Source organism: Heterocephalus glaber, unplaced genomic scaffold, assembly GCF_053883595.1.
Source record: "Heterocephalus glaber isolate CG9 unplaced genomic scaffold, H.glaber_assembly_v1.0 deba00001564, whole genome shotgun sequence".
Taxonomy (NCBI): domain Eukaryota; kingdom Metazoa; phylum Chordata; class Mammalia; order Rodentia; family Bathyergidae; genus Heterocephalus; species Heterocephalus glaber.
Window position 1 is genome coordinate 13,268,160 of NW_028258351.1, and position 63,837 is coordinate 13,331,996.

Consider the following 63,837-nt stretch of genomic DNA (forward strand, 5'->3'; position numbering starts at 1 on the left):
GTAGTTCAGGATGGCCTTGAACTTAACACACAGCCCAGGATACCCTCAAACTGAGCAATCCTCCAACTGCAGCCTCCCAAGTGTTGGGATTAAAGGTATGTGCCACCACCCCTGGTCTCCTTTTAGTTGCTTTTAGACCTCTTTGGGTAATGAAATAGAAGCAAAACACTTTCCTTAAAAACGCTGGTGTGGGGCTGGGGATTTAGCTCAGGGGTGCCACGGCCTGCCTCACAAGTGCAAGGTCCAGAGCTCAATCCTCAGTACCAAAAAAAAAAAAAAAATGCTTGTGTGGTACTAGGCATAGTGGTGCATGCCTGTTAACTCCAGCATTCAGGAGGCTGAGATAGGATTCCCCCAAGTTTGAGGCCAGCCTAGGCTACACAGTGAGGTTTTTTGGGTTTTTTTTTTCATACTGGGGATCGAACTCAGGTCCTTGCGCTTGCAGAGCAGGCAGCGAAACCACTGAGCCAAATCCCCAGCACCCACAGTGAGTGAACTGAAGCTCAGCCTGAACTACAGATCAAGACACTATTCTCAAAAAAACCAAAAAAACACAAAGAAAAAAACTGGTTTGGAGCCATTCCTAATAGAGAAGGCCAGATGGTCAGACAAGCATTTCTCAAAACCATCTTGCCCTTGAGTATGAGGGCCCTTTACCTCATTCCTCATAGTTTGGTTTCTAGGTTTTTTAGTCTGGAAGGTGGAGATTTGGACCCTCTGATTCCCAATCCCTTTCTGGGCGAAAGGCTGTTTTTTGCTGTTATTTTACTGTTCCAAAAGCCCTGGTTTGGATTGGTGCAATATGACTAAGTGAGTGGCAGGGACATGGTTAAGGACTGAACCCATGAGCTACAGCCCATTTTTACAACAGAATCTCACTGAGTCACTTAGGCAGACTCAAACTCGTGATCCTCCTCTCAGGCTCATTAGGATTACAGGCATGTGCCAAGCTCCCCCCATTTGCATTAATGTCTTAGCAGATGTCTTACAGTTTTACTCCTGCAGAATACAACTCACTGATCAACCCACAGAACTACAGTGAACAGAGTAACTCTACTACTTTATGTAGTTAACTCCTTTCCACAGGCTTCATCCCTGCTGAAGAAATCTGGTGTATGGAGAAAATGTATCTGATAATTTATATTCTACTGGCAGACTCATCACAGAAAATATGCCATTCAGGAAACATCCATCTGTAAGATGAAAGTGATTCTTTAACACTTTTGGAGACAAGGTTTCACTATGTACTCGAGTCTGGCCTCCAACTCATAGTGATCCTCCTGCTTCAGACTCCTGAATGCTGCAATTGTAAGGCATGTGCCACCACACAGTTCTTAAACTCAACTATTTTAAATTGAAAGAACTGCTCCAAGTGTAAAAAAATTAATTTCCAAGTTAAAAAGATTTTTAAAAAAATATTCACAGAACTTAATCTACTAAGTCATTTTAGGCAGCAGCCATGTTAAGAACCTCAAATTTATTCATATTCTATTTCAATTCTGATGCACTAATATCATACACTTTTTCAGAAATGGGCCGGGGATTTAGCTCAGTGGTGCCACCACCTGCCTTACAAGCGCAAGGTCCCGAGTTCGATCCCTGGTACCAAAAAATAAAATGTCTCAACACACCGGGAATGGTGGTGCAAGCCTATAATCCCAACACTTGGGAGGCTGAGACAGGATCACCATGGGTTTGACGCCAGCCTGAACTACACAGTGAGACCCTGTCTCAAGAAACCAAAAATAGTAAAAAAATAAACTGATAAAGAACAAAAGTTGAATGACTTAATGGTTAAACATGGGCTCTTTAGTCATGGGAAAATTGAATTCTATGAAACTATTAGCCCTGTGGCTTTGGGGAAGTTCCTTTTCTCTTTACTGAGCTTCCCTATTTGCAAAATACAGGCAGCAACCAATCTAATTACTACTGAGCTGTGTGCTAGACTCCTGAAGTAGGGCAGTAATGAGCACGGTGCCTGGCACACAGCTGACAATCCATGTTAGCTAAGCATTAGTTCTATCAATGAAAGCCTAGTAGCTCAAAAGTGAGACGAACAAGATAGGGTTCCACACTCCCCATTCAGGTTGGAGTCGCCATTTCTAAAGGTGCTCGCAAAGGATCTCTTTAATACTCATTTTAGAATTCTATTGTTACAAAACATGGTTCTGCTTTTTAGTATGCTTACTCTTTGCAGTGCGAGCGCATCCAGAGAAGTAAATTTAGGATCTGGTTTATACGCTTTGAGTGCCATAAGTGGGGCAGCAAAGTCAGAAGTTTACACTTACTTCAATTTCCCCTTTCAATAAAAACTGAAAGTTCATTCTCATCTTCCTGTAAAAAAAACAGAATATAACCTTGGAGATTTACTTTCCTAGCCACCCATCTCAATAGAAGTATAAAATTTATTAGTACACATAACAATGGGGGGGAGGGGAGTTACCAGAAATCAGGACCTTGTGCTTGCCAGGCAGGCGCAGTGCTGCTGAGCTACATCCTCAGCCTATTACACATTAAAATTTTGAAAGCCTCTAAATTTAAAACTTCATTTTCATGCCTGGTGTGGTGGTGAACACCTCTAATCCCAGCACTTGGGAGGCTGAGGCAGGAGGATCACCTCAAATTCAAGGCCAGGGCCAGGGATTTACCTCAGTGGTTCCAGTGCCTGCCTCACAAGCGCAAGGTCCCGAATTTGATCCCAGGTACCAAAAAAACACAAAATCTTCAAGAGAATGTTATGAATTCAATTTCAGCCTTCAGTGCAACAGGTACCTGGTCACCTTACACAGGAAACAGAACAAATCAACCTGAAAACCACAGAGGCTGCTCCAAATGAACAGTAGAGAATGATTTATATACAACTGTCTCCAATTATCCGGTAGCAAAGCAATTCACAAAAACAATACTTTTAACTGCTAGCACAAACGTAAAATGAAAACTACTAGGGTATCATTCATCTGTTAATATCTCAAATCTTTGCTACTAAGATCTCAAGCCTAGATAGAGTATACCTATGCCAACATCTCGTTTTACAGTCAAATGTGAAGCATTTACTAACAGAAAAATGTGTACTTTCAGACACAGGAAATCTAGAAATTGTCTTACAGATATACATGCAAATACTTAGAAACCTTCAGAAGGGTATTTACTCCAACTCTTTTTGTAATAGCAAGGTTGGAAACAACTAGACTAAAAATAGTGAACAGGGGCCAGGGTTAGCTCAGTGGTTCCGACTGCTTCGCAAGCCCAAAGTCCAAAAAAAAAACCCCAAAAAAGTGAACAGAATTGGGCATGGTGGTACATATTTGTAATTATACCACTGGGAAGTTGAGGCAAGGGGACGGCAAGTTTGAGCCCAGGGCAAGCTGGCAAGACCCAGCCTCAAAAAATAAGAAAGGCTTGGAGAAAAAGCTTGGTGCAAAGGCTCAGGGTTCAATCCCCACTTACCTACCTCCCTCAACCCCAAAAAAGGGCAAAGCAAAGACCTGTACACACTGATGCGTAAACTCTATTATCTCTGGAAGAAACTAAGAGTTTTTCTGGGAAGGTAAAATACTGAGAATGGATTTAATTATTGATTGGTCTTGCCACTGATCTTTTCAGGAAAGGCCTATACCATTTTACCACAGCACAAGGTGGATTATGCTGACAGATTCAGCCTTAAGTGGCTGTACACCCCAAAATTCCATGATAGAAAATGATCCATAATTACACCTTGTGTTAAATACACACATCGTACTTTAATGATAACATAAATACTGTGTCGCTAACTGGGTTGGAAACAGGACATGTAATTAATTGACTTAGATTACTTAGTGTTCTTCACATCCAGATTACAGGCAGTTATTTTTTTCCAAAATATACATCTTTGGGAAACAGACACATTATTTATGGAAGAAAGAGGGGGGGATCTGTTTACATTCAGGCAAACATAATACTGTCAAAGTGTTTGGACTAGAGATTTTATTTTAGAAGTGTAAAGGATGAAGGCGCAGTATATTTGGCATTTTTAATTTAGGTTTGTTTTATTTAAGTTTAATGTTAATTCCATGCTGTGTTTCAGTAAGAACAATACAGATTCTGTATCTGTGGCTCCAGTCAGATATCCAGTAGTACAAATTAGCTTCAAGTTACACATACTGAACAAAAGAGGGTGAGCGAGCGAAAGGGGGGGAAGGCAGAGGGAGGGGAAGAAACAAAGAACTGAACACGCATGCAGGCTTTTCCATACCACCTTCAATGCTAACCTGCTTCAGAGGGAGAGTAAAGTAGGCAAGAATGAGCAGCCACGGATTGTTGAACTGTTACCAGCACCATGCTTTTCAGCAACATTTCAGCAGAGTTCGAAACACTTTCTATAGCAAAACCATTGGAACAAACTCCCCCCAAAATAACCTTTAACCACCTCAAGCTAATACCCAATTAAGTTTAAACATTGGTATAAAATGTAATTTAAACAATTAGAAAAGGGAAAAATGATACCACGTATGTCTCTACAGTGTGATCACTCTCTCTCTTAGATGCATCACCTAGAAGTCTAATGGCTTTCAAACGTAATTTCCATTTCTAATGGTGATCTTGCCATATCTGGCACGCAGACAATACAGTAATGCTGAAAAAGCTTCTATGCAGTCCTGTTAGTGTCTTAAAGAACCTAAAAGCTGGGACCAGTAAAATCCACAGAAATTCACTCTTGCCTTTAAGAACTTTTGAAAACTGTTTAAAAAAAACAAAACAAAACAAAAAAACCAACAGGGCAGGAACCTAAATTCTGAGACCAAATGTAAAAGTCAGATTTGGTGGTTCTCAGTGACAATGGGGAATCTCCAAGGGGTGGGATGGGGAGGAGTAGGGTGGTCAGAGATGGTTTCTCTTGTTGGCTTTTATGTCTCACTGATTTTCATCTTCCACATCCTGCAGCGCTTCTTTATTCTGCTCTTCACCTATAAGAAGACAAAAATTATTTTGTATTGACTAACTTAGGCTACAATAGTCATAAAGGTGTCATTCCCAGCATAAAGACTTCTTATATTTGCTACAGTTGTTAGACAGGCAAAGGACTTCTATTGTCCTTCACATTTGAGATGCCTAAACCAAGAAGGGCTGCTGATTGTGCTCCTGCAACTGTCAATAGTCAAAATGAAAGAGGTGGAGAGGACTCTGATGCACAAAATCAATGTTTTAATGCTTTCAAAAAGCTCTTGAGGGGCTGGGGATTTAGCTCAGTGGTTCCACCACCTGCCTCGCAAGCACAAGGTCACTATATTCTTAAAATGACTTTCAAGCTTTCACATGTACCTTGGGTCAAAATACTCTTTCTCAATAACCTCCCCTCTTCAAGAATCAGTATTTTGCTCAGTATTAGAAATGCTTCACTGAAGTGAACTGAGCAGTAAAATGCTCAAAGGACATTCTATCTATAGTGTTTTGGTATGGGGTGATTTGCTGTAAATGAACATTCAGTATTTTGTATCTTGGTCAGATACATCAAACTACAACCAGATTCCTCACTTCATTGTGAAACCTCATGCTGAAAGCAAACCAGGCCGCTGAGGTTATTAAAGAAGGGCATTTGGACCAGTTCACTCATGCTATTTTTCTTTTTTCCTTGAACATAACAGTTAGCCCAGGGAGAAAAACTGCACTAAGACATGCAACAGAAAGCCAGTCTGTTCACTGGAAGGTCATCTACCTAAGCATTAAACAGTCAGCCATAATAAAACATGCAGAGGCTTTTGATAAAATAATCATGCAGGTCAAAAAAATTACATTCTTTTGTACTTTAAACAAATCACATAATTTGTGTTTAGGGTTTTTTGGTGGTGTTTTGTTTTGTTTTTTTGAGACGGGGTCTCCCTATGTAGTTCAGGCTGGCCTTGAACTCACTATGTAGTTTAGGCTGGCTCAAACTCATGGTGATCCTCCTGCCTCAGCCTCCCAAGTGCTGGGATTATAGGTATGCATGATTCCTACATAGTTACTAGTCTGAATAAATGCAAGGTCCTGCGTTTGATCCCTGGTACCAAAAAAGCCCAAAAAACAAAAAAAACACCAAAAACCAATTAACCAGGAGGAGGGTATACAGCTCAGTAGTAGAGTGTGTGCATTCACAAGGTCCTGGCTTCAATCCCCAGTACCACATAAAAATATTAGGTACTATGTAAACCATTAAAAAAGTCTTTAAAATCAACTCAACAATCATAAAACAGTTGAAATGACAACCTACCCAACTCATAATGCTTGACAGATTATTTAACAAGGATGGATAAATAACTGTAAGACTGGCTGCCTACAAACATGAAGCATTTTCATTCAGAATAGCTTTTAAACAACCTATGATATAATAAATTTTAACACAGCATTAAGACAGTTTTTAAATCTCTTGAGATAAATGTTTAGCATTGATATGTAACTATGAAAAGTTACTTCAAGTACAAAGACTTTTGACTTGTAATATACAAAAGAGCGTGCAAAGACAAAAATAACCATTCATCAAGGAAAGAACTGACCCAATTGTTCCCCAGAGAACAATAATGTATTCAAACTTAGGAAACAAGATAGTCTCATTCTCATTTTTAACAGGAATACACTGCCAAAACACAGTTAACATAAAACACTAAAACTCACTCTAACTCATCCATAAGCAACCATTATTTGCCAAAAGTTCCAAGTAACTTTGGCATAAAATCACATAACTCACTTCATCATGTAAGTCATATCCAACCAGACATAGGCAGGGGTAGCAGGCCATAATAGATGTCTTAGAAGGTTTAGCACCTTGGAATGTAGAACAGGCAGTTTTATAAGCAACAAGATGGTAATAATGCAGGCATGATTAGTGAAGAATCGAACTAAAAGCAAAATTCATTGTGCCATGATAATGACTTACAAAGTAGAGTTTTTAGGAAAGGAAGAGTTGGATTTTCCTTTAGGAATCTATATTGCAAGGAGAAAGGGAGGGAGAACAATCATATGAAAGCAACATTACAAGAAAAGTAAACCAAGAGAGCAGGACAAAGGAAAACATCAATGATACAGAGTCATTAGATTTTAGTTTATACTTTGTATAGACCTCACTGAGAAAATCTGCCCAGGGCCGGGGATTTAGTTCAGTGGTGCTGCTGCCTGCCTCAAAAGCTCAAGGTTCTGAATTCGATCCCCTGTACCGCAAAAAGAAAGAAAGAAGGGGGCGGGGAGAAAATCTGCCCAATCCTTTCTTTTACTGCTAATAAAATATGATAATATCCTCTTCAAAGTTATACAGAAAGGAGAAAAAGGATTCCCCTAACAGGCATTTCTTTGCCCACTGTTTGTAGTAGAGGGACTGGCAGAGAGAACACACATTTCCTTTCTCTGGAAATGTGTGAAACAGTCCTCCATGGTTGAAGAAAAGGACAGAAATCAGGGAAAAGCAGTGATCCCTTTAAATAACTATGTTTCAACTTTGACAGATATTAATATATTACAGGCCAGGGATTTAGCTCAGTGGTTCTGCCGCCTGCCTCCCAAGTGCAGGTCCCAAGTTTGATCTCCGGTTCCAAAAAAAAAAGGAAGGATAACTGATATTAATATATTCTAAGACATATGTGCCTAAAAATATATTTTTCTTTAGAAATCCTCAATTCAAAATATTTTATAACACTTTTTCACAGCCAATAATAAAAAAGGAGAAAACTATCAATTAATCAACTCATGGTTATCAGTGCCTAGAGCACACCATTAGAAAATATAAAAATTTCATTAATTTTTAAGTTAGCAACTTAAGTTATCTAATTATTTAAAAAGGCATTCATTATACATACAACCTTTGTTATCTGCACCCTTAAATACAGTATTTATCTACAGAGATGGAAAGGGGTGTAGTTCACTTAGCACCAAGCAGTACTACCTAACAAGTCTAGCTACATGCCTATCTCAAAAGCGCAGAGAATGGGCCGGGGATTTAGCTCAGTGCTTCCGCCACCTGCTTCGCAAGCACAAGGACCAGAGCTCGATCCCCAGCACCAAAAAATACAAAAACCCCAGAGAAATGCAGTACTGGTCTCCTCTGAGCTTTGGGGTGACTATGCACAGTCTGCCGCAAATGTCTGGCCATTCTTGATAGTTACTGTTAAAATACAACAGGATTTTAAGCTAGAAGGAACCTAAGTCATTAGTTCAGAGATGGTAAATTGGTTTTAGGCTTCATAGTTGTCTAAAGCACTGCATAACAAAGTATTGTGGCTCCACCTGACTTTATTGGAAAAGTGTGTGAGTAGGTCACAATGTCACATCTCTTGTGCCAATCTTGATCCTGTCAAATGCATAAACACTTCATAGCCTTGCAAGCACAAGGACCTGAGTTCAATCCCCGGTACCCAAAAAAATAAAAAAACAAAACACTTCATGAAGATTTAGAAGTTGAGCCACCTAATTCTCACGCCAGCACCATAACCTAAAATGAATCAGAATTCTAAAATGAATCCTCAGTCTTTCCTGAGGCAAGAATGTGACAACACACTTTCAGTCACCTTTTACAAGGGTATAACGTTTCCAAAGACAGCACAGCATGTTGGTCTGACCAACAGAGAATGTGGCGGGTCTCAAGCCATGTCACATATATCACAGTCTGGGTAACACTCTTAAGGAACTGCAATTAAAACTGACAAAATTCTTGCTTCTAAATTCCACCACCACACCAACTAAAGAACTGTCTCATAATGATCACAGTGCACTAGTCTGTCCTCTTCTCTGCATCCTTCAATGACCTACTCCAGGTAAAAATGATTTTTGGGAGCTATGGGTGAAGCTCAGGAGTAGAGGATGTGCTAAGCAAGCACAAGACCTGGGTTCAACCCCTAGAACCAAAAAGGAGGAGGGGGAGGGATTCTTTGAAATAGAATAAAACAAATGTGACACATCTGAGTACACCTGTTTAACAAATCAGATTCTATAAAGTAATCTAGCAACTGCTTACAACTGAAAATCTACTAGAAGTAAAAGGAGGCTGCATTAGACCTCCTAATAAGGATCTAGGGAGAGGATTACAGAACCCAACAGGGAAATGAATTTCTTTTTATACAGAAGATTTCTGCACAGGGAAGATACTTCATAAATATTTATCAATACCACCTAATTTTAAATAAAATTGACCTTAACTCCAAATTGAAGCTGAAGATCAAATAAATTGCCCTCCCTTCTTGTCCTCAACCTTCAAATTACAGTGTGAAAAAAGTAAACTACGTTTAATAAAACATTAAAGACAAAAGTTTTAAATCTTAACATATAGAGCTGGGGATTTAGCTCAGTGGTTCTGGCGCTTGCCTTGCCTATAAACCTGATAGTTTATAGTATACAGGCTGTTGGTGAAAATTATACTTTAAAATAAGACTAAGAAATTTCTAAAAAATAAAATTATTCAGTAACAGAAAGACATTCATTTAAGTTTAAAGTCTGCTTACCGTCACCCTGCATGTCTGAAGTCCATAGTGTCAGATTATCACGTAACAATTGCATGATAAGTGTAGAGTCCTTATAGCTTTCTTCACTCAGCGTATCCAGTTCTGCAATTGCATCATCAAAAGCTGCTTTTGCCAACCTAAAAGCCGAAACATTTTACAAAAATGAATTGAACGAGTCTAAGACTAGCAATCTATGCCAGTGTACAATTTTAATTCTAATGGAAAAAGATATAACGATGAAAAATAACTTGGAATAAAAACACTTAAACCAGGGGCAAGGGATTGAGCTCAGTGGTTCTGCCGCCTGCCTTGCAAGCCCAAGGTCCCGAGCTTGATACCCGGTACCAAAAAAAAAAAAAAAAAAACCAACACTTAAACCAGGTGTGAAGGTACACACCTATGATCCCAGCACTTGGGAGGCTGAGGCAAGAGGATCGCTTGAGTTTGAGGCCAGCATGGGCTACGTGGGACCTTATCTCAAAATACCAAATTTTCCTTCAGCTTTTTTGAGACAGGATCACTGTGTGGTTCAGGCTGGTCTTGAACTATGTAGTCCAGCTGGCCTCAAACTCATGGCAATCCTCCTGCCTCAGCTTCCTGAGTGCTAAAATTATAGGTGTGTGCTACCACACTCGGCTACACTTCAGATTTAAGCCAAGGCAATGGAAGTGACTTAAACTGGAGCTATGTGTGGGATAACTAGACTGGAGAACAACAGTGAAATATTAAATCTATACTATTGGCTAAACATCTACAAGAACCTTTGGTTACAATCTGTTTAGACTCAACTTGCCATTTAGATGAATCAACACTGCTTTGCAGTCAAGTGAATCCACCTTATATCAAGGAAATCTCTCTGCATGAAATATCCAATTCCTACATAAGAATATGGAAAGGTCAGGGATGTAACAAGTGGCTCAGTGGTAGAACGCTTTGTCTAGCATCCATGAGGTCATAGGTTTGATCACCAGCACTAATAAACAAAATATACAAAATATCTTACATTCCATAATCGAAAATACTTTACAGCTGAGGATGTAACAAGCTATTCCTGCAATATATCCAAAGAACACTGCTCAACAAAATAAGCTATAAACACAACAAAAAGGTCAGAAAAAAAAAAACCCTCACACAGATAAGGTCAGCTGGTTTTCTAAAAGGGTCCCAAAACTGTTTAATGACAAAAGGTAATCTTTAACAAATGTTGGGGAAACTGGATATCCACATGCATTACATGAATGAAGATGGAACCTTACATCAGAAAAAAAAAAATTGCAAGGGAAGGGCAGCCCAGCCATGTGCACACACACATACACACATAAAAGATCATGTCACGTGTGGTGACATACACCTATAACCTCAGGTACTGGGGAGGCTGAAACAGGATTCCAAAGTTGAGGTCAGAAACAAAAGGAGGAGGAGGTAGAGATGTGGCAGAGTGGTAAAGTGTTTGCCTAGCATGCACAAATCCCTAGATTCAATCTTAGTAGTGTCCCCCAAAAGAACAAAAGATGATCAAAGACCTAAAAAAGAACTTAAGGGATAAATCTATGAAATGCTGAGAAAAAAGCGTAAGGGAAAAACATTCATGACACTGCGTTTGACAATGACTTCTTACAGGACACTCAAAGAACAGGAAATAAAAAGAAAAAAAAAAGATAAACCAGATGTGGTGATGCACGCCTGTAACCCCAGCACTCCGAGGCTAAGGTAGGAGGATCTCTAATTCCAAGAGTTCAAGGCCAGCCTGAACTCCATAGTGAAACCCTGTCTCAAAAAACAAAACAACAAAAAAAGATAAACTGAGCTTATAGTATTAAAACTTTTTTGCATCTTAACAGTATCAAGAAAGCAAAATGAGGGCCAGGGATTTAGCTCAGTGGTTCCGGCACCTGCCTCGCAAGCACAAGATTCTGAGTTCGATTCCCAGTACCAAAAAAGAAAGAAAGGAAACTGAGGGCCACGGATTTAGCTCAGTGGTGCTGTTGCCTGTCGCAAAAGCACAATGTCCTGTTTGATCCCTGGTACCCCAACCCCCAAAAAAGAAAGCAAAATGACAACCTACCGGATGGAGGAAAATATTTGCAAACCATTTACCAATAAAAAGATTAACATCCAGGGCTGGGGATTTAGCTCAGTGGTTTTGCCACCTGCTGTGCAAGCGCAAGGACCTGAGTTCGATCCCAGGTAGCAAAAAAAAAAACCAAAAAACAACAACAACAAAAAAAGATTAACATCCAGAATATATAAAGAACTCTTAAATCTCATCAGAAAAAAAAATTTTAAATGGTCAAAGTGCTTAGACATTTCTTCAAAAAAGACATGGGCAGGGCCGGGGATTTAGCTCAATGGTTCCGCCGCCTGCCCTGAAATCGCAAGGTCCCGAGTTCGATCCCCAGTACCAAAAAAAACCCAAAAAACAAAAAAAAGACACGGGAATGACCAATGAACAAATGAAAACATGCTCAATATTACTGACTGGGGAAATGCAAATGAAAGCCACAATGAGACATGAGTGGAGGAAATAGAACTCATATGTATTGCTGTTGGGAATGTACAAATGGCACAGCACCTGCAGAAACTACTTCATTGTACATGCTTCTAATCCCAGCACTGTGGGAGGCTGAGGCAGGAGGATAGCAAGTTCAACCCCAGCTTGGTTCAATCCTAAAAGGGGAGGGATGATTTAAAATTTTAAAAAGTCAAAACACAGAATTACCCAGCAAGTTTCCTAGGTAAGGCTGTAAACTAGGACTCAAAGACTTTGTGTGCCAATGCTTGTAGCACCAATAATCAGGAAGCCAAAAGGTAGAAACAAACACAACTATCCATCAAAAAAATAAAACATGATAAATACATAAAATGGATGATATTCATAAAAAGGATGTGAAGTTCTGATGCATGGATGAATCAGGAAGGTGCTAAAAGAAATAAGGTATTTTGTTATCAATCTACTTAGATACCTAGACTAGGCAAATTCAGAGAATGTAAAACGAAGTTTACTAGGGACTGGAGTGGGGGGAGTGGGGAGTTTACTGCTCAATAGTTAAGTTTTTCATGGGGTGATGAAAATGTTTTGAAACAAACAGTGGTAATGATTATACAAAACTGTGAATATACAGTACTTAATGTCTTGAATAGTACTATACTTTTTTTTTTCTTTTGGAGACAGGATCTCACTATGTAGTTAAGGCTGTCCTTGAACTCACTATGTAGCCCAGGCTGGCTTTGAAGCGATCCTCCTACCTCAGCCTCCCAAATCCTAGGATTATAGGAATGCACCAACACACCCAGCAATACAGTACTCTTAAAAAATGGTTATGGGACTGGAGGAAAGATAGCCTCTTTAATAAATGGTGCTGGAGGGCCGGGTAATTAGCTCAGTGGTTAGTTACACTGCCTGCCTCACAACCGCAAAGTCCTAAGTTCAATCCCTGGTACCCCCCCCCCCGGCAAAAAAAAATGGTGCTGGAAAAATCAGGTTTCAACTTGCCAAAGATTAAAACTAGACCTGTATCTCTCACCATGCACTAAAGTAAAATCAAAATGGATTAAAGATCTAAATATTAAAACTGAAACTTGAGGGGCTGGGGATTTAGCTCAGTGGTTTCGCACCTGCTGCGTAAGTCCAAGGACCCGAGTTCAATAGCAGGTACCAAAAAAAAAAAAAAACAGAAACACAAAACCAGCTGGAAGAGAGATTAGGTAGAACTCTTGAAGCCACTGGTGTAGGAAAAGATTTTATGAACAAAACACCTCAGTTGCCCATGAACTAGCACAAACAATCAAGAAGTGGGATCTCTTCTTACTAAAAAGCTTCTGCACAGCAAGAGAAACCACCAGCAGTGTGAAGAGACAAAGGGGAAAAAAGTTTTACCAGCTGTCCCTCAGACAAAGGTCTACTATCTAGAATCTATAAAGAACTTAAAAAAATCAGACCTCCCAAATTTAAAGACCCAGTCCAAAAATGGGCATCTGAAATGAACAGACATTTCTCAAAGAAGTAGAAATAGCAAATAAACATATGAAAAAATATTCAACATCACTGGTCATTCGAGAGATGTAAATAAAAACAACGCTGAGATTCTATCTCACCCCAGAAAGAATGGCTGCTATCACGAAATCAGCCAATAACAAATGCTGGTGGAGCTGAGGGGAAAGAGGAACCCTGCTCCACTGCTGGTGGGAGTGTAGACTGGTGCAACCACTGTGGAAATCAGTATGGAGATACCTCAAAGAACTAGGACTGGGTTCCATTTGACCCAGCTTTTCCTCTCTATCTTCCCCAAAGAATTAAAAGAATCATACCACAGGCCAGGGATTTAGCTCAGTGGTTTCGCCACCTGCTATGGAAGCACAAGGACCTGAGTTCAATCCCTGGCACCAAAAAAAAGAATCATACCACAGTGATGTATGTGCACTCATGTTCATAGCAGCATAATTTGTAATAGTTAAAACTTGGAAACAACCCAACTGCCCATCAACTGGAGACTGGACAAAGAAAATGTGGTTTTTTAATAAAATGGAATATTACTCAGCCATAAAGAACAAGAAACTAAAGACATTTATAGCTAAATGGATGCACATTGAGGTGGTACTCTTTAGTGTAATACATAGGACACACATGTAAATACCAAAGTTTCTCTAGTGTGGGAAAGTGAATGTGTAAATAAGGACTAAAAGGCACAATAGATCATGTGAAATAGGAAGAAAAGGTGCAAAGGGGAAGGGGAAGTGGGAGGGGTAGGGGAAAAGAAAGAAGGGAATGAAATTAATGAGAAAAAAATGGAAACAAAGTCTTTGTAGATAGGGAGGGGTGAAGGGTTTGAAGGGAGGGCAGGGGAATGGGGGAAAAATAAGAACCAATATGGGTCATGTAAATGTACAAATTTCCAATGATGAATGTCATTATATTGTATAGCTTAAACGTACCAATAAAATTAATTTTAAAAAAAACGGTTACAGGGCCAGAGATTTAGCTCAGTGCTTCCACTGCCTGCCTCACAAGCACAAGGTCTTCAGTTTGAGCCCCGGTAACAACAACAATAAAAAAAAAATGGTTACAGTAAAGCCAGGTGCTTGTAGTACAGGGCTGTAATCCCATACTCAGGAGACTAGGGCATAGAAATAGTTCAAGTCCTGCCTTAGTAAGTAAGACCCTGTCTCAAAACATGAAAAAAGGGGGCCGGGGATTTTAGCTCATTGTTTTTGCTGCCTGCTGCACGAGTGCAAGGACCCAAGTTCGATCCCTGGTACCAAAAAGAAAAAAAGAAAAAAGGAAAAAAGAAAAAAAATACAAAATGAAAAAAGGGATAGGGATATAGCTCAATGAAAAGGCTCCATCTACAGCACGCCTGCCTCAAAAGTGCAAGGTCCTTCGTTCGATCCCTGGTCCCAGAAAAAAAAAGAGGCTCCAATTAAGAAAAAAAGGATTATAATGATAAAATTCATATGATGTTTACTTTTCATTTTTTTCACAAAACATTTATGGGTACATAATGATAACATTCATCACAGGGAACTCATACCTGTACATAATATATCTTGCTTCTTCTTTCCCATTCCTGCCTCTTCCCCTCCTTATTTACAAAAGCCGTGTTTCCATTTTTTTCCTCCCCCTACCCTGTTCTCCTTCTCATTTGAACATTTTCCTCCCATTTCCCAATGTCTATTATACATTTTGGTCCTTATTTCCACTTTTGATTTCTCACACCAGAGAAACAATGCTGTATTTTAAACTTGAGTCTGATTTATTTCACTTAAGAGTATGGTCTCAAGGGGTATCCATTTAGCTGGAAATGTCTCAAGCTTATCCTTCTTCATGGCAGAGTAGTACTCCATTGTATATAAAAACATTCACTCCGGGTTTTTTGTTTTGTTTTGGTTTTATGAGACAGGGTCTTGCTATATAGTTCAGGCTGGCCTAAAACTATGTAGCCCAAGCGGGCTACACTCATGGCAGTCCTCCTGCCTCTCCTTCCCGTGGGCTAGGATTATACACATGCGCCACCACATTGATTTGGGTTTTTTGAGACAGGGGTCTTGCTATGTACTCCAGGCTGGCCTCAAACTTACAGCAAACCTCCTGCTTTAGCCTTACGAGTGCTAGGATTACAGGCATATACCACCATGCCCAGCTTTACCATAATTTTAAAAGATACTCCTTTAACTTAGATAGGAGGCGGGAGGAGAGGACGTAAATAAATACACAGCTGGAGTGCAACTCAATGGTAGAGCACTTTGTCTTAGCAGACAAGGGCTCTGCTTCAGTCTCTAGCACATCAAAACAAAAAAAAGCAAAAACACAAAAAAATGGAGACTACAAAATGACATTCACCGGGAGGATAGCTTGTTAAAAGTATGTCTACGCAGGGCATGGTTGCGCATGCCTGTAATTACAGCTTCTCAGGAGGCTGAGGCACGAAGATGGCAAGTTCAAGGCCAGGCTAGGCAACTTAGCAAAATCCTGTCTCAATAGAAACAGGGTTGAGGACGTGCTTTGCCTGAATCCAATCCCCATTAGCAAGAGAAGACCACCTCCCACCTCCCAAAAAAAGCATGCCCTTAAAGACTGAAAGCTAATACACAAAAATTGAAATGATTTATTATAATTTTTCTCATTCCTCTCCCCTACACGTTACAATACATTACAGTCTATCTTAACTTCTATGCTAGTGGGTGGCAACATGTCTGCCTTCAAATTATCCAAAGCAGTTTCAGTAAGAGCAAAACCATTCTTTTTTTTTTTTGGTTCCGGGGTTCAAACTCGGGACCTTGTGCTTGCGAGGCAGGCACCAGAACCACTGAGCTAAATCCCCAGCCCAGCAAAACAATTCTTATGTGACCGAGCCTACAAGGGTAATAATCCCAATGGATAAGACAGAAAAATGAGTAGCTATCTATTCCTCTGGAACCCTTTTCACTTCACACTGAGAGCTTTTGTTGTTCTCTATGACTTACCTGCAGGCACGGTCAGGGGAATTAAGAATTTCATAGTAGAATACAGAAAAGTTGAGAGCAAGACCTAAGCGGATGGGATGCGTTGGTGGAAGTTCTGTCATTGCAATATCACTAGCAGCTTTATAAGCCACCAGGCTGTTCTCTGCAGCCTCCTTTCTGTCATTTCCTGTGGCAAATTCAGCCAGATACCTGTGGTAGTCCCCTTTCCTACAAAAAACCAAAAACAAATAAAGCCATAATTAGAAATAATTTTAAAAGGAAAATAAACTGCTAACAAATTTTTTGTGCAAGTGATTGATATATTTAACAATTAATATAGACCTTAATAGTTTTTAAAAACTCAGGAATAATTGGCTGGTCTACTTAGCTTTCTTCCTTTAGAGGTTTCATATCATCAAATATCAGCACACTCAGAGAATTAACTGAGCAGCAAAGAGTCACCTGACAGACTAGAATTAAATAAGAAAAGGTATTCTAAAGAACAGGATAATTTATTAATAAGAAAATTTTTAAAATTTTCTTTTTGCAGCACTAAGGATTGAACCCAGGGTCTCAAGTATGTTTCACATGCATTCTATCACTGAGCTACATCTCCAACCCTCAAAATAAAATTTCTATATAAAAAGATTACACTGTGAAATGTATAGGTGTGGCTTGGAGTGAAGAACCCACAAAAGCAAAAGAAAGTACATAAATAAGAGCTAATATAGTACATTTTTACTACAGTCTGGCCACCTTCAATGCAAGAATATTAATTCATTACCCGTGAATTTCCAAGTGAATATTAAATCTTTTTCACGTTTAAGACTCACTCACTCCATGTAACTAATCTTCCAACATTAAACTATTCTTTTTTTTTTTTCTTTTTTCTTTTGGTACCAGGAATCAAACTCTCAGACTTGCCAGTTAGAGGCTATGCTGCTGAGCTACATTCCCAGCCCTCAACTATTAAATAAAAGATGAGAACCTACACATTAAAAAGTCATGATTTTAAGAAGGCCAACTTTTCATCTTATATTTTACCTCCTGCTATAGAACCTACATTTTATAATAGAAAACCTTGGACTCGCCAGTGTTAGCTGCCGGAATGAGGTGTTTGTCCAGTACATCCAGAATGTCACAACAGATTAACTTTAGCTCAGTCTCAACCTGGAGGGGAAAAATTACAGACTGTTTAAATCTAGAAATTCTATACAAAGTATTACACATTCTACCTACCTTTGGTTTTGAGGAACAGACCTTCAAGTATTAAAAAAGAACATAACATCTCTCTCCAAAACTACTTTTTCTTTTTTTGACAAAAAAGCAGAAAAAAGGCTGTCTCCAGATTATGCAAAGTGTACTTTTACACTCTGCATGCTACTGGGGCTAGGGGTTTAAAACATATATACATATACAGCACAAGCAACTTAAAAGTTCAGTTACAGAATCACTAATAAGTAACACTAAAACACTGTCTTACTAAATGCTAGGTATTTAAATGAATTAACTTCTTCATTAAATACAAGCACCAACTATACTTACATAGGAAAACAAAGGTTAATATACAGTACTTGCCCAAAGTCTACCAACTTAAAAACCAGGAGGGTGGAGTGGGCTGGGGGTAGAGCTTCACATGTCATGTCATGGGTTCAAGCCCCAGCACCACAAAAATAGGAAGAACTAGAGTGTGAACCAAGGCAGGCTGCAAGGAAGAGAATGAAAATTCAAACCCAGGCAGTTAGTCTCCAGTACTCACATACCTAACTATGTTCCAACAACCAATCACTTCGGTGGTAGAGATCCACAATTAGTTATGGCACCAAAAATCTGCAGACCTAAGTAAATATAGTACTAGCACTGTAAAGAATTCTCCCCTTTCTCTTCTCCTATAATCTTGTCCTTATCCTACGTAAAACTAGCTTTCTTCTGAATAAATTATCCCACAGGGAACTTTTCAAGTAGATATGACCCTGAATTCTTCTAGATCTTTATCTCTTTCATATGACTGTTTTCATTATTCCAAAGCCCTCTTCCTCAAAACCTCATACTCAATTTTCTATCATCATTTGATCTCCAGAGCCTTTCCCACATTCACTGAGTATCTATGATCTACTTCTAACATTTCACCAAGGTATTACACCAGGCACCTTTCATTCAAAACAGCTCTTTAATCTCTAATCCATAACCATTTGTCAGTAAGCCTAAGTGTGCTGCTCTATCCTAAAAGTCTAAAATTTCAACAATCCACTCTTGGCCTCTTAACTTCCTATACTCTTCCCCACCCTATACCAGCCCCACAACACAGACTGGACTCAGGGAGTACTGAGCTACATCCTCAGCCCTTTTTATTTATTTGTTTGCATTCTGATATAAAACTGTACCAAGTTGATCAGGCTGGCCTCAAACTTGCACTCCTATGTCTGCTTCCAAAGTACCCGAGACTAAACACAGGGATGTGCCGCCACACCACTTTGGAACTCATGAAGATCTCCAGACTTGATTTCTTCTCCAATTTATCAGTTGCTCTCCTTAACCCATATTCTTTATGCCAACACTGTTTGAGGGTAATGGTATCGTCATTCCCAACTTACCACCTCCTAATATGACCCTGGGTATGTTAATTAACTATCTAGAATCTGTTTTTCCATCTATAAGTTCCACTAATACCTGTTTTTCCAGGGCCATTTATCTTTTTTTTTCATATTTGGTAGCTCTAAAGCAGTGGGGGTGTACCTATGGTACACGTGCCACGGCTAGCTGTTACCACTGAAAGCTCTAAAAAGCTTTCACCATTACTGCTCTAGGGATTGAACCCAGGACCTTGAGTATGCCAGGCAAGAACTCTACCACTGAATACCACCACCAGGATTCTCTTTTTTGAATGTATATACATGTACATAATATGTGACTCAACTTCAAACATTATTCAAATATAAGTATCCAAAGTCCTCTGATATTTTATATTCCATTTAAAAAATGAGTTAACTGCATTTATTTCATCTTTGCACCCATAATATCTACCAAATTCTATTACACACAACAGATGTTAACAAATATTCATTAAATTGGCCAAAATGTTAACTTCAAGTAATCAATGAAATGTTTTATGGTTGCCACAATAAAAGCAACAATTAAACTTGTTCTCTAGCTGTGCTGTGATCAAACCTAAACACCAGGACTGGGAGTGTGACTCAGTGGCGGAATGCTTGCCTACCATGTGCAAGGCCCTAGGTTCAATCACCTGCAATATCTTCAAAAGTAAATTTAAAAATACTATTACCAAAAAAACTCCAAAAACCATTGCCCTCTGCAGCTTCTAGTCAAAAAGTTATTCACATCTTGTTCTGAAACATTCTGCAGCCTATAACTTCTAATACAGGTGAGTAAAAAGATGAAAATTCACTAAAGTGTAAAATGTATGTGTGTGTGTGTGTATATATATGTTTTTTTGTTTTTTTTTTTTAACTAGGCTGTGACCTAAAATATCTAAAGCCAAATTACTTCTAGCTGTAGGCCTGAGACCTAAGCCAGACACTCAAAACAAGTCTTCTTTACCTTTGGAGAATTTTTTTTTAACTATAAACATAAAAGGCAAAAACTAGGACATATTCCGGTAATAACACTCCCCCATCACTTCTTTCAATCCTAAGAACCGTAACACGGACACTACTATGGCTTGAATAAATGTCCCCTAAAAGTCTCTTGTTTTTGCTCCCTGGCTGCTGATGTAAGAGGTCTTGTTTTGTTAGGCTCTCCCCTCCACTGCCATCCAACCCACACTAAGGTCAGGGTCTATCTGACCATGGGCTAGAGCCTCTCAAACTGTCAGCCAAAGTAAACTTTTTAAGTTAACTGCCATACGTATTTTGTCAGAATAACAGAAAGCTGACTAAACAGATACAATGGTACTTTGGTTCACTTAAAACTTAATCTGGTTTATGATTTTGGGAAAGACGGCCTTTTGAGGAAGTTGGCCATGGTTCTGTTTGTCACCTGATGTGGAGTTTGTGAACAGAAGAAAATTTTGTCCAACATTTTTTTTGTACCAGGGATCGAACTTGGGTCCTTGGACTTTCGAGGCAGGCAGTGGAAACAGTGAGCTAAATCCCTGGCCCTGTCCAACATTTTTGAGAACTGAATTGTTTGTGAAGAGACGCATTTGAGGCAAGGTATTACTGTATAACAGACTTTCAACATAAAGATGAATGGCACTAACTAATCTTTTGTTAACAAGTATATTTAAGAAATAATCATTTCCCTTTAAAATACAATAATCTCACCATTTGCCGATATTCTCGAATCATTTTTAGTTTGTCTTCTCCTCCCTTGTTTTCTTCTTTCTGTTCAATGCTGCTGATTATTCTCCAGGAGGCTCTTCTAGCTCCAATCACATTTTTATATGCAACAGATAGGAGGTTTCTTTCTTCAACTGTCAGCTCCACATCCATTCCTGCTACTTTCTTCATTGATTCAACCATTTCTAAATGGGAAAAAGCAAAATCAGACTGTACAAAATTAAGAAGTTTTGTCAACATATCCCTTTCATAGCTATTTTTCTCCCTAGCCAAGCTAACAGAAAATGAGATATAATTTTTAACAGAAATAGAGGCTAGAGGTGTAACTCAGTAGTAGAGCACATGGGCCTGAATTTAATCCCTAGCCTCACTCCCCAAAAGAATTTTAACCAAAATAACTTCACAATGATAAAAACACAAGGCAAAAGCATGTTAAAGAAATAAAATTGAGTCAACAGGAGAAAACAAAATATAAGTTATATAGAATCAAGTATAATTTACATTATGGTTTGAAATAGTGATGGCCTTTTAGAGTGATAAACAGTGAAACAGTGATGAACCTTTTAGAGCTTTCAATGGTACAAACAGGCCCCAGTGGCACATATGCCATAGGTGCCCCACCACTGGTCTAGATCATCTCTTTCAGAATAAGAGCACCAGGAATACACAACCATCCATTTTCCATTCAAAGTAATTGAGCTGGCAGTTTGAGAAAAAGCTTAAAAACTGACATGTGCAGACCTACAAATAAATATCAAATAAATCATATTTTTCCAAAAACCAAAGTCATAGGTGGAAAAAGGATTCATTCATACAACAAAAATATAATGAGCACAGTCAACCACAAGCAAAAACTAAAGGTTTCTTTCTATCCCTCTCTCTTTCAAAAGTCTTGATCCACTAATGAATTCATTCATTGGTTAAACTTTTGATAGTTCCTATTTGTTGCCACTAGGTGGCAAACAAAGAAAGCAGCCAGGAAAATCTTTGGGACATTGGAACACAGCAAGGAACATAAATCCAACAGGATGTGAAAGCAAAGAACCAGAAACAACTCAAACACTGACTAAATGTATTAACATAAACTATGTTTTAAGAAATCACTTAATAGGGCCGTGCTGACCTGGTAACGCAAGGTTATATGCAACCCCAGAAAAATCTGTCCAAAATCACCCCCTCAGAATTCCAGAAAATTAACAGAAGTATTAAGAACCTGAAAATCTCTTTAGAAAAGGAATTACAGAATTTCTTTAATAAATATCATATGAATCAACAACCACTGCTAGGTATTACTCATGATAAATGAAATATTATCTGCACAAGAACTTTTACACAAATATTCACAGCTATTTTATAACAAAATGTACAAATAAGATGCCCATAAAGAGGGAAAATGAAGAGAAACTGTAGTATACATAATACTATAAAAATAAAAGGGAATTACTGATAAACATGGTCAAATCTCAAAAATACACTAGGTGCCAGACAAACAAGAGTACATGATTACATTTATATCAAGTTACAGAAAATTCAAAACCAGCATAAGAGACTAGCACAAAATCATCCAACTGTGGTAACACAACCACATTCCTTACTCACTGAATTGCACTGTAAAAGTGGCATTCTATTAACATTTATACTTCAATAAAGCTGACTGTTGAATATGCAATTCATTCACCGATGCACAATTTGGTCTAAGCTAGTCTTGAACAAAGGCTGATGCCAGGTGTGGTGGCACACACTTGTAATCCCAGCCACACACTTGCAATCCCAGCACTCAGAAGGTTGAGCCAAGAGGATATCTTTTCTGTTGTTTTCTGATTTTTAAGACAAGATCTCACTCTGTCATTCAAACTTGTGGAGATCCTCAAGTGCTGGGATTACAAGTGTCTACCATCACGCCTGGCAGGAAGATACCTTACCTTTGTGTTCAAGGCCAGCCTGGGCTACTCAGTAAATTCAAGGCTACCCTGGATTATGTAGCAAGACCCTGACAAACAAAAAGGTTGAATTTACATGTAACAGGGCCCGGGATTTAGCTCAGTGGTGCTGCCGCCTGCCTCACAAACCCTAAACACAAGGTCCGGAGTTCCATCCCCACCATCAAAAAAAGAAAGTAACAGAGGTATTTCCAAACTAGTTTGTATTTTCAAAAACCAACAAGTCATCCAGCACTTAGGAGGCTGAAGCAGGAGGATCACCATGAGTTCAAGGCCAGCCTGGGCTACACAGTGAGTTCAAAGCCAGCTGAATTACATAGTGAAACCTTGTCTTAAAAACAAACAGGGCCCGGGATTTAGCTCAGTGGTCCAACTGCCTCGAGTTCAATCCCCTGTACCAAAACAAACAAACAAAACCACCACTGTGTCAAACATACTTGAGTGGGCCAGGGATTTACCTCAGTGGCGCTGTGCTTCGTCCTAAGTTTGATCCCCGTACCAAAACAAAAACAAAATAACCCAAAAAATAAAAACAGAAAACTTGAGGACCAGTAAAGCAATTTTCTAATTGGTCATAAAATATTCAATGATCTATTTCTGAGTACTACTACAAACGATTTTTTTTCCTTCACTTTGATGTCTTAGACAAATTTTCAACAATGAACTTTGTGTGGTGCTAAGGATTAAACTGAGGACCTCCAACGTGCCAGTCAAGCCCTTTACCACTGAGCTACATGCTCAGCCAAGAATCCCACACACACATTGAGGGTTGAACCTAGGCCCTTTGCACTAAGCCACATAACCCCCCTTTTTGGAGACACGGTCTTGCTAAATTGCCCAGGTGGGCTAAAAATCCCAATCCTCCTGTCTCAGCCTCCCAGAGGTGTAGTTTTTACCTGTGTAGGCCATTGTGCCCAGCAAATATTTTTATATTTCAAGGGGAACACCTACTGTTCTACACTCAACTATGTGACTACTTCGTTCATACGTCAACAAAACAATACAGAAGGCTGCAGGAAAACTACAGGAGTATTTATCCTTTCATTAAATAATAGCTTTATGGCTATACCGTATATACTCATAACAATTCACCTATTTAATGTATAAGTCAATGGTTTTTAGTATATTCACAAGATTATACAACCATCACCACAATCAATTTTAGAGCACTTTCATCTATTTGAAAAAGGTCCAAACCCATTACCAGTCATGTGTCATTTATCTCAAAACCGAACTACAGCCCACCGATGTACTTTCTCTATAGATGCCTATTCTAGACATTTCATGTAAATAGAACCATGTGGTGGCCTTTGGTGACTGGCTTCTTTAATCAAGCATGTTTTCAAAGATTTATCCAGTGTAACAGAACTTCATTATATGAACAGATATTCTATTTATGTATTTAACTGTTAGTTTATGGGATTGCTTGGGTTGTTTCTACTTTGTGGTCATTATAAATAATGCTGCTATGAACATTCATTGTAAGTGTATGTGCAAGTGTATACTCTCCTTTCTCAGGTACAAATGTAAGCATGGAGCTTCAGAGTCATATGGAGGAAGGACATGTCAAGCTGTTTTCTACAGAAGCCAGCCCATTTATTCTTTTTTTTTTTTCCAGGCCATTTATTCTTACCAATAACAGATTCTAATCTTTCCACATCTTCATCAAACTTCCCCTCCCATACTGGGGATTGAACACAGTGACATTTACCAGTGAGGTACATCCCTAACACTTTTTCAGACAGGATCTCACTATACTGTCCATGATGGCCTCAAACTGGTAATTGATCATCCTATATTTTTTTAAACTAAGGAGGGGGTGGGGGGTGGGGAGCTAGGAATTTAACTTGGCCTCATCCAGGCTAGTCAAGCACTCTACTACTGAGCTTCATCCCAACCTCTCATTATGTTTTTGATTTGTATTTCCTCGATGGGTAATGAATGATGTTACATATTTTTTCATGTCCTAAATTATTAGCCACTTCTTTATTTTGGAGAAATGCCTAATGAAATATTCTGCCCAGTATTTATTCATTTATTTATTATACTGGGGATCGAACCCAGCGACTTCTCAATGAACTACATTTCTAGCTCCTTTAAATTTTCTATATTTTGAGACATAGTCTCATTAGGTTGCTCAGTCTCTTTTTTTTTTTTTTTTTTTTTTTTTTTTTTTGGTGCCAGGGATCGAACTCAGGTCCTTGAGCTTGCGCAGCAGGCGGCAAAACCACTGAGCTAAATCCCAGGCCCTGCTGCCCATTATTTAACCAGTATTCTTTGTTTGTTTTTTGAGTCAGGGTCTTCCTAGGTAGTTCAGACTAGCCTTGAACTCATCCAGGCTGGCCTCCAATTTGTGGCAATCCTCCTGCCTCAGCCTCCCAAGTGCTGGGATTGCAGGATTCTCAAGTGCAGGTTGGTACAACATCCAGCCAACCAACATTTATTAACTTGATTTATAAATTAATGACATGAGTTATTCATTTCTAAGATTCCAATGAATTCTTCTTCACTCCTTCAGGAATTATTTGTTTGTAGTTGGGGATTGGACCCAAGGCCTTCCCACTGAGCTACATTCCCAGCCCTTTTAATTTTGACATAAGATCTTGCTAAACTGCCCAGTCAGGACATCAGGACATGAACTTGTAATCCTTCTGCCTCAGCCCATGTCCTAGTATTACAAGCATTCCCCACTGTCCTCAGTTCTCCATTCCTTTAGGTAGCAGATCAAGAAATAGTACCTCTTCTCCCAAACGTCTATAGCCAGTCTTTTGTGCCAATTAGAACAAATTATGATTGCAATGAAGCATTCTTAAGATGACATGAATGTCATCATTATCCTTTTAACAGAAGCAACCCTAACTATAATGTATCCCAAAAGCCATAAAGGAAAGCTGATTTATCCCATGCTCCAGATTAACAATGCTGTTAAAACCTCCATTATGGGCCAAGGATTTAGCTCAGTGGTGCTGCAAGGACTTGAGTTCAATTCCAATACAAAAAAAATAAATAGCTGGGGATTTAGTTCAGTGGTTCTGCCGCCTGCCTCGCAAGCACAAGGTCCCGAGTTCAATCCCCAGTACCAAAATCAAAACATAACAAAACAAAACAACCAAATAAATAAATAAATAAAAATAAACTTCCATCAACACAGGATTAACACCAACTATTATATTCACATAAAATTCCTCAGCACAGCTACCATTTCACAACATTTTCTTTGCAGCAAGTATTTTTTCAATGTGACATAGCCAGACGTGGTGGTGCATGCCTGTAACCCTGGCACCCAGGAGAGGCTGAGGCAGGAGGATCGCAGTGAGTTTAAGGCCAGCCTGAACTGCATAGCAAGACCCTGTCTCCCCCCCCCCAAAAAAAACCAATCTGTAATTATGGTTATAATGGCAGGTGGTTACATGAGGTTTGTGTAATGAAATATATTTTCTGAGATTTTTTTAATTTCTTTTTTTTTTTTGGTACCAGCAATCAAACTCAGGGCCTTGCACTTGACAGGCAGGCGCTGGTACTGCTGAGCTACACCCCTCTCCCCTTTTTTGAGACAGGGTCTCCCTATGTCATTCAGGCTGGCCTTGAACCCACACCTCATTAGAGGTGTGCCACCATCCCTGGGCTCTCAGACTTTTGATAGTTTAAGGGCAATGGAGTGGCTGACTGAAAATCACCACTGCTGTATAAATTCTGCAACACTCAAACTGCATTTTTTTTTTTTTAAAACATACTAAAGGGCCGGGGATTTAGCTCAGTGGTGCCAGCGCCTGCCTCGCAAGTGCAAGGTTCCCAGTTCGATCCCTGGTATCCAAAAAAAGAATATATAAAACATAGTAAAGCTGTTGTTTTTCAGATCTCCACTTTAACAGCCTAATAATATAAAGTAGGATAGAAAAAAAAGGTAGAAAGATGAGGAAACTCATAATTTTTAAATTGTACTTTTAGCAAGATTGCAGCTTCAGGTTACCCATACATTCATCCTTATCTTTACTCCATAGGCTTGTATCTCGCTTATTACATCCAAATCCCTCAAAGATAGTACAAGTTCATAAATTCATCTAGTTGATAAGGTAAAGGGCAGCAACCTGAATTTAAGATGAAGAAACAGGTTCCAAAGACTCAAAGAATGTTTTGCAAAACACCTTAGATTCCCCATCCTTAAAAACATCTCAATTCTGCTGCCTGCCTCGCAAGCACAAGGTCTGAAGTTTGATCCCTGGTACCAAAAAAGCAAAACAAAACAAAACATGTATCTCAAGACCACACACATATCCCCAATTCTGAGTGTGTACTTCTTTATGCCTGATAAAGACATTCTATGGCTGTCACTGACAGGTTTTGAAAATTCCTTTTTTCTGTGATGACACTCTACCTACTCAAAGCCAGGCATGGTAGTGCCATTGCAATCTCACGACTCAGGAGGCTGAGGCAGGAGGGCTGCCTCAAGTTTGAGGCCAGCATGGGCTACACAGTGAGTTCAAGAACATAGTTGAGACCCTGATTCAAAAAAAAAAAAAAGAACCTACTCCATGGGACAAATTGAGGTTCCCAATTTCCTCTGTGGGGGACCCCCTCCGGCCATGTCTGATAACAGACATCCACTACATGGAACAAGCTTGTGTCTAGGACACCTCTGTGTATTACTGCCAGGAGAGTCAAACATCTTTCCCCCTTGATACCCCCCTCATGGGGGGGAGCACGCTTGCAAGGCAGGCACGATGCCACTGTCCCCTTGATTTTAATTTAGCTTTCATTCTTGGCTGTGCTTTCTGAAATATTTACAGACTCATTCAAACTCATTCACAAATGAGTTACTAGGAATGGCTCCAAATGTTCAGCACGTATTAATACATTCAACCTTATCATAAGTCCTTTGAAATCAATAACAGTATTATCTCCATTTTATACAAAGAATATGGAGATTAAACTTGCTCAAAATCACAAATTCATTGGACTATGACCCAGGTTATACAATTCCAGAGTTGTACTTTAATTTAATCACACTGTTTCAGATTTGAATTTGCACTCCCCTGTATGGCAATCCCTTTGTTTTTATAACAAATGTGAGGGCTAGAAATACAACTCAGTAGAAGAGCATTTGCCAAGCAGGGCAAGGCCTTGGGACTGATTCCCAATAACACACACAACACCCCCACAACAGAGGCAAGGGGGTGAGAGTGAAAACTCACAGGTAAAAGCAGTTGCACAGCATGTGTGAGGGTGGGAAGGAAAGGAGGGAAGCCAAGAAAAGGTGGGTGTGAAGAAGGGCGGAAGGACCAACTAAAACTGGTTTTAATGACCAGAGGCACAGCTTTACTAAATTAAAATGTGGTTTATTTCTGCTTAACACATTCCTACCGCTAGCTTGAACCACTGACAGTACATGCACAACAGTCCCATCATGGGCTGGGGATTTAGCTCAGTGGTTCCGGCACCTGCCTCGCAAGCGCAAGGTCCCGAGTTCGATCCCCGGTACCAATAAAAAAAAGTCCCATCAGGCCACATGGGGCAGTCCCATTAAGTGGTACGAACCACTCCACAGGACACTCATGCCTATATAGCCCCCTCATGAGTGTGTTGAAACACATTTTTCCTCCTAGTGGTTAAGTTTCAGACCATTATCTCTAAAAAGCTTAATACTCATAACTCTAATATCTCTACATCAACATCCCAATGAACTGTCTTTGCCAGCTGGGAAAATAAGTGCTGAGTTTCAACAGTCATTTTTAATCTCATAAAGCGGTACCCCCTCCCCCAAACCAACCTGAAAGGGCTTTTGGTAGGCAAACTGACAAACTAACCAAAAAGCTCAATTCTATAGTTTCTAAAAACCACTGGCTTACAAGTGCAGCAAATTTTTAGAAAAAGTGCTTTATAGGGGTGTTCAACACCCATGGTTATTTTTTAGGAGTTATTTCTATTCATGAATTATTAATTTTAATTTTATGAGTTTTATTTTATTAATGTGTTAACAGGAAAATATCAATAAAATATTAATTTTAAATATATAATGTATATAAACATCAACATTACCTGCTTACAAGATCTAAAAAAACAGCAGAAATAAATTCCCATGTGAACTATAATGAAAATACAAACAAAACTCTACCACAGAAATAATCTTTACCTCACAATTATCATTCCTAAGAGTTTTCACACATAAGAATACCATGTTCCAGGGCTGGGGATTTAGCTCAGTGGTTTTGCCGCCTGCTGCGCAAGGGCAAGGACATGAGTTCAAACCCCGGTACAAAAAAAAAAAAAAAAAGACCCAGAGAATAGCATGTTCCATATGTAAGTACTGCTTACACTGATTACACGTGTTTTGTTTTCCTGTCCTCTTTGGTAGGATATACTTGACATCCTGCTGGTCTTTCTTAGGAGGTTCTTGTGATGGTTCAACTGTCTGTTCCAGAATTTTTTTGAGGAGTTCTTTGGGCAGACACATATTGTTCTTCCTCTGTTCTAATTGATCATTTATCAATTCCGGTCCCAACCCTTTAAGAAAATTTCTCGTGACATTTTGTCCTTGTTTTCTTTGTAAACTATGAAATTATTTATGCCTGACATGTTTGGGATCCAGTAAAACAAAACCATTTGTTAAGGCTTTGTGTTTCAAGTAACATCATAGTTGCTGCATAACTCATCAACATCTACTCTGCCTTTCATTTTGTTGTAAAATGTGACCATTTCTGGCTATGTTTGTGTGTTAAGGATTCACTATCCATCGTTTTGTTTTGAAACAGGGTCTTCCTATGTAGTCCAAGCTAGCCTGGAACTCACTACGTAAGCAGAGGATCCTCTTGCCTCAGCTTCTGGAGTGCTGGGATTACAGGCGTGGACCACTATGCCCATTCACACTATCAAGCTTATCATCATGGTGTAATGTGGACAGTATCAATACTACTTTTTCTTCACCTTATGGGAGAGGCCAATGCTGTATCTTTCTGAACTACAAAGAGTGTATTACACATTTCTTTACCGTGAACCTGCAACATGTTTTCAGGAATCTCAGCTTTGTTCTTACAAACAGTTCCTGTACTGGTCAACTGTTCTTTTAGCAAATCAGTAATTCATGAATCAACTTTTTTTTTTTTTTTTTTTTTTGGTACCAGGGATCAAACTTGGGACCTTGCGCTTTCAAAGCAGGAGCCAGAACCACTGGGCTAAATCCCCGGCCATCATGAATCAACTATTGAATGTGACATTTCGGTTGCTTTTTGAAATAGGTGCAACAAGTCTGTTCAAAAAATCATATGGTTTATTACTGCACAAAGAAAAGACCTGTGGCTAAGTCCAGGATAAATTTCTAAATTCAAGATGTAAAAATGTCTTCACATCTACCAGGGCATGCATATATAAATCCCCGGCCCGGGGACATATATTTTTATACCATATTTGGAAGATTTACTTGGCATATATTGCCAAAAGCTTCAACGACCTCAAAACAATGCAAGTTGTTCATCAATTGTCACGTATTTGGGCAATGTATAAATTGCTTGACAGTTTGAAACAAAGCTTTCAACAAATGCGCAAATAGCCATATTGTTGGATTTATTCCTTTCTTGGCGGGTCTTTTTGTCATAAAAATGTAGGTAATTTTATAGGAAACCAAATCTCTTGAGTGTCATTATTGTTTTAAAAATCTCAACACCAGGGGCCGGGGATTTAGCTCAGTGGTTTCGCTGCCTGCTGTGCAAGCACAAGGACGTGAGTTTGAACCCTGGTACCAAGAAAAAAAAAATCTCAACACATCTGTCACTTCTCCATAAATCTTTTAGATTCTGTTCATTAGAATGATAAAGTCCCGCTGAAGGGTTTTAGTTCAGATAGTGAGGTGTCATGATCAATATATTTTTGAGCATTACTATTGATGCATACAATGTTTTCTTATACTGCATCATTAGCGTATTTCAAGCCATCTTGTAGCATTATTATCTGTTACAAACAATTTCCAACATTGAATCACAGTGTTGGCATTCTGTCCAATAGGTTTCACCACAGGCAAGAACCTAGTAACATTTTCTGGCCTTATTCTAATGTTGATCATTCAGGTATACATGACCATTTTGTAGCATTTTGAGTAGTCAAATACTTATTTACATTACTGTTTTCTTTCTCATCTGAATCAAGATCTTCATTCGGTACTTCTGTCATATCTCTATCTGTCATATTTGTCATATCTTGCTAACTTCTTTGGCTTACAAGATCCAAATCATTGGTAGCCAAGTCACCTGATGACTCACTTTCAACCTCCTCCCAAAGTTGTGAAAGTGGATTTTTCATGTGATGTACTAAATTGGGCTAATTCTACAAAAAAAAAGTCAAAGAGGGCTGGGGATTTAGCTCAGTGGTTCCACCGCCTGACTCGCAAGCTCAAGGTCCCGAGTTCGATCTCCAGCACCAAAAAAAAGTCAAAAGAAGTGCCAGGGATTCAGCTCAGTGGTTTCACTGCCTGCTGCGCAAGTGCAAGATCCCCAGTACCAAAAAAAAAAGTCAAAAGAAAGTGTTTAATGACAAATTTAATACACAAAAACAGAACACGGCACATGTGGGTACAACTCACCCATTTACAGTTTGGCACATGTATACACCTTGCTGTTTATTGTATCAAGTCGGTAAGTACAAAGATCGCTTCCTATATTCCAACAGTGCAGCTACTGAGATGCACAGCTGGCTACTGTTATGCTAAAGTACATATTTTCCTTAGAAAAGCATGGTATGGGCATCTGTGACCTGTTAAGAAGAACCGAGTAATATACCTCGGACTAAACCATTTAAGGCCATATCCTTAACTTCTCCTAACAACAACAAAAACCATGAAAGTTTGTCAGCTATTAGAATTAACTAATTTTAAAGACAGAAATCTTTTTTTTTTGGTACCAAGGATTGAACTCAGGACCTAGGGCTTGCAAGAAAGGTGGCAGCACCACTGAGCTAAATCCCCAGCCCTAAAAATCTTAAACTAAGTGTTTTGCCTTAAGTCACAAAATCCAAACAATCTAACTTAAGAGCCTGCACTCTTTAACTGCCACACCTGATGGACTTCATAAAGAAAGTTCCACCACAAAGTCTTCAGTCCAGGAACAGTGAAGTTATACACACTAAGGAAAGAAAAACACAGTAACAGACACTGCTTTAAATAAGTTCTGACACTTGAAATTCTGTAGTGTCACTTGAAATTCTGCAGAATTCTTGTGTTTGCTTTGCAGGAGGGTTATCAACAGGCCAATGACCCTTAAGAGGCTTGGAAACTAGTCATCCTTTTAGTTCAAATTTAAATGTGTGGGGAACCCAGGGCCTGCACACTGTGCTACACTCCCAGCCTTTTTGAGACAGGGTTTCCCTAAGTTCCTCACGTGGGACTCTAACTTGTGATCCTACCTACATCTGCCAAGTGCTGGGAATGCAGGCATACACCCACCACTTTGCCTAGCTTCAAATTTAAATGTCTTAATATGTGAAAACTTTCTGTGCTCTCACCCATTTGTGTTCAGAATCAGTATTTGTCTCCCCATCAAATATTACCTTCCTATAGGCCATGAACTGTATCTCCATATCTATATTCCCAGAAGAGCAGTATTTAATGATACAAAAGACAGCGCCATATTTGATAAAAGGATCAAGAAGCTAGGATGAACTGTTAAGAGACTGACATATTTTAATGGGCTTGACTACATCCTAGGTAAGTGAAATCTGTTTAAGGCCCCTCCCACACTCCAATAAAGACAGATAATCCTTTCTGGGCAATTTCAATAGACCCTGTTACTACAGCCCATTTTATTTAATGGGCAATTTTACCTGTTCCTAAACTCTCTAAGACCCAATCATTTGGAGAGCTGAGATCGGCTCATCAAATATACAATTACAGGAAAACTTAGTATACGTGTCCTATGTTACCAGTTTACCAAAAAGGCCTACACAGATGTTATTACCAATTAAGGCTACAACATCTATAGAGACATTACATAAATATTCTATAATCTAGGGCTGGGGATTTAGCTCAGTGGTTTTGCCGCCTGCTTCACAAGCACAAGGCCCCCGAGTTCGATCCCCAATACCAAAATAAATAAATAAATAAATAAATAATCTGATTATTTGGGGGGGGTTTGTTTTTTTGGTACTGGGAATCGAACTCGGGACCTTGCATTTGTGAGGCAGGCACCGGAACCAATGAGCTAAATCCCCGGCCCTATAATCTGATTTTTAATCCTGTACATGAAATACAGTGCTACCTTGGTTAACAAAAATTCTTTTCATGATTACGGTTGCAAACCAAATTGGATGTAAACCGAATCAAATTCAATGGTTAGGTTCAACATTGATCTTATGGGGAAATCTGATTTGGTTTGCAACCAACTCAGCTTGTGACCAGAACCACAGAAAGAATTAAGTTCACAAACCAAGCGAGCTATCCCTGTAACTAAAGGACAACCAATAATATGTCCTAATACAAAAATCAAGGACCAAGCACAGTGGTGCATACCTGTAATCCAGAATCTACTGAGGCTGAGGCAGGAGGCAGAAGGATGACAAATTAAGAGGCCAGCCTGGGCAATTTTTTTTTTCCAAGTTCCTTTTTTTTCCCCTTTTTTAACAAAACTTGTATTGGTACGTTTTAGATACACATAAAACATTCATCGCCGGGAATTTAGCTCAGTGGTTCCAGCGCCTGTCTCACAAGCACAAGGCCCTGAGTTCAATTCCCAATACAAAAAAAACGAAAAACACAATCATCATAGGGAATTTGTACCACTACATGATGTACCTTGCTGCTTCTTTTCCCCACCCCTCCCATATACAAAAGCTTTGTTTCCATTTTTTCCTTCGATTTTTCTTGTCCCTTCTTTCCTTTCCCCTCCCCACTCCCTTGTTGCCCTTGAACATTTTCTTCCCATTTCCAGCCTGGGCAATTTAGCAAGATCCTATCTCCAAAAAAAGAACAGTCTAGGGAGGTAGCATAGTGGTAAAGTGCTTCCCTAGGAAACAATCCCCAGTACTAAAACAGTCATCTGAAGATACCGTGAGAACCTTAATATAATCTAGACATCTTGATTTGTCTACTATAGAGTATCAAAAAAGGGTAGATAATGGGCTATAATTTGTCTCATATGGAAAAGTGGCTACTTAGTCTAAGGGAGAAAGAAAAGGGGAGAAATAAAACGCATCACAACATGATGAGACAGGAGACCACAAGTTTCAGTTCAGCCAAGGATCCCGTCTCAAAATAAAAAGGGGGTGCAATTGGGGACATAGTTCAGTGTGAAGAGCTAGAGGGGTTCAATCCCCAACGCCCCCCCAACACACAGACTTGATTACCAAAATAAGGGCCTCTCAGGCTCATTTAGTACTAGACAGTTAAGGGGGAAATGGAGTTCTCAGTGGGGCTTGGTGGCTGACTCATGTAATCCCAACATTGGGAGGCTGGAACAGAAGAATTGAGTCTATAGCTGAGAAACTTATGGAAACCCAGTCTTGGCCGGGGATTTAACTCAGTGGTTTCACTGCCTGCTGCGCAAGCGCAAGGACCCGAGTTCGATCCCCGGTACCAAAAAAAAAGAAAGAAACCCAGTCTCAAAAAATAAAAAGGGCTAGGGGCCTGGAATTTAGATGTGGTTCCGACACCTGCCTGGCAAGCGGAAGGTCCAGAGTTAAAAAAAAGATGAGAGAGTCAGAGAAAGAGAGAGACAGACAGATATCCAAGACAGTAAGAGATGTAAGATAAACTTATTTCTAGTTTGCAAGTCTACTAATATATCAAATGGAACTACTACTTATCTTAAGAACTGAGGCAGAACTATCATATAAGTGCCCATGTAAATTGTAAAGCTGTAAAATTCACCTCTTTACTGAGAATGGTTTTCTTTTTTTGGTACCCAGGATTGAACTCGGGTCCTTGCGCTTGCGAGGCAGGCAGCAAAACCACTGAGCTAAACCGCTGGCCCAAATTCACCTCTTTATAAAAATCACCTCAGTAAAAATCCCCATGGACCATTCATCGGCTTACTAGGCATGGCTGTTTGAAATTTTTAGTTCTGAATTTATCAGAACATGTTTTAGAGCAGGACATGGTGGCACATCTAATCTCAGCACAGAAGCTAAGGCTGAAGGATCACCATACATTCAAAACCAGCCTGAGTTCAAGGACAGCCTGAACTACATGCCTGAAGATTCTAGAAGGCAAATATCCCTGGATCTCATAAATGAAAATAAATAAATGAAAGCACAAGACAGTAAAATATGTTTTAAGCCTTTCTAAAGACTGACAGTTCTGGCCAGCCACAGTAGCCCCTACCTATAACCCCACAACTCTGCAAGGCTGAGGCAGGTGGACTTTGAGTTTGAGGTCAGTCTGGGCTACATAATGATAACCTCTCAAAATAAGTAAATTTAAAAACTGATAGTTCTGAATTGTGAATGAAAATTTTACATTCCAAATAAGTAAGCATGCTTGCAAATCAAATCACTCCCAAAATTTCAGTGGCTTGACACAACAAAAGTTTATTCTTGGCTATATTTGAGGATCCACTTTTTGTAGAGGCATCATTTGGTGATTGAAGCATCTCTGATCAAAGAAGGAAAAGAAATAGTCAAGACATTTAATGACTTCATTTTTTTTAATGCTGTGAATGTTTACCATACCTATTTTTACATATATATATATCCTTCTATCAACAGTTATTTTATTTTATTGGTACATTTTAGGTATTTAATGACTTCTGCATGCAGTTACGCATATTTTTTTTTTGGTACCAGGGATCGAACTCGGGTCCTTGCGCTTGTGCAGCAGGCGGCAAAACCACTGAGCTAAATCCCTGGCCCCATATTTTTATTTTAAATTAGGGTCTCACTCTGTAGTTCAGCCTGGCCTTGAACTTTTGGAGATCATCCTAACTCAGCCTCCCTACTAGCCATGTGCCACCATGCTAGACATACACGTACAAAAATTGGGTGTGGTGGCGCACACTTGTAATCCCTGAGGCAGGAGGATCACTGAGTTGAAGGCCAACCTGAACTACACAGTGAAACCCTGTCTCAAAAAACTAGAAAGGTCAGAGACAAACCAATCATGGTCAATTAATGAAAACTAAAGATTGGCTATAATTAACATTAAATTAACAAATTGAACAGACCCAAATTAAATTGTTTTCATTGTATTGGGAGAAATAGTATATGTCAAGGGAAAAATTTCCAAAGTACTAAATTCTAAGGAATTTGTCATATGAACCTCTACTTAAGCAGATTTCAAATAAATATCTGAGGTCTCATAAAGTGAGCTGAAGGCATTTCTGCAGAAAGCTAACAAATGTGTCTCTCCTCAAGTTCCTTTTAAATAATCTCATGAAGCTTTGACAACATCCAAGGAAAGAATCCAAGTATCAGCAAGGTAAAAATTTTGACAATTACTGGGCCAGGGATTTAGCTCTGTGGTTCTGATGCCTGCCTCGAAAGTGCAAGGACTGAGTTTGATCCCCAGTACCAAAAAAAGGAAAAATAAATAAATAAATAAAAAGAATCATCATCTAAGTCTAATAAACCCTTTTGTGTAACCTGGTTCCATTTTTTCTAACCTAGAATGTTCTTGGGTCTCATATGCTTAATCTCAGATCTGTCTCTTTCACAATATATACAGAAAAATCTCCCTCTCCCATTATTTAATAAACTAAACTTGGGCTGAGAATTTAGCTCAGTGGTTTCGCTGCCTGCTGCACAGGCACAAGGACCCGAGTTTGAGACCCAGTACCAAAAAAAATAAAAAATAAAAAATAAAAAACTAAACTTGTCCTTACTCCCCCTTCTTTAAAATTCCTGTATCACAGAAGCTGGCAACAGTCACTCTTGCTTTTAGCCACAGGTCTCCTAATTAGTACAAAGGCAGCCAAAAGTAATGTATATTAATGAACTACAGCAGAGGTTACAATGCAGTTCAATGATACAGCACTTGCCTAATAAGCGTGAGGCCTTTAGTTGGATCCTTAACCACCAAGGAAAAAAGAATAAGTTACAGTAAACAATCAACTCGCAAGTCTACAAAATATGCAGTAAACTCTTCCAGTAGTTTTTAAATAAGGTTAAATTTGATTGATATATAAAACAAATCTAGGGACTGGGAATTTAGCTCAGTGGTGGCACTGCACCTGCCTCGCAAGCACAAGGTCCTGACTGAGTTCAATCCCCAGAACCTGAAATAAACAAATCTAAAATTATGCTTAATATGCTATATTGATTGGGGGGGGGGGGGGGGTACCGGGGATCGAACTTGGGACCTTGCACTTGCTAGGCAGGGGGCAGAACCACTGAGCTAAATCCTCAGCCCTATATTGATATTTTCATCAACTGAGTTGGAAAAGCAGTTCAGTGGCAGTGCTTGCCTAGCATGTGGTCTCAGAAAAAAACAAAACATTATGTGTTCAGTGGTAAAGCACTTGCCTAATTCCCATAAAGCCTCAAAAGACCAATCTCCAAGGGCCAGGGATTTAGCTCAGTGGTTCCGCTGCCTGCCTCACAAGCACAAGGACCCGAGTTCGATCCCCGGTAACAAAAAAAAAAAAAAAAAAAAAAAAGACCAATATCCAGGAAACCCAAATATTTTTGCAACTATATATTCACAAATTGCCGATATATAAACTGATAGCCTTGCAGAACACAACTGGCATACACATGTCTAAAGATTTATGTTCATTACTTTGACCAGTAATTCTCACTTCTGAGAATCTCTCCTAAGCAGTAATTCAAATGACAGAAAACTATTGTTGGTATATTTCACTGCAGTTACTACATATATGAATTAAAAGTTCAAAATTATGTTATTACATGTTATAAAGCTAATAGAAATATTCAAACCATTCAAAATGTTTTTAAAAAGTCCTTATTACAAAATTAAGTCAAATATTAAAGTCAGCCAATGCAAAAATGGGTATCTGAAATAAAGACACTTCTCAGATGAAGAATTAGAAAAGGCAGGGCCAGGGATTTAGCTCAGTGCTATTGCTCCTGCCTTGCAAGCTCAAGGTCCGGAGTTCAATACCTGATAGCAAAAAAGGGGGAAAAAATGGCAAATAAATATATGAAAAAATGTTCAACATCACTGGTCATTCGAGAGATGCAAATTAAAGCCCCTAAATTTAATTTAAAAAAAAAAAAAGCTGAGATTCTATCTCACTCGAGAAAGAATGGCTATCAAGAAATCAACCAATAACAAATGCTGGCAGGGCTGTGGGGAAAGAGGAACACTGCTCCACTGCTGGTGGGAGTGTAGACTGGTGCAACCACTGTGGAAATCACTGTGATTTCTCAAAGAAATAAAACTAGAGGTTCCTTTTTTTAAAAAATTAGTGATTTTCAATTTTTATATTTAACTGGTATATATTTACAGTACATGATTACACTCCTTGTGGGGAGTTGGTGCATGCACCTAGTAATTTTGGGCCAGGGATTTAGGTCAGTGGTTCCCTTGCTTGCCTCGCAAGCACAAGGACCTGAGTTCGATCCCTGGTACCAAAAAAAAAAAAAATCTTAATCGTTTTATTCATCCCCCCTCCTTCCTTCCCCTCCCCCATCTCACACTCCCATGGTCCCCTTCCCATTTGTCAAAGATCTAGCTCCCTTTTTTTTTTCATTAAGTTTATTGGTACATTTTAGGTACACAATACAGTTACATTCATCATTGGGATCTTGTACCTTTGCATGATGTATCTAGGTTCTTATTTTTTCCCCATTCCCTTGCCCTCCTCCTTCACCACCTCCACCCTTCCCTATTTACAAACACTTTTTCATGTTTTTCCTTTTCTCATATTTTTTCTTTTCCCTTTTCTTTCCCCTACCCCTCCCACTTCTCTACTCCTTTAGACCTTTTCTTCCTATTTCACAATATCAATTATACATTTTGATCCTTATTTATACTTTCAGTTTTTCACACCAGAGAAACTATTCGGTATTTACACGTGTGTCCTCAAGGCCAGGGATTTAGCTCAGTGGTTTTGCTGCCTGCTGTGCAAGCTCAAGGACCCAAGTTCAATCCCAGGTAACAAATATATATATATATATATATATATATATATATATATATATATGGCCTCAATGTGTATCCACTTAAGCTATAAATGTCTCTAGTTTCTCATTCTTTATGGCTGAGTAGTACTCCATTTTATAGAAAAACATCTTCTTTATCCAATCTCCAGTTGATGGGCATTTGGGCTATTTCCAAGTTTTAGTTATTACATACTGTGCCACTATACACATGGGTGAGCATATATCACTGTGGTATGATTCTTTTAATTCTTTTGGGAAGATACCCAGCAGAGGAATATCTGGGTCAAATGGGACTTCTAATCCTAGTTCTTTGAGGTATCTCCATACTGATTTCCACAGTGGTTGCACCAGTTTGCACATCCACCAACAATGAAGAAGAGTTCCTTTCTCCCCACAACCCCACCAGCATGTTATTGGTTGATTTCTTGATAGCAGCCATTCTTACTGAGGTGAGGTGGAATCTCAATGTTGTTTTCATCTGCATCTCTCAAATGACCAGTGATACTCAATATTTTCTCAGACATTTGCCGCTTTTACTTCTTTGTCTGAGAAATGTCTGTTCATTTCAGATGCCCATTTTTGAATTGGGTCTTCATATATATATATTTGGTACTGGGGATCAAACTCAGGCCCTTGCGCTTGCACAGCAGGCAGCGAAACCACTGAGCCAAATCCCCAGCCTGGGTCTTTATATTTGAAGGGTCTGATTTTTTTTGAGTTCTTTATATATTCTAGACAGTACACCTTTGTATGAGGAACAGCTGGTCAACATTTTTTCCCACATTGTAGGTTGTCTCTTAGCTCTGTTGGTGGTTTCTCTTGCAGTGCAGAAGTTTTTTAATAAGATGAGATCCCTGGGCCAGGGTTTTAGCTCAGTGGTTTCAACGCCTGCTGCACAAACGGAAGGACCCAAGTTCGAACCACGGTACCAAAAAAAAAAAAGAGAGAGAGAGATCCCAATTGTTGATTCTTTGGGCTAATTCCCATGCTACTGAGGATTTGTTCATAAGGTTTTTTCCTACGCCAATGTCTTCAAGAGTTCTACCCAACTTATCATCCAGCAAGTTTAGTTTCTGTTTTAATATTTAGATCTTTAATCCACTTTGATTAGAGGTTCCTTTTGACCCAGCTATACCTCTTCTTGATATCTTCCTGAAAGAATTAAAAACATCATACCACAGAAATATATGCACACCCATGTTTATAGCAACACAGTTTATAATAGCTAAATCTTGGAAACAGCCCAAATGCCCATCAACAGATGAGTGGATAAAAAAGATGTGGTTTTTTTATACAATGGAGTACTACTCTGGCATAAAGGATGCACTTCAGACATTTATAGCTAAATGGATGGACCTTGAGACCATACTCTAAGTGAAATAAATCGGACACATGTTTAAATACCACATTGTTTCTCTAGTATGAGAAACAATTTGGGACCAGGGATTTAGCTCAGTGGCACACACACCCCCCGCCCCGCTTTGCAAGCCCAAGGTCCTGAGTTCGATCTCCAATACAAAGATAAAAAAAGAAACAATGTGGAAATAAGGACTGAGATATATGTATAATGAATGTTGGGAAATGAGAAGAAAGCACTCAAATGGGAAGAGGAACAAGAGAGGAGGCAGGGAGAAAGGAAGGGAGCAACAAGACAAAAGTGAAAAATACAAGAAAAAATGGAAACAAAGCTTTTGTACATAGGGAGGGGAGGAAACTTGAGAGGGGGAATGGGATAAAATAAAATTTATTAAAAAAACTATTCAAGGGGCCAGGGATTGACCTCAGTGGTTTCAACACCTGCTGCGCAAGCGCAAGGACCCAAGTTCGAGCCCCAGTATTAAAAACAAACAAAAAAACTATCAAAGAACAGGAAAAAAAGTTATTCATTTTCAGATCAAAAAAATATTAATGGGCCGGGGATTTAGCTCAGCGGTTCCACCAACTGCCTCACAAGCGCAAGGACCCGATTTCGATCCCCAGTACTAAAAAAAAAAGAAAAAATAGGGCTGGGGATTTAGCTCAGTGGTTCTGGCACCTGCCTCACAAGCACAAGTCCCTGAATTTGATCCCCGGTACCAAAAAAAAAAAAAATATTAACAATCCGAGTTCAATCCCTGGTATCAAAAAAAAAAAAAAAAAATTAACATCAGGCATGGTGGTGCACATCTGTAATCCCAGCACTTAAGAGGAGGCTGAGGCAGGACTCTTCGAGTCTGTGACCCTCCTGGACCACATACTGTTCAAGGCCCACCTGAACTGTGCAGAGAGACCATGTCTCAAAAAAGAAAGGAGGGGTGGTGGCGGGGCGGCGGCACGCAGTCTGCGCCATGATATACCCCGGACAACCTGGTGCAGGCAGCAGGTACTACCCAGGCAGGTATGGAGGGATGCCCAGAGCCCCGGCCTTTCCCCTACAGACACAGGATCCACTGTAAGGCTACTTTGCTGCAGTGGCTGGACAGGATGGGCAAATAGATGCTGACGAATTACAGAGATGTCTGATGCAATCGGGCATTACTGGTGGATACAAACCTTTTAACCTGGAGACTTGTCGGCTTATGGTTTTAATGCTGGACAGACATGTCCAGCACCATGGACTTCAGAGTCTAAGGAGCTCTGGGCAGTGCCAAATGGCTGGAGACAGCACTTCATCAGCTTCGACAGCGACCAAAGCAGAACCATGGACCCCCAGGAGCTGCAGAAGCCCCTGACCATGATGGGCATTAGGTTGAATCCCCAAACTGTGAATTCAATTGCAAAACGGTATAGCACCAATGGGAAAAACACCTTTGATGATTATATCGCCTGCTGTGTCAAGCTGAGGGCTCTCACAGATAGCTTTCGAAGATGGGATTCTGGTCATCAAGTTGTTGTGAATTTCTCATATGACAATTTCATTCAGTGTGTCATGACTGTTTAAGTCAAAAGGAAGCTGTCTGAATATAACATTCCAACTGCAGTCCACGTTTGCTTACTCTGCCTTTAGTAACCTGCATAAACTTACATCGCTGCTTTTCCCAACAGCTGTCATAAGATCTATTACTTTACACACAATTAAACTTTTTAGTTTTGATAGTGAATTCCTTGGAACTTTAGTAATATAAAGACAAGTCTATTATATCAATTGGAACTTCCTGGGCCAGGGATTTAGCTCAGTGGTGCCGTTGCCTGCCTCGAAAGCACAAGGTCCTGAGTTCAATCCCTGGTAACAAAAACAAAAACAAAAACAAAACAACAATAAAAAGAACTTCCTTAACTCATTATCAGTCATGCCTTATTTTTATGCCAAACCTCTTTGATATAAATGAGAATGTAGAATTGTAAGGTACATTATATGCTTTTCATTATGAGATATGAAAAACTTATAATTGGGGCTGGGAATTTAGCTCAGTGGTTCTGCCGCCTGCGTCGCAAGCACAAGGTACTGAGTTCGATCCCCGGTACCAAAAAAACCCTTATAATTAAACTACAGCTGGGTAGCTTTCCTCCCCTAGAGGAATGTGGTTGAAAACGTGTGGGGCATTTTTATGTAAATGCTGTAGATCCTCTTGGACACAGAAAACAAACAGGGTCATCAATGTCAGGGTTCACCTTAGTAGAAATTTAGCACAGGTTTTATTTAAATTTACACGTTTTGATGACCTTATCAGTGAACAGGGAACACTGAGTGATTATCTTCTGACTCTTTAATTTTAATGGCAAATACTGTCATCAACTTCACCATCATCCATTCAAACCTTTAACTATACTTAAAAATCTTTTATATTATGAACTTAGCTATTTTTAAAAATTGATAAAAAAGCCCAAGGAAATATATTAAAATATTAACTATGGTTGTTTTTCACTAAACAATTCTAAGTGACTTTAATTCCATTTACATATTTTAGCATTTTCCAAATTTTCTGTATGGATTCTTCCACTTTTTCTCTTTTGGTACCAGGGATCCAACTTGGGTCCTTGTGCTTGCATAGCAGGTGGTGAAACCACTGAGCTAAACCCCTGTCCCATACTTTTAATAATATACAGCAAACCTGGTACCAAAAAAATATGTATAATACACAGCAAAAAACCTGGAATGGGTGTCCCAAAATGTTTACCTGGCCACCACCAATAAGTCGGGCTTGTTCCCTTTCTGCCAGTTTTCTAAATCATCTCTAATAAGCAAGTATAATATATAATACATGACTTTAAAAACAAATTAAACCATGAGCTTTCAGTAAGGTCTAGATTCTGATGTTGCCTGCACCTTTCTGTAGTCTGGTCATTTTTTTTTTTTTTTTGGTACCGGGGATCAAACTCGGGTCTTGCGCTTGAGCAGCAGGCAGCGAAACCATTCAGCTAAATCCCCAGCCCTGTCTGGTCATTTTTGATAACCTCAGGAGTCTGTTTCCCTGTCTCTGACCAGGAAACAGTGCTTACCTTTGGGGCAGAGATATGAAAAAGTGTGCAGTGTAACAAGCACCAACAGAATTTGTTTCTTAAATTTAAAGCTGGCTTGGCTTTTTTTCTAAGAGTTTTACAGATAAAAAGTGGTCCTATTCTATTTTCTCCTGGCCAGCAGTGTAATTTGTCTTCCTTTAGGGCACTATGTGAGCATTACCATTCAAGTGAACAATTGGTTGTCCATCAATGAAAGTAAGTTTTCTAAGCTTTAAAAAAAAAAAAAAAGATGTAATTGTAAACCAAAAACCTTGCACAATTACATATTACCAGTTGTATTGTCTAGTTTTTCAAAAAATATATACATACCTCTATGGGGGGATACTACGGTATGAACCCAGCCTGTTCTTATTGACCTAATTTTTTACTTTTTTATTATGTATTACTTTTGAGACAGGGTCTCACTAAATGTCCCAGGCTGGAGTAGAACTTGCAATCCCCTGGCCTCAGTAGGCATGCACAACTTAAATTTAAAAAACCTGAGTGAGGGGGCTGAGACAGTGACACTCTGTGGTAAGAGTACTTGGCTACCATTATGAGTCCCTCAATTTGATGATGGGGGGGGGCGACACAACATGACTGAATATCAAAAAAAATTTAAAGGTTTGATACTTTAAATCACACCTTCTTGATTAGTAAAATAAATTTACTTGCTAATATTTCCAGACTTGACCTCAGGACCTCTAAAATAGTTGCCAAACATTCTATTTCAAAATCACACCAAAATAAGACACATAAGCAATAATTGAAGCCTCCAAAATTTTTAGTTCTTAAAGCAAAACAATTTGGGAAATAGTATTTATGGCTGGGCATGGTGGTGCATGCCTGTAATCCCAGCATTTGAGGCCAAAGCAGGAGGACTACTTCGGGGCCAGCCTGGGCTACACAGTGAGTTCAAGGCCAGCCTGCACTACAAAGTGAGACCCTGTCTCAAAAAAATAACACCATGCAGTATAAAAGGTAAAAGACACCACCAGCAAGGACAGGTTGGAAGCATTCTGAAATAAAGGTCAAGGTCATAAGAAAGCAAGTAGCAAAGGAAAAGCATGGAGACCATGGGAACAATGTGCAGTTATCAGTTGTCAGGAAGAGGAAAGATTCAGTAACTGGTCCAGAGGAAAATCCTGCGATCATTCTCCTATATCCCAGAACTACACCCTAAAAAGGCATCTACTGAAAAGGAACATAAAAAATTGAAGGCCATATGCCTGTGAATATCAGTTTCTAGAGGCTTCTATCCAACCCTTTATGAAATTGTGGCCTCATATCGTCAGAATTACAGTGGTCTCTGGTGACTGTGGTTTTAACACTCTCTATTCCTTCATTAAACAGAATTAACTTTATCGTGTTAATAGTATACTGTGCATCTCTGACATAAAGACTTTTGTTTTTTGTTTAAAACAATTTTTTGAGAGGTCCTGATATGTTGCCTAAGCTAGTTTCAAATTCCTGGGCTCAAGCATCCTCCTGCCTCAGCGTCACAAGTGTTGAGATTATAGTCATTCTCCACAATGCCTGGTTCTAAAACTTATTTTTTTTACATAACCTACAAAAGCCAAAAAGTGTACATATAGTCATGCAATATTTCAATACATATATATATTGAGGAGCTTAAATCAGGCTACAATAACTCCTCAAATATTTAATTTCTTTACGGTGAGAACATCTGAACTACTCAATGGTCATGTAAAATAGCTCAGAGGCCAAGGGAAAAAAAATCAAGGCTTATTGTAATTTTAAAGCTAGAAACAAAGATCCTCACAATGGGAGAGCAGAAGAGGTCAATACGCCTTTAAAATAAATATAGACTAGTTTGAAATTCCACTTTAATGAAGGGGATTCATATGGTTGCAGTTAAGGAACGTTACTAATGTATAATCAAATGCTGCTGAGTCCAGACAGTATTTTAGGGGGTGCTGGGCACAGAACCCAAAGGCCTACCACATGCTAGCTACACCTTTAACTCCTTGCAAACATTTTCTTACAACCGCATTTTACAAACTGTGAGTCTAACACTGACACCCTCACACCACCACAGTACTGGGGATGAGACCCAGGGGCACTCTACCACTGAGCTATAATCCTCAGACCTTTTTAATTTTTTTTTTTGGTACCGGGGATCGAACTCGGGTCCTTGCACTTGCGCAGCAGGCGGTGAAACTACTGAGCTAAACCCCCTGCAAGACCTTTTTAATTTTAAAACACAATCTTTTAGTTTTCCTCAGCTGTCCAGTCTGGCCTCAAACTTGCACTCCTCTGTCCTCTACCTCCTAATTAACTGGGATTACAGGCATCTGCCATCACATCAGGCCCAATTCTGTTTTTGGGGGCAGGATCTTGCTATGTAGTTCAAACTGCCCTCAACTATGTAATCCAGGTTGGCCTGAAACTCAAGGCAATACTCCTGCCTCAGCCTCCCAAGTGCTGGGACTATAGGCATGTGCATAGCCCAGCCTTCTGAATTCTCTTCTGAAAGAGAACAAAGCCAGGCATGGTGGTAGATGGCTGTGATCCAACCACTAGGATGACTGAGGCAGGAAGATCTCAAATTCAAGGCCTACCTGGGTTACATAATGACACCCTGTATAACACCAAATAAGAATTTAAAAAATAGAAATGTTAAAAAGGGCTGGGAGAGCCAGGGCACCTGCCTCACAAGCCCAAGGTCCCCAGTTCGATACCCGGTACCAAAAAAAAAAAAACACGGTGGGGGGGAGGGATAAGCCCAGTGTTGGCACATGCTCATGATCCCAGCACTCTGAAGGCTGAGGCAAGAGCATCACTGGAAGTCCAAGGCCACCCTTAATTACACAGTGAGACTCTAAAAGGGGGGTGGGGGGGGCACACCTGGGAATGTAGCTTAGTGATCCCTGGGTTCAAACTCCAGCTGGAGTTGGGGGAGGAATAATGAATGAGAATTGTAAACAGCATGTGAAGGAGAGAGAAACAGAAGAAAAGTAAAAACAGACAAAAATCCATCAGGTAAATACAAAAAGCAAAACCAGCAAGGCATGATGGGCACTCCCCTACAATCCCAGCAATGAGGAGGCTGAGAAAGGATCACTGCACCTTGAACTACATAGCAAAACCTTGTCCCAAAGAACCAAAAGCAAAACAAAAACAAAAAGTAAACAAATAAAGCCATATACAGTAGCACACACCTATAGTTCTGCCTATGGGGGAGAGGAGACTAAGGAGATCACTCAAGCCCAGGTGCTCCCACCTAGCCTGAGCAACATAGTAAGATCCCATCTCAAAAACGGGGGAGGATTTAGCTCAGTGGCACCGCACCTGCCTTGCAAGTGCAATGTCCTGAGTTCAATCCCCAGCACAAAAAAAACCCACCTAACTTAAAGAGGAAAAAGGGACCAACTCAAGAAGTATTTATGTGGGATGGGGATTTAGCTCAGTGGTTCTGGCTCCTGCCTCCCAAGCACAAGGTCCCGAGTTTGATCCCCGATACAAAAAAAAAACCCCAAATATTTATGTACATCCCTCAATAATGCTGACATTTCTTTACAAGTCTTGACACCTTTGGGTATTCTGAGGCCTTCCTCACTTTTTAGGCCTCCCTGTCACTATTTAACATTCTTAACATTAAATTGGGCTCTATGAAGTGACTTTATCCCCACACCACCACCAACAGGGACTGGACCCAGGGCAGAGCTATATCTTCAGCTCTTTTTATTCTGAGACAAGGCCTTGCTAATAAGTTGCCCATGCTGGGCTCAAACTTGTTATCTACTTGCCTCAGCCTTCCAGTAAAATGACCATTTTTGAAGGTCAAAAATGACTGATAATGGGGCAAGGGTGTAGCTCAGTAGTGGACCACTTGCCTAGCATATGTGAGGCCAAGTTCCATCAAGAGCAACACAAAGAAAAGGAAAAACATAGAAGACTGTAATTGCAAGTTCATATAATTCCTTATAATTCATCAACATAAACAGAAATATAAATGTAAATTCAATAGAAGTTTCCCTATTCAATGAACCAGTAACTGCACTGACTGGAGTAGAACCCAAAACAGCAGGCTCAAAAAACAGCTAAATTTAATTTTTTTTTGAGACTGGCCTCAAACTCACTTCAATCCTCCTGCCTCAGCCTAAGTGCTGGGATTACAGGAATGTGCCAACACACCTGACTCAGGAATACTGTGCCAGTTTTCTAATGAAACACACTTGGCTAACTATCAGTGATATTACCAATCTGCCATCCTTATCTGTAAATGGGTGGTACCTACTATGCAGTGTTGTTTTGAAGATTAAACAAGAATGAATAGTAACTACATAGCATAGATTATGAATAACAGATGGAATTGTTACAGGATTTTTCACCAGTCAATGAACAGTTTTGGTTTTTTTGGTACCGAGGATCGAACTCTGGACCTTGTTCTTGCAAGACAGGCAGTGGCACCACTGAGCTAAACCCCCGGTCCAATGAACAGTTTTTTTAAAAAGTTTCTCCATTAGTACCACTTTTCATCAGTAATGAATGAAGACAAGCACTTAAGTTTTCTCCAGTCTTTATTTGGGATGGAGATCAACACCTGGTATAGTAACCTGGATAGAGCAGACCCTATTTCTGTTACCTCCAATTTAGATTACCTCTTTACATATGCTAAAAGAAAAATAATTCTGAAAACACTCATACACTAACTATATAATCCTGAAGCAATCCTTTGTCTGGTTCTCAAACTAACTGTCTAGACTAGTGCCTGCTACATAGTTGGAATTCAGTATGTATTTGTCAAATGATTTTGAACTTACTTTATTTTGTTTGTTTGGGGGGGGGTACCAGGCATCAAACTCAGGACCATGTGTTGCGAGGCAGGCAGCAGCACCACTGAGCTAAATCCCCCACCCTGAACTTACTTTAATACTTTGAATACTAAGGTTTTTCAAAGAACAATAAGCTTAATACTATGCATATTTTCTTCTTGTACCACCCCAAACAGAAGTGTTTTCACTCTCCTTTTCCCTAAAAAGAGAAAAATACAAATTATTTGACCTTGTAAAGAATTTTAAAAGCTTCTTCCAAATTAATTTGTACTAAGTTTAAAAAAAAAAAGGACAATCTTTTATCCACATTCTAGACTACACATGAATCTCTCCCATCCGTCTCAACAATGACAGGAAATTCCTGGTTTTCTGAGATAGGTCTTACCATGTAGCCCAAACTAGCCTCAAACTCACAGTGGATCCTCTTGCCTCAGCCTGAAAATTCTTTTATTCCATCCATCAAAATAGTTTTCTCCTCAGAATTTTAGAGAATACAGTATTCTCCTCAAGCCAGCTGTGAGATCCCAGGGGAAATTAGTGGTGGAAGAGAATAAAGACCCTGGGAAGTGAAATAATCTAAGATACATAAGTACAGGAAAAAGAATGAGAGCAACCCAGCATAATAGTGCAAGCCTATAATCCTGCTAGCCTCTCAGTAGGCTCAGAGAGGAGAACCCCAAATTCAAGGATGACCTGAACAACTTTAGTGAGAAACCCCGTCTCAAAAATTTTTAAAAGGGCTGGAGAGGTAACTCAGGGCCATGGCCCTGGTTCAACCACCATTGGGGGGGGGGGGGGCGCACCGGCGGCGCCCGAGACACCCCCCCACACAGTGCTTGGGAATAAGACAATTTGGGCAACCTCCTGCTGTGCAGATTTTCAGATACGATATTAAAGACTTTAGTTTTATTTCAATCCCTAGTATGGCCAAAAGAAAAATAATTTTGAGACTATTTACGTATGCTAATTCACAACTAAACCCATAAAAGTATGTTTGCTAAGAATAACTCAAAAAGGGCCGGGGATTTAGCTCAGTGGTTCCGTCACTTGCCTTGCAAACGCAAGGACCCAAGTTCTAACCCTGGTACCAAAAAAAAAAAAAAAAAAAAGAAAGAGTAACTCAAAAAGGCAGGTCATCTTCTAATATGATCCTAACAGATCAATAACAAAAACAATTATATGACCTTTCACACTGGATAAGAACACCTCACAATAAATAAGACTGTATTACATTTTGCAATCCAACAACTTCCTAATGACCCTTTGAGTCAGCAGACAAGGCAAATGACACTCTCCATTCTATAGATGAGGAGCCCAATGATTGCAAGATTTTTGCACTATACCACATCTACCAAAATATGAAACTCACCTTTTTTTTTTGAGATACGGTGTCACTATGTAGTTCACGCTGGCTGAACTCATGCCTCAGCTTCCCCAGTACTGGGATTACAGATGTGTACCAACATGCCCAGCTGAAATTCACCTTATTAATACTGTAATGCCTCCTTTAAATTTTTACATATAAGAGTAGAAGACACTTTACATTGTTTTACCCAAAATCCTGTATTTTTTACCTAACAAATGGCAGATTTGTTGTTATTTTGATAGATCAATAAAATTTGGATGTTGTGGCATACACCTATAATCTCAAAGTGAGACCCTGTCTCAAAAAACAGGGGCCAGGATTTAGCTCAGTGGCACCGCCACTGCCTCCCAAATGCAAGGTCCTGGAGTTCGAGCCCCACCACAAAAAAAAAAAAACAAAGAAGTGCAGTAAATTCAAAATTAAATCTCACTAAGGCATGGTGGTACATGCCTGTAATCCCAGCACTTGGAGGCTGAGGAGAGGATCACAGGTCAGCCTCAGCTAATAGTTCCAAGCCAGCCTGAACTACATTGCAAGATCCTGTCTCACAGGGCTGGGGATTTAGCTCAGTCGTTCCGGTGCATGCATAAGGAGGTCCCAAGTTCAAGCTCCCCCCGCCCCAAAAAAGATCCTGTCTCAAAAACAAATAAATCTTTTTTTTTTTTTGGTACCGGGGCTCAAACTCGGGTCCTTGCACTTGTGCAGCAGGCACCGAAACCACTGAGCTAAATCCCTGGCCCCTAAAAATAAATAAATCTTAAAAAAACAAATACAAAAACAAAAAAACAGGCCACTGTGGTGGCACATGCCTGTTATCCCAGCACTCAGGAGGCTGAGAATTGGAGGCCAGCATGGGCCACAGAGTGAACTCAAGGCCAGCTTGAACTGTATGAAAAGACCCGGTCTTAAAAATAAAACCAGGGTCGGGGATTTAGCTCAGTGGTTTCATTGCCTGCTGCGCAAGCGCAATGACCCGAGTTCAATCCCCAGTACCAAAAAATAAAATAAAATAAAAAATAAAAAAAATAAAACCATAGGGCCAGGGATTTAGCTCAATGGTTCCATTGCCTGCCTCAAAAGTGCAAGGTCCTGAGTTCGATTCCTAGTACCATAAATAAATGAATACAGCCATAAACCAAGATGTGGGGATATAGGTTAGTATTACAGCACTTGCCTAGCATGCAGAGACCATGGGTTGAATCTTTAGCACTGCAAAAAAAAAAAAAAAAATACAAAAGGCTAAACCAAGATCACAGTCTGGCTGGGTGATTTAGCTCAGTGGTTCTGGCGCCTGCCTTGCAAACACAAGGTCCCGAGTTCAATCCCCGGTACCCAAAAAAAAAAAGGTCACAAGAGGATATAGGTTAAACTTTAAGAATATATGTGGAGACGGCCGGAGATTTAGCTCAGTGGTTTCACCACCTGCTGTGCAAGCCCGAGGACTGGAGTTTGATCCCCGGTACCAAAAAAAATTTAAAAATTTAAAAATATATAAATATATGTGGAAGAAAAAAAATTTTAATAATAAAAATAATAAATGTGGAGGAAAGTTTCTAGGCTTAGGACACTTGTTAAACATCTAAGTCTACTACATATTTAAAGAAAAAACTAGCTTAAGGTAGACATAACAACAAAAGATGTAACACAGCCAACATACTTGACTTTGACACTACACAACAGACAGACAAATATCCCACTAGGCTCTACTTGGAGCAGCGACAACTACCAATGGTTTCTCCTCCACTTTTCTCATTCCCCTTTTGAGGAATGAAAGGGCTAGAAAAAAATCACTTTTCCTTTACCATATGTTCTGCCAAATGCTTAACGTTACCTGAGAAAGAAAAATTTGTGGGGACTTAAATGTAAGATATCTCTTGTAAAAAGGAGGACAAAGTTTAGGAAACTTGTATCATGCTTATAAAGGACAAAGTATGTATTAACAAATGGCCTTAACTAAACAAGGCTTGGTGGTGTATGCCTATAATCCCAGTGCTGAAGCTGAGGCAGGAGAATCTCAGTTTAGGCTACCTAGGAAGTTTAAGACTAGCCTGAATTTTACATATCAAAAAAAGTCTTAACTAGGATGCCCTTAGGGCAATGATAGCCTATCACTGAAAGGGCTAAAAGGCTCACCATCACTGCTTTAGGGCAAGCATGTCACCCAGGACAATCAGTTTATGCCAGCTGTTCTAGCAAAATTATAAATTAGTATCCTTTGTTTTCAAGGTGTCCTGATTTGGATGATAAATTAGAATTTTTTCCCCCCCTTTGGAGACAGGGTCTTGCTTGGCAGCCTAGGCTGGCCTCGAACTCAGGGCGATCCTCCCACCTCAGTCTCCTCAGTGCTGGGATTACAGGCATGTTCCACAGTACCCAGTGACATTTTATTGCATTTTATTTTCATCAGCAACCTTTTGGGGAGGTTTTTTGTTTTGAGACAGGGTCTCACCATGCAGTTCAGGCTGGCCTCCAATTCAGTGTTCCTCCTGCCTCAGCCTCCAGAGTGCTGGGATTACAGGCATGTGCCCCCATGCCTGACCCCTGCAACCTTTTATTATTACTTGATACTATTCAGCACAAAATTGTTCCTAGGAGTGTGATTAAGTATGAATATTTAATGAACGCAAGACTTTGGCAATTCAAATTTGTTGGTTTTTTGGTACTGGGAATCAAACTCAGTACCTTGCATTTGCCAGGCAGGTTAAATTTGCTTATCTGTACCAAACTTAACTATTTCAAAACCATTAAAATTAGCTGGGCAGAGCTGGGGATTTAGCTCAGTGATTTCACCGCCTGCGCGCAAGGACCCAAGTTCGATCCCTGGTACCAAAAAAAAAAAAAAAAAAACTATATGCAAAATTGGCTGGGCACCATGGCTCACACCTGTAATTCCAGCACTTAGGAGGCTGAGGCAGGAGGATCAGTGCAGTTCGAGGCCAGCCTGAACTATACAATGAGATCCAAAGACAGGAAAAGTAACTATTTTTGGCTATTGTTCCTCTAGGCTCTTTGGAACATTTATGAATCACATACATGCCAACCTTTGCCCCACTTAAAAGTTCTAACAACTTTAACTTGAAAGTATTCATTAAGACAAAGGTAGAAAAACAACTAGGTATGGTATACCTGTAACCCAACTACTATGGAAGATGAGGCAGGACTGAAAATTTGCAAGATTAAGGCCAGCCTGGGCAACTTAGGGCATATTTTAAGACTGGACTTGGGCATGTTGGCACATAGCATTCAGGAGGCTGAGGTAGAAAGATCCCTAAAGTTTGAAGATGGCCTGACCTACATGAGACTCTCAAAAAAAAGGCCAGGAATTTAGCTCAGTATTGCCCTGCCTGTCTCACAAGCACAAGGTCCTAAGTTCAATCCCCTGTACCAGAAAACTAAAAACAAAAACATAGAAGCCAGGAATGGTGGCACATGCCTGTCATGCCACCCCTAGGGAGGCTAAGACAAGAGAAGTGCTGTGTGAGTTTGAGGCCAACCTGGGCTACACAGTGAGTTCAGGGCCAGTCTAAACTACACAGTGAGACCCTGTCTCAAAAAAAAAGGAAACAAAACAAAGGAGGTAATGACACCTATCTATGTACACACATTCTGAGATCACCTATAATTCCTCATTCTAGTTTCCTTTTCTATCCCTTAAAATGGGACTTTACGTTTTGAAAGAAAGCAGCAAGTAGCTGGGCATGGTGTCACATACCTGAAATCCCAACATTTTGGGAGGGTGAAGCAGAAGACTGGGAATGTAGTTCAGTTGGAAGACCCTGAGTTCAATCCTGGGGGTAGGGGGGTTTCCTGGTTCTTTAGAGAGGCCCAAAGAGAATTTACCTATAATCCAGAATGGATAGTAGGGCTGGGGATTTGCTCAGTAGTTCCAATGCCTGCCTCGCAAGCGCAAGGTCCGAAGTTTGATCCCCAGTACCAAAAAAAAAAATCATCTAGCAAAATGGATAGTAGACACAGCACCTGCCTGGAAAGTACGAGGCTGAGATTGATTCCCAGTACCAAAAAAATAAATAAAAAGGATACTAGACAAGTCATAAACATCAAGATACTACTATTTGGTACCACAAAAGAAAAAAAAAAAGACATCTGTGTTTGAAGTAATCACTAAAGAAACAAGCATATCCCACTCCTCCCCCAGAAAGCACTACCTTACACATAGGTATTTTGTGAATGTCTAAGGGAAAAGTACTGGTTGAAAGATCAGCAGACAAGTTCTGGCTTTACCACATAATAGCTGATTAGAAATTACCAAAAAAAAAAAAAACCCTTCAATGGGCTGGGGATTTAGCTCAGTGGTGCTGCCGCCTGCCTCCCAAGCACAAGGTCTTGAGTTCGATCCCCGTGCCAAAATAAAACCTTCACTATACTGTCTCAAATTCATTTTCCTAAGCCATAAACTGAAGTATTACAAAAGTACTAACTACTATAGATCACAGTTATTTACTTCAATATTGTCAAATAAGTTTTTTTGTGAAAATGGCCCATGAATTGTGAAACTCTATATAAACATTATATTTAATATTTAGTTTTAAAATTCAGCCTTTCCTGTATGCCTCCCATTACTATTTGTAAGTAGTTTTCTTGAAATAATGTAAAAATATTCCCACAAAATCAGCCTTACAATATCGAATAGTTTCTCTAGTGTGAGAAACTGAAAATGTAAATAAGGACTAATACGTTTAATAGATAATGTGAAATAGGAAGAAAAGGGGCTAAGGGGAAGGGGGGAAGTAGGAGGGGTAGGGGAAAGGAAAGAAGGGAATGGAATTAATATGAGAAAATGAAAAAATGGAAACAAAGTCTTTGTAAACAGGGAGGGATGGAGGGGTTGGAGGGCAGCGGAAGGGGGAAAAACGAGAACCGAGATAGATTATGTAAAGGTGCAAATTTCCAATGATGAATGTCATTATACTGTATACCTAAAATGTACCAATAAAATAAAAATTTAAAAAAAAGAAATCAGCCTTAAAGTCTTTTTTTTTTTTTTTTTTAGCCTTACAGTCTTAAAAGTCATGCTTCAGGGCTGGGGATTTATTTAGCTCAGTGGCTCCAGTGCCTGCCTTGAAAGCTCAAGGACCCGAGTTTGATCCCCCGGTACCAAGAAAGAAAGAAAGAAAGAAAGAGCTTCAGATCACCTTCTGAAATTATTTAAACTGAACTTGCAAAATTAGATCCATTAAGTTACTGGGCTGAAATTTCACTTAGCATGCCAGATTAAAGTCAAGAAACTTTTACTAGGGCCGGGGATTTAGCTCAGCGGTTCCGCTGCCTGCCTTTCAAGCACAAGGTCCGGAGTTTGATCCCCCTGTACCAAAAAAAAAAAAAGCTTTTACTATAGTTTCTAGTGTTGATGATGTAGTTGTGATAGAGTGCTTGCCTATCATATGTAAAGCCTTCTCTCCCCAGGACAGCCTCCCTCCAAAAATATTTCCTATCCTCTTGACCAATGTATAAAACAATTATTAAAAGCCTGTTTGCATGGATTTTCAATTGTGTTTGCTTACACTTACTTCAAAATTTGCTCATCTTAATACTTGCTGTAAGTATTCTTCCTATACTAGTTTGAAGTCAGACTCATATAAAAGTGAAACAGCATTTAACGTCCACAGTAAAGACTTCACCCATCACCTTAAATCAGTGGTTCATGATGCCATTACATCCGAACTTGTACAAGTCAACAAAACAGAATGAAATATACACAACACTATACAAAAGTATAACGCATAAGCCAGGGTATGGTGGCACATGCCTGTAATTCCAGCGCCTGGGAGGTTGAGCCAGGAGTAACACTGAAAGCTCAAGGCCAGTCTAACCTACAGTGAAAGTATCTCTTAAATACAAAGGCTAAAAAAGCCACCTGCACATGGGATCCTAAAAACATTATCCAATTCTGCTTTGCAGTTAGGTGGGGGCAAATTTACATTTGTTCATATGGCCCATTAACTGAAATAGCACTGGAAAATCACTGGCGTATACTCAAAAAAATAATGAACTGGCCGGGGATTTAGCTCTGTGGTTCCAGCGCCTGCCTCAAAAGCGCAAGGTCCCAAGTTCGATCCCCAGTACCAAAAAAATAAATAAATAATGAACTAAATGCTTTTAAATTCATTAATAATTTGTTATCTATTTTTCCCCCAGAAGACGTGTTAACTCAAAACAGGCTCTTTCCCTATCCTTCATTAACTAAGCTGGTTGCAAGGTTTTGTTTGGTGTTTCAAAAGGGCAGCTTTCAAGTGACTCAGAAGAGAACCCTGGCATTCATATATTCAGAGTGAATCCAAAGTACCCACTAAAACTTTACCCCTACCTCCCATGGAGCTAATCTCAACAACATGAAAATTGGGAAAGGGCAAAGCAAGTACTACTTGGACAAGCCCAGTGTGTTCACCTCTCTGTGCCCACAAAAAGGGAAAAGTATTCAATTTCCCCCCACTCTATAGTTCCTACTTTTCTACACTGATGTGGTTAGTATATATGGCAAGTAAGATCTGGTTCAGGAATACTGATAAATGACTACAAATGATATAAAAACTATTTCTTAGACTACTGACTTGTTTTTGGTTTTTTTTGGTATTGGGTATCGAACTTGGGTCCTGGAGCTTGCGAGGCAGGTGGCGGAACCACTGAGCTAAATAAATCCCCAGCCATTCTGACTTGTTATACAGGTGAGACGCTACATTTAATCAAGGTGAAGTCTTATTTCTTACATTTAATCTCCAAATCATCCTCTCCTGAACACGTCTTGGTCTTGCCTCCAATACCATTAAATAATCTATAAAAATTTATTTAAATTCCCCAGGATAATTAAATGAGGATAAAGTTTAGGGACTAGGTTCCACAGGGCAGGCAAAATAGAAGACTAACCTTGGATAGCGATGTGAAGAAAGAAGAGCAGTTGGAAATCCAATGATATCCAAGTACCCAAATTCATACTGTTCCAATGCACCCTCTCATTCCCCTACACCTAATACAATTGTTTAGTGACCAGTAACTGTGATGGCATTTTCTCACCACAAACAAAACTGCATCATAGCACTCAACAAAGGAGTGGACATAAAGGCTAATTTCTAGTAACTGTCCTTTCCCTTTCCTATCCCAACAGTCTCACAGAGGACCTTCTCAACCTTGTAGATATTTCTTTCCCCTTTAAAGCCTCAAGGGGTCGCATAACAAACATTAACCATGTAACTTTATCTAAACAGTCCTGTGCTGAATAACCAATAAGGGCTTTGGTCAAAAATCCTCAGCAATGGGGTACACACCTGTTTTCCCACCATTTGGGAGGCTGAGGCAGGAGGATCACCACAAGTTCAAGGCCAGCCTGAATGAACTACATAGTGAGATTCTGTCTCAAAAAAAGTAATAAAATAAAATCATATGCTTTCAAATCAGTTAAGGGGACAAAAAGCCTTTCCCTACCTCCTTTTTGATTATCACAGAAAGTTTATACAGTCTAAATCCCCACAAATGATAAAATATTAAAATATCAAGTTTCCTCCCCAGGAAACTGGATTAAGAGGGATGAAGAGTAAGGAATGAAGAGTGACTTCCATTACAAGCATACTTACACTTGTTTGATTTTTAAATACACTGATATAAAGACAAGGCTGACCTTGAACTGTACTTTCCCATGTTACTCCCCTCCCCCTCCCAACAAGAACCTTATTCAATACAAATAATTTAAAAATCAACACAAAATTTCAAAAATAAGTTGCTTAAATTAGGAAAAACTGAAGGATCAATGTTGCTACTCGATTTCAACCATGTCTCATCAGATCCCACAAAAGCCATTAAAACCACAGGAATCACAGACGTCATTTTTCTCTTTAATGCTAGTTTAAAGAATGGGTAACTCAGGCATCCACGTCCAAAATGTGAAGTGGGAGATTAAAAAATATAACTGCCTCGGGCTGACTAGACAAACACAATGGGCATTTTGATAAAGTTCTGAAAAATGACTGAAAAATCAAATGAATAAAGGCAGGACTGTAGTTCACTGTCAAAGACCTGCCCTGCCCTGCCCTGCCCTGCCTTCCCCTGCCCTGCTTATTCCCGGGTTCCAAACCCAGCACGCCCACCAAAACAAATTAGAGGAACAAAGAGGAACTACTAAAAGGTGTACGTAAAACCACACACTTAAAATGGAATAAAGAAAATCACAGAATCTCGTACATTCACAATCCAAAAACTCCTGAAACTCAAATGAGCGCCTGGAATAGGCTAAGCGCGAACACGCATTCCAAGACCCAAGAGCCATCCAAAATACAGTTACTACTAAACATATTTTGCAATTATTTTTCAACAGGTCTTCCCTTGTGTCACAATGGTGCGTGTGAACATGGCAGTCATCATTTTTACAAAGGGGCAGACTGAGGCATGAGCATTACAAAGGCTTATAACTCTAAGAGTCATGGTCTCCTTGTCTCCTGGTTCCATATTCTATGTTCCATCCTCCAGGACCTAGAGCTTATGAAGCCAGAGAAACATTACATCAACTTCGGGCTCTCCTAGTGTTAGTCCAAGGAAAAGACAAATGAGTGTGGTTTTTCAGGACCTCCCCAGATGGCAAGGCTGAAAAGCCCAAAATCCCAAAACTACAAGCTATGCCAGCCTAGGGGGAAGAAATATGATCGCAGCATCGCAACTTGCCTCCACCCAATGAGAATCTGCAGTGATTCTCACTTCCCTTCCCCCAACCTCCAAAACTGCCCACCACCACAAGGCCGAAAAAGCCTTTTGCTTGAAAGAGCTCCTCTTTGTGAGACTCCACGACCGCCGCCCCATACCGGGCCTCCGAGGAAAAGCCACCGCCCCCACCCGCCATATTTCCCTGAAAGGCACCCGGCTACAGCTCCCAACCTCCACTGCCTCCCATGTAGCGGGTGTTTCTTACCCCATTACCCCACCCAATTGTTCTTCACGTCCCAAAACTGTCCCAGAAGCTCCCTTGGGACAGCTCGCCCGGAGACTGCAACCGCCATCTCCTCCCCCTCCTCCGCCTAGGGACTCGCCCTCCCCCCGCCAGCCGCCATTTTACAACCAACTCCTCCACCCTATTGCCTGAGCCTCCTGGCTAGAGAGTGTCTGTAGTTTAGGATACTAAAAAGGTGAAATCCCTGGGCCTGGAGCCTCTCATTGCTCCGGGACCCCACAAGCCATTTCCTGCGTTCCGAATTCACGTCCCCAGGCCAGGCTCGGAAACGATGCCGCCATTTTGTCTTCTATTCCCGGCCTCTGTGGGCGGCGGCAGAGGGTCCGAGAATTCCAGCCCCCTGCTGCCCCCCAACTTACCGTCGTATCGCTCAGCCTGCTCAGCCAGCTTCGCCTGGTACACCAGATCCTCCCGATCATCCATAGCGGCAGCGGCTCCGGCAGGGTCTGCGCGACGGATGGAAGCGGATAGCGTCTCCGGCTCTCTCACCCTCTCGCTCCGTGTCCAGGCAGCAAAAATGGCGGCGTCTCAATCCGGGACTTCCGCCTGCGCACGCGGACAACTGCTCAGCTCTATGGCAACCGCTCCCTGGCAACTGGCGGGGGGGCGGGTCCTGGAACTCGGCGCCAGAAGAGGCTGGAACCCGCGAAGCGCCCCTCTTTCGTCGGCTCCTAGCGCACTAAGGCGGGAACTGCGACTGCAGGAAAGGAGAGCTTCCCTGAGGGAGCCAGGGCTGCTGGGCACAAGGTCGGCATGGACTGCGCCCGAACAGCGAGCAAGAAGAGCCTAGGCCACGACTGAGGGCCGTGACCTGACCTCTGGGAAGAGAAAGCGAGAGGCTTTTCTAATGTCAGGCCTTCCTCACCAAAATCAAACTGCTCTGCCCCGTTTTTCTCACTTAAGCACAGTCCTGGGACTTTTTCAGGCTCTTAAACACGGAGTAAAGAATTAGACCCTGCTATAGTTTGTAAGAAAGTGAGGGACTCCTGTTTTCACACCTAAACTTCTCTCCCACACTAATCTTTTTCTTCTTTAGCCTTCTTTCTGCTTAGGCCCAAAATGGATAGAAGCAAGGAACTCGTTACAAGTGCCTGGTTCAGGGCTGGGGATTTAGCTCAGTGGCTCCGCTGCCTGCCTTGCAAACTCAAGGACCCGAGTTTGATCCCCGGTACCAAAAAAAAAAACAAAAACAAGCGCCTGGTCTAAAACGATGCACAAGAGTTGGACTAAGATCGAGATTCAGGGGGCAGGAATAATGCACAATGGGAATTGCTTCACATGCCATTGACCTTGTTTATTTTGCTTCTTAACTCATTCCCAGCACCTTTTACTCTTGGTAAACTCAGGGGTCCAGATGGGGGTGTCCTACTATAGATGTGGAATAAAAAGGTAGGAACCGAGTTATGAAAGATCTTTTTTTTTTTTTTTGGTACCGGGGATCGAACTTGGGTCCTTGTGCTTGCAAGGCAGGCAGCGGAGCCACTGAACTAAATCCCTGGCTGAAAGACCTTGAATGACAAACCAAGAAGATTGCAACTTATACTGTGGGCACAATGGAGTAGTTTTGTTTTGGTGCCAGGGACTAAACCCAAGGCCTGGAGCATGCTAAGCATGTGTTCTTTGAGCTATACCCCCGGCCAAGGGAGCTATTTTTTGATGATTGCATAGAGGATGACACCATCATGGTTATACTTTAGAAAGACTAATAAGTATTGGAAATAACAGTGAATAGAGTAAATTATCAGCCTGTTACAGTATTCTACACAAAAGACAGTAGATTGTAGCAGCATAAATAGAAAGGATGAATAGGAAAACAACAGTTAAATTAGATGTGAAACTATATATTTTTTTCTTTTTCTTTGAGACAGAGTCTCAGTACTATGTAGTCTAGACTGCCCTTGAACTCCTAAGGTAGCCCAGGCTGACCTTGAACTCACAAACTTGCCTCACTTCTAGTGGGCTGAGATTACAGGCATGTGCCACCATACAAGGCTGAGATGCAGAGATCTTCATAGAGGAATAAAACAAAAACTGACTTTATGTCTACCTACCCTGAATCATAGGAATGAGTGGTCGTACCATTAACAAAAAATAAATAAAGGAGCTGGATGTGCTAGTGTCTGCCTATAATCCCAGCACCCTGGGAGGCTGAGTCAGGATCACAAATTTGAGCCCAGCCTAGGTAATTTAGGAAAGCTATCCCAAAAAATTGGGCTGAGGAGCTGGGGATTTAGCTCAGTGGCACTGCAAGCACAAGGTCCTGAATTCAATCCCCAGTACAAAAAAAAAAAATAACCAACAAATTAAAATAGAGATAGTGGGCCGGGGATTTAGCTCAGTGGTTCCAGCGCCTGCCTCTCAAGCACAAGGTCCTGAGTTCGATCTCTGGTACCAAAAAAAAAAAAAAGGGACCTAAAACAGAGATAGAGAGAGATAGATAAAAGGGGACTAGAAATATGAATAGTTAATCAGTCTCGATCACGTGATGGTCTAGTTGATCATTATCTCAGGACTGGTCAGGTGGGGCTTTGTCCGAATCAGTTGCTGTTGCCTGGAGGGCAGTTTCCATTCATCACAAGATGTTTGTGGATCTGATTGGACCTGTTCCTGGAATCCTAGGTGACTGCCAAAGACAATGACCTACAGCAAAGCAAATAGATGCAAAATGGAAGCTCTGAGATGCCACATTTTTATGCTGCTTTTTAGTTACCCATTGGACATTTGCAGGTCCAAGTGAAGAGTCACTGTTTTTAGCAAAAAAGCAGCCCTAAATACTTGTTACACTAGTGATAAAAGACTAAGAATCAGGCCTGGGATTTAGCTCAGTAATGTAGAACCTGCCTCAAAAGCACGAGGTCCTGGGCCAGGGATTTAGCTCGGTGGTCCTGGCGCCTGCCTCACAAGCGCAAGGTCCTGAGTTTGATCCCCCGGTACCAAAAAAAAAAAAAAAAGCAGGAGGTCCTGAATTTGATCCCAGGTACAAAAAAAAAAAAAAAAAGACCAAGAATCAAGAGACCTGAGTTCTAGTCCTAATTTTCTAACTAAATGACCTTTAGCAAGTCACTTCACTCCATGTGCTTCATTTGTCAAGTAAAGGAATTAGAGACCATATGTTAGGCCATAGAAGCAAGCCTTTAAAAACTTGAATTAGTGCCAGTGTAGTGATGGTACATGCCTATAATCTTAGCACAGGAGGATCTTAGCACTTGAGGCAGGAGGATCACTGTGAGTTCAAGGTCAGCCTGAACTACATAGTGAGAACCTGTCTCAAAACCAAAAAAAAAAAAAAAAAAGACCTGGAAACAGAAAGAGGTCCCATGTTCATGGATCAGAAGATTTAATATTGTTAAGTTCACAATACTATCCCAAATGATCTAGGGCCTGGGATTTAGCTCAGTGGTTCCACCGCCTGCCTCGCAAGCACAACATCCCGAGTTTGATCCCCAGTACCAAAAAGAAAAAAAAAGATCTACAGATTCAGTATATTCCCTTTTCAAATCCCAGGGGCTTTTTTTGTGTATGTGGAAATAAACAATATTTTCTGACCTCTAAAAATCCTTCCCTGCTCTGTAGGACACATCCCAGTACTTATACTCATGGCTCTGCTCTTGAACTCTCAGGAACTTTTTTTTTCCAGGACTGAGGATTGAAACCAGGGCCTTTGAACTGAGCTACATCTCTAGCCCTTTTCTATTTTTTATTTTGAGACGGTATCTCACTAAATTCTCCAGCCAAGACTCAAACTTTCAGTCCTCCTATCTCAAGTCTCCCAAAGTGCTGGGATTACAGCTGTGAGCCACCATGCTTCGCTTATTGAACTCCTTTAAGCTTCAGTTTTCTCTCCTTCAAAATGGGATGAAATTTTCTTTATACAAATGACAATAAAGTGGGAGACAACATAAAAAGCACGTTACACTCAGTGACTATTGGCCAGGTTTGCTAATGTTTCTTTGCTCTGACCTGGAGTGTGAATCAGGACTGAGTGTAATAAATTACGAGTGAGAACCATTTCAGCAATAAAAGGGGTGGTCAACCATATTAAGTTTTGCAGAAACATCAAGTAAAACTGGCGCTGAGGAAAAGCCATTGGATACAGCAGTTAGGTCATTAGTGACCTTCAAGAGCAGTTTTGAAAGGGTGTTGGAAGCCAAACATTTGGTTGAAACATAAAGGGGCCAAGGAAGAGGAGGTGCTGGGCTCTCTGGAGAATAACAGCAAACACATAGGTGGTGACTTGTGGCAAATAAGGGTGGACAAATAACACGGTTATTCTTCTCACATAAAACCCACCCTACTCTACGAAGCTGGCTTTGCTACTAGGTCAACCACAGGCTGTCATGGGTATGGAGGCATTAGGAGTAGCCTCCTTTTACCTACTGGGTCTGCTATTCTTCAGAGGAACTAGCAGTATCCCCAAGACTAGCATAAATGTCACCCGTAGGCACCTCTTCCTGAGAAACCTATGAGAAGGCAGAAATCTTAAGCCTAAATTGATTCTCTGACTGACTGTACCGTCCATGCTCTCCAAAAACAGAACTAAAAGGGACAGAAATTGTTGACAGAGCACCAAAATGATAAACAAACATTTTTGCTATAGAGTCTGGGATTATAAATACACAAACAATCCTGAAGCTGCACAAAGGTAGCTTTGCAGTATGATACAGCACTTCTCATGGTGCCACTGTGGCAATGAACACTGCACCCTCTATTGAAACCTTTCAAACCATCTCTGTCAGTAGGTCACACGCTGAAGTATGCTTCTCCCATCGGTGCTGAGGCACTGACTTGAACACAAAGGAGAACTCACCTGACCCATCTTGAGCAGCGTAGCCCCGGACACTTAGCAGTGTACTCAGCACTATCAGAAGGAAATAAGATGTTAAAGACATGATTAGTCATTCCTTCAGGAATGTGCAGTTTTGCAGTTTTTTTGAAAAAAGTGATTATTATTGTGTTTTAATTTCTAAAATAATAGATTGTTTTCATTTTATGCCTATCATAGTTTCATTCTTTGCCATGTATATATACTGCCTTTTAAAGTCATTTACAAAGATACACATATGAAAATTTCTCATAATAATATGAGTAAGTATAAACGCCAAGAAACAAAATGCCATATTGAAACAAAGCTTTTGTACATAACGAGGGGAAGAGGCTTGAGAGGAGGGGGAAGAGGGGAAAAAGGCTGGGTGTATCATGAACAGGTGCACGTTCCCTATGAGAAGTGTTATCATTACGTATGCCTAAAACGTGCCAATAAATGTTTTGCCATAAAAGTCATATTCAAGGGCTGGGGATTTAGCTCAGTGGTTTCACAGCCTGCTGTGCACGTGCAGGGACCTGAGTTCGATCCCCAGTACCAAAAAAAAAAAAGTCATATTCAATGTTATTACCTTCCTAAAAACACTATCAGAATTTGAGCAAAGATTAGAAAAATACACCAAAAGATTAAGGACTGGCCAGGGGTTTAGCTCAGTGGTTCTGGCACCTGCCTCACAAGTGCAAGGTCCTGAGTTCAATCCCCGGTACCAAAAAAAAAAAGATTAAGGACTGAGTATAGCTTAGTCTGTGTGAAACCCTGGGTTTGACTCCCAGCACTGCCGGTATGGGAAAATGAAAGTAAGTTTCGTTTAGGGATTGTATGAGTTTTG

General features: G+C 40.1%; 1 protein-coding gene and 1 pseudogene across 2 annotated transcripts; one reads left to right on the plus strand and one right to left on the minus strand.

Annotated features, from left to right (window-relative positions):
• Positions 1-3,943: 3,943 nt before the first annotated feature.
• Positions 3,944-58,867, minus strand: Ywhae (tyrosine 3-monooxygenase/tryptophan 5-monooxygenase activation protein epsilon). 2 transcript variants are annotated; one of them, XM_021238048.2, is made up of 7 exons: positions 58,546-58,752; positions 20,663-20,862; positions 17,443-17,549; positions 16,401-16,607; positions 9,441-9,577; positions 6,890-6,936; positions 3,944-4,943 (listed from the first exon to the last, which is right to left on the minus strand). In XM_021238048.2, exons 1-6 carry the CDS (start codon positions 58,607-58,609, stop codon positions 6,929-6,931), a joined length of 723 nt encoding a protein of 240 aa, XP_021093707.1. In that variant the 5' UTR covers positions 58,610-58,752; the 3' UTR covers positions 3,944-4,943; positions 6,890-6,928. The 2 variants fall into 2 exon arrangements, with proteins under 2 accessions (XP_021093707.1, XP_004857172.1); XM_004857115.3 differs by lacking the exon at positions 6,890-6,936 and having other exon boundaries at positions 58,546-58,867.
• LOC110344363 (sorcin pseudogene) lies at positions 40,980-41,650 on the plus strand (annotated as a pseudogene).
• Positions 58,868-63,837: the final 4,970 nt, after the last annotated feature.

What these genes read in the sequence shown, in the direction of transcription:
- Ywhae (XM_004857115.3), bottom strand. Translation starts at nt 58,609, where the DNA reads ATGGATGATCGGGAGGATCTGGTGTACCAGGCGAAGCTGGCTGAGCAG. An exon ending in TTCGAGAATATCGGCAAATG is followed by an intron (nt 17,550 to 20,662) that starts GTGAGATTATTG and finishes TTTCCCCTCCAG; the next exon opens with GTTGAGACTGAGCTAAAGTT. An exon ending in AAGGTTTTCTATTATAAAAT is followed by an intron (nt 16,608 to 17,442) that starts GTAGGTTCTATA and finishes GGTTTTTTGTAG; the next exon opens with GAAAGGGGACTACCACAGGT.